Genomic DNA, 72,089 nt, shown 5'->3' on the forward strand with positions numbered 1-72,089 from the left:
TTATGTATTAGAATGAAACAAACCACTTCTTTACAAACTTAAAATAAAGGGCACGAAGGATATGACACTCTTTGACTAAATTTGACATGCTTCATTCTGACCTTTCAAATATACATTATACAGTCTAAATGACCACTCAAGTGTTTTTTTAATTAACATTTATTTAACCAGGAAGTCATATTGAGATTAAAAATCTCTTTTTCAAGAGAGACCTGGCCAAAAAGGCAGCAATACAGAAACAATCACACACACACCGAACTACACAGATTTACATAAACATTTCAAAAATAACAACACCATTAAAAAGTAATTAATCAGTACATTTCATTGGATTATTTGCTTGTGAAAAGCTATTAGCACACTTCAGTGAGCACTACCTTTCAAATGTTGCTTTGAATATGGCTGAAAAATACTTTTTTTTGTTGCCACTGTGAATTAATCAAACCAAAATAAAAGTGTACATATATATGAACAGTAACTTCAGAGGTTACTTACCTTGTCAGATTCTAATACTTAATTTGTGTGTAATTTGGGATTCTGGGATCCATCCATCTTGCTCTGTGTGCACGTTTTTTTTTTTTTTTTTTTTTTTTTTTCCAGAAAGGGAGTACTTGTTACCCGATGTGCTTGTGTCATTCAACCTGTTAGCAGCTTGCTGGCTAAGACTCTCTTAATGAGAGAAAGGACTGGTCAAGATCAAAGTCAGGGGTCATGTCAATGAACTAGTTTCACGCAGCGGTCATGCCCTGCAGTAACTCACTGGAAATGTGTACACAGGCGAGCGTGGGGACATGCTTGCTGCCAGAGTTCGCAGGACACACACAATGCTGTAGCAACGTTTCATTGTGTCTCCCCAAAGACTTTTGGAGTGATGAATACATTTTCTAATGCTCCATCACAATCTTAATGTTTTGGTCGTGAATGAATGGGAGATCTTGAACATGAGTTCTTTTCATTGTTTCATTAATTAAACAGGCAGATTGTTCTCAATGCGCATTTTACTCTTAAAAATATATATTTTATTTAACTACTGAAATCACTTGATTCTTGTTGAAGGCTTGTTTAAGTATAAATCTCTGTATTGTCTCTGCACACACACACACACACACACACACACACACACACACACACACACACACACACACACACACACATAATATTATATATATGTAGATATATATATATATTATATATATATATAATATACCCATGGGTTATCTCCTGCAGAGGGTTGTGTGTGTGTGTTGATATAATTCCTAAATATTAAGTTTTTAATCATAAAATGAGTTAGTACATATTTAAAATTGAAGTATAAAATCCAGAAGTTCTGCCACAGAAGAAACAAAGGATCAGTGATAATGATGCTCATAGTACTAATAAGAACAAATAAAAGAGCTTTTAAAAGCTTGGTTAGCACTACTTTAACTATTCTGCACTTGAACAGGTACTGTACACTGTATAATGCTTATTATGGCCATGTTTAGAGACTTGCTACCATTACAGTACAGCAAGACCAAACTTGGATTGATCATAATATTTTAAAGTTTAACCACCCCTATTCATACATTACAAACAATACAAGGATATTTATTACATTTTTTTGTTACACTTATTTTTCTCTCAACTGTTTATTTTAGCTATAATGTAAGTTATGAATGTTTGCTCAAGATAGGGGAAAAGAGGGATTACAGTGACAGCACAGTTTACCCTCCCAATTGACCAGGACTTTAGAAACACCCTGTATAATGGCATCCTGAATTCTGCTTTCAGTAAGAACATTATGTCATGTTTGTAGATTGCAGGGAGGCTGTTAAACAACTCTGTGTTTGCCATTCCAAAATGAACAGCATGATGTGGTTCCCTAGTACAAATAAATTTTTATAAAAAAATAAATATCAATCATCACAATGTACTTTTTAATTACAGAATGATTGTTGGTTTGCAGCGAGTACTGGATGCTACAGGTCTGAAGCCTATCTGCTTTCTGCATTCATTCATTTGTCCAATTTTCCTTGCTGTTGATATGGAATGGAGAGTTTTGAAAGGTTGCAAAACAAATGTTTAGATTTGCATTTGCTCAGCATCACGTGTTAATGGTTGACAGCTTTGTTTTTAATGGACAAGTACTGTGTTTGCAGCCTTAAAAAAAAGCTGTTTTAATGATGTTAACCCTTTTAAAAGTGCAGCTGAAATGTAAATATTTTTCTTGACGAAAAGTATTTTCTGCAGACTGTGCATACAGTATTCAGCAGAGCGCAGACTCTAATGAAGTGATTCACAGCTCTACCCCTCAGGGTTCATTCCCGGACTTTGTTACAATCAAATCCTAACTCAGTTCATTGAACCATAGCCAGTTCAATTAACCAATGTAATACTCGGTTGGATTAAATATCTGGACCGGATTAGATCTTGAAGGTCAGTTGGGGACCACTGCTCAAATGATTAGAGGTTTCCACTGCCCACTTTGTCTTGTTAAGCCTCATTTCCATGATTATACTCACTTCACCTATAGTAAAGCATACACATATATATTTAGAGACCTGAAAAAGCAGACATTTGGGGATATTTTCAAAGGGTTTACTCCACTAACTTTTTTTTTTTTTTAAATCTTAAAACGTCCTGTAAATATTAAAGCAATTGTTAAACTAATATGTATTATTTGTCTTTTTTTTTAATTAAATACTGGATTAAATGTTTTGAAAATAGACCCCATTATTTTTGACTATGGTGGGCTACAAATTAAGAATCTTCCAATGTCAGTCCCTACTGTAATCCCTTTTCATGTTTGAGCCCTGTGTGTTCAGTCAAACATAAACATAGCGTTGTTAACTGTTCTCAGGGAGACTCAAGTGGGATATGCCTTATTATTACAATTTGTTAACAATAGAATGGGAATTTGTTTGCCCTTATTTCTGATAGAGTTGAAGTCCCTTTTGAACACTTTTTTGAAAGGTTTTTAATGAGAAAGTTTAAAGTTGCTATATAAGTATAATTTTATTTTAATATGAGATAATGAAATGTTTGTTAAATGCCAATATGCTATCCCCAGGATGCTGTTGATTCTGCAATTGGAGAAGGGTTACAGATACTGTTCACTAAACAGTGATTCTGAAAATAATGTTTGTGTAGCGATTACATAGAAGCCAACCATTGATCTTTCAATGTGTAACACAATAGTAAATATTTATAAAGGCAATTGGACCCTTTATACAACAGTAGTTTTGTTATCTTGTGGAGATTTAGTTTTAGTTCAACCAGAACTGTATAGTTTTCATATATGTTAATCTTAATAAAGGGGGGGGTGGGGGGGTGGTATATATATTTTATTATTTCAAATAAAATGACCTCTTTTCAAATAGCTAATTAAAGAATCTAATAAAATTGTTTAAATAATACTGTTTTATATTTAAACACACATATACAACACATTGTAAACACATCTTATGGTTTATTTAAATATTTTGGCACAACCCCCCTTCCCTAAAAACACATTACCAAATAAATATTATAAAAATACAAACATGTGTCTATATGTATATATTTTACATAAGATGTATGTTTAATTCTTTGCACTGGAGTTACAATTTATATGTATTAAAGTGTGATTGTAATATAGAATAATAATATTAATATAGTTATAGTCTAGATTTTAGCCATTTATAAAATATCCTGTTTGTAATTTTATTTACTGCATACTAACACATTGCAAAAAACTAGTTAATATTGTACTTTTATTAAGGACTGAAAAAATTAAGTTAAAAAACCCTCTGGCACAGATGGTTTCAACCCCCTCTGTGCTTAAATGGTTAAAGGCATTAAACTTTGACATGTGAACAATATGCAGTTGTTATGAATTCTATGTGACATACATTAGCCAGTGACCCACTATGCATTTCAATACAAAACATTCCAGAATAGAATGCCTTATTGATCAGATAGATTCAGCTGTAAAAAGCAGTTCAAGCTTGCCCACAACAGTAAAATGAAGTTAAAATGTATTGAGCAACTGCATGTTTTATTTCTGTTTTTAAATATGTTCTTTTCCATCTGAATATGTATCAATAAATATGTTTTATTTTTCTCTTCATATTGAAAGTACAGATGTCCTTTTACTACAACGTGTTCATGATATACAATTATACCGTGCAAAAATAAAAGGGTCATGTTTGATTATTTTGTATTCGTTGCTGTAACAATGGATTAAATAGATCCGAGACAAAACTACAAAAGGCCCTATTTGCAAAGCTAAAGTGTTAAACATTTTTTGTCTTGACTGTTGAAAGCAGAACAGGCAAGCAGCAGTCTAGAATAAATGTCAAGCTTTCTGTAATTTACTTAGTGACCCTGGAATAGCAACTAGACAATTATTTGTTTATATCTGTTTATTTAAGAGAGGAGAAGCATGATGGTTGGATTTGAAGAACATATAAATAAACAGTCACAATGTAGATTTGTTTTTTACATATCATTTTACTTAGATTAATGAAGGCTGTCACTGAATAAGACCGTGATACTACTGGTACCAGCCTCATGTCTGATACGCAAGTGGATTCAGATGTGGTTAGCTACCAAAACTAATTGTTGTGACTTACTTCCCCTTATGCAAATGCATTACACCTAGCCAACTGCTTTGTTGGAAAGTACAGCATTTCTAAGAATCATATGATGCCATTATAACTGCTGACAATTAAATGACAAGAATTCAAAGATTTAACACTTTAAAGATATGATTGTGGGAAACTCTTTACATTAGCGGTAGGATTTTACAATGTACCATTTACCATTATGATATCATCTAAGAAATACCATCAAAACATTACTAAGCCATGCAATGTATATAAAACCATGGTCTTGATACAATATCAAAACAGGATCATACCATTGCTCTGTCAGAAGATGAAAATTATGGAAGATATAGCTGCTCTCGAGCAGAAAACGCCAAGGATGGATTGTACTTGACCAGTGACTATGAAGACTTGGTATTTAGCCTCTCTCAGAGGCTCAGATCTTAAAGTCCAGTTGGGTTTGTTCACTAGGACTTGCATATTTACAAAATATTTATATTATTTATGTTTTACTATAAGCTCTGCTTTGTATATAGTTATTGTTTGAAAGATTTTTTTTTTTTTTTAAATATCCTTTATTTCAATCAATATTAACAGTACAAAATAAATAGCACAGATATCCATAGAAAACTATTACAATAATTACAAAACACATTCTTAATTTATTGTCTTCCAAACACCCCACCTCCCCAATTGACCAAATTGTCTGCAACATTTCTCGCTGGTACACCAGTTTATAAAAAGTAAAATCAACTCTAATCCTTGAGGTTACTAACACTTTAGAAATAGATACTACCGCATCAGTTAAAACTCCACTCATTTTGTTTTTCCTACTTATCAAAATTGCCATTTTGGCCTGGCCCAGTAGAAAATTTGCCAATTGACAAAGATTTATTTCCTTTACTGTTCTTCACCCCCAAAATAAAAGAAATGAGTAAAACAGACCCAATTTACTAAACAAATCATTCAATAATTCAAACAAAGGCTTTAACCGACGACAAAACCAATAACAATGAAAAACCGTTTCCCTAATCAAGCAAAACTGACAAGTATATTCTCCCCCCTAGCTGAATAATGGAGAGAAATGAGTTGGTGGCCACAATGGTGTGCAATATTCAACTGCATATCCCCCACTCTTTTAGGAACTGGTGATCCATACAGATTCCTCCATGCATGTGTGATGGAGTCCTCTACCTGTGGCCCCTCTCGTCAATGTGTATCAGGCAAGTTTTTCAACTTTTGAAAATGCAACCCTTTCACACACGTCACACACACTGCCCCGGGGTATCAGTGGTCTGCTCTATTGCAGGTCCAACCCTGGTGGTTCTATATCCAGCTGGCTTTTTCCTAGGAAAAATTGATTCAACTGCTTAACAGCTTAACAGGATAACAGCTTTAAGCTGCACTAAAAAACCCTCCATCACACGCATTGACTTCACACCCAGCTCACTTGCTAGTGATTCTGTAGTTTTCCAGGCTCTTAGCAAAATTACCAACCTTCACTACTTCACTGGAAATCAAAAGCAAAACAAAACTTTGATTCTAAAAGATTGCATTTTAACGCCAAGTTATAAATTAGAGGCTCTTCAAGCAACCAATACAACCCTACAGACGATAGATAGGTACACCGTAGATCAGATTCGTGCCCCTTTAAGAATGTGACCCAAAAATAAAACTTGGATTTTTAAAGCGCTTTTGGGCACTTTTATTAAAAAATAAAATCAAACAAAAACACCTAGCTTTCATTGAGCACTAACTAAACGTATGCAGTCCCTGATTAACATGCAGGACAGCTAAACTGTTTACCTGACATATATAAATTTATAGTAGTGTCTTGTTGTTATTATAAAACCAAACGTAGATTTTACATAGACCTGACGACTTCCAGTGGGGCTCTTTACTCCACAGCAGGAACAGCAACTGAGCAAACTGTCTGCTTTCCTTAAATACCCTGCACCTGGCTCCAATTTACAATGAGCCAGGTGCAGGGGATAATTAAAACAATTAACACAATTAAACAAAAGCAATTAAAATCAAACAAAACGTGCATTTTCACATGTTTTTAGGCAGGGAGGAATCTGACCCTTCCCCTTGTGTCTTTACAAGACACCAGTCATTTAACAGCCTCCTCCTTCCACCCTTAAGACCACCCATCCTCAAGTCCCATCTCCTTAATCTTCGCCCTACTCCACAGAGGAACGAGGGTGGGTCAGTCCCTCTGGCGCTTCCAGGGAGTGACCAAGAACCAGCGAAGAGGGACCCCACCTGGCTGACTGGAGCGACTGCTGTGGAACAGGTGGCTGCAGCAGCGGGCAGAGGTCCACCACTGGGGACCGGCACAGCGAAGTCCAATCACCCAGAGGGAACGAAGCAGTGACCAGGGGGAGCACCAGCGACATCTGGGAGCAGCTCAGCGACGTCTTGTTGCTTGGGGAGAGCGGACTAGGGGACCAGTGGAGGAACTGTGGCCGATGGTGCAGACTCCTGGGCTCCAGATCTAGTCCAGGGAGGTCCAGGCAGACCGGCACGGTGTCCAGGAGCAAGGGGTCAGCGACCGTACCTGGCAGCGTTGGACTGAATTGCTGGGGTAGTGGAGGTGGGTTCCTCACCTTCTTCCCCTCGTCTGATGCCTGCACCTCTCGCTCCCTTGCCCATGCCTCCTCCCCTCTGGGCTCTGGCAGCAGCAGCTCCTCCCATCTGGGCTTTGGTAGCGGCAGCTCCAGTGTTGAGCTCACCCACCTCTCAAACATTAACTCCAGTGCTGTTGGTTCTGTCTCTGGAAGTCCCCGTTCCTCGCTCCACTATCTGTTGCTCTCCTCCTGAGCAGCAGCAGCAGCATTTCTTTTAATTTCTTCAAGCCACTGCTTTAACTCTGGATCAAATTTTATTTATTTTTCTTTTCTTTTCTGGGTTCTGACACCATATGTAAACACATTGGCCGTAGATCGGGTTCGTGCCCCTTTCAAAATGTGACCCAAAAATAAAACTTTGATTTTTAAAGCGCTTTCGCTCACTTTTATTCAAAAGTGAATCAAACAAACAAACACCTAGCTCTCATTGAGCACTAACTAAACATATGCAGGTCCCTGACCAACACGCAGGACAGCCAGCTAAGCTGCTTACCTGATATATAATATAACAACATAACACTACTACAAATTTATATAAAACCAAATGTAGATTTTCCATAGACCTTATGACTTCCAGTGGGGCTCTTTACTCCACAGCAGCAACAGCACTAAGCAACCTGGCTGCTTTCCTTAAATACCCTGCACCTGGCTCTAATTTACAATGATAGCCAGGTGCAGGGGATAATTAACAATAAAACAATTTACACAACTAATACAATTAAACAAACAAATTAAACAAAAACAATTAAATCAAACAAAACGTGCATTTTCACATGTTTTTAGGTAGGGAGGAGTCTGACCCTCCCCCTGCCACCTTACAATATATATGTGAAAATATTACCAACATGGTACCTTTGTGCACATGCATTTGTGTTAACGTTGTCCTATAATATTGCGGTCCCACTGCATTGTCATTGAAGATCCTTTGGTAAGAGTAAAAGTAACATATTTCATTGTTAAAGTTGAACTCCCTTACAAATGACTTTCTGTCAAATAAAAGGTATTTACTATGTTATTTCTGTTGACATTTTATGCAGTGGTCAAAGCTAATAAGCAAAAAGCAAAAATGATGGTGGATCTTCCACAGTTTATCTTTTTACTCTTCTGGTGTATATTTTACAGTGTTAGTTTTTACTGCCCTTTGCTCCTGGATTATAGTATTGTTTTACTAGATTCACCAAACAACCTTTATTCACAGAATAGGATTTGTAACCTTCTTTTCTTTTCATTTTGAATGGGATAAAGTCTAAGTAAGTCCCTCTTTTCTATTGAGGTGCCAAAAGATAGAACTGCTTGGCTGCCACCGAGACACAGATTGCTAGGAAAACACATATGTGTCCTAAAAGATAGGATCACATTAAATCATATGAGGAACTCTCTCTTTCATGGTTCTCTTTGTGCACACATGGTATAATCACTAATAGGCATGTCAAGGACGCCCAACACTGTTATTCTTTGAGGTTGGTTGGCAAACAAGGCCCCTCATTGTCTTGATCAGATCAGGCGTGATCAAATCTTGTAGGGCAGATAATCTGCTATCCAGCTGATAATAAAGTTAATATTTTCTTTAGTTGTCTCTCATTTTTCAAAAGCCAAAATTAAGTCACCAAGTGGAGATCAAACAATGACTATCTATTTGTGGCTCCTTTAGTTGGAGGGCAGTTTAAAAGTGTTTTCTTCAGAAAGCCTCGCCAAAAATATAACAATGCAAGTAAGTTTATATAAGTAAAATATTAACGACACGGTTCAGGCCATAGTGTGCTACTATACATTTTCTTGTCCATATTCGACTAATAACAATACAGTGCTGTTATAACGCTGTAGTCGGGAGTCATAGTTAAGAAACCGTGCTATTTGTGTTCCGTCTTATAACGAAAATACTAGTGTTAGTGTAATGGCATTATGGGGCAAATGGGAGCCATGACTGTACCGCCTTATTACTTGTACCACAGTATAAAGGCCTGCTTTATAAAAGGGGAGCACTGTATTTTAATCATTTCTATATGGATGTCACTTTTGAGACATCAGTAATTTACTTACCAACTGACCAAGCATTAGTTTTATAGAACGTTATTATTTTCGACTTCCTATTCCCATACCTTTTTAATATTTTATTAGAAAGGAAGTTGCATCCCCCAGCCTGCTGACATACCAACTTCCATCCAATTTTAGTTTTGCCAAACAGACGACTTGGATACTGTTACCTCATACTACTATTTTTAAATGACTAAAGTAGGTGTGATACAGTAATGATTCTCTTATCTGGAGTCTTGTTTGCTAAGAACTGGGCTGAAGTCCCTACAACTCATTACTCCATAGACCTTGAGGGACTTGTCAGATAGAAATGACTTCGTCTTTGCTCTTTTTTTTAAGTAACACCCGTGCTGGAAGGATTTCAGTGACCTTCTTTTGAAGCCTACTCTGAAAAGTCAATAAATATCTTCTCAGATTGAGGATAAAAAAATCCATCACCATAAGGTAAATTTCACCAGTGTTCCTGGCTGCCGTGCTCTGCATGTAAAAATGAAAGTATAAGTAACTTAGGTGCTGTTGAGTTTAAGCTGATGTTTTTTTCTCAATTTTGAAGAAATGGTTCAAGTTACAATTCAATAAAAAGCTTGTTACATGTAAAACTCTAATGTACAGCAATGGTACAGTGCACCCTGCAATGGGCCAGGACTGTTCAAACACCCTGAACCATACATCTGCAAAACTAAGAGGTCTGCCTCCCTGTTATGTGTGTAATCAAGGTTCATTCTTAATAATAAATAATACAAGGGCAGCTACAATAGTTTAGGCCATTGGTAGGGTTGTACTGCATTCGTATCACTTTCATCTTTTAACAAACCAATAGTTTCACTACAATATGCACAAAGACATTGCAGTACCATAATATCATATCAGTACTAGTAAGCTTCTGTATCAGAGCTACTATGCTTTATTTGTTCCAAATCCATAATATTAGAGCTACTATGCTTTATTACTTCCAAATTCATGTGTTGCAGTTGGTAATTCTGTGGTTGGCTAATGGTTCTGGGGCTTGTTTCTATATGTCAATACTATGTCGTATCAGGCTAGTATGACATCAAAAGCAGAATATACAATAGAAGTAGCATTTTTATATATAACGTTGCTCACACTACTTGGTCGTATTATCTGTCGTATTCCAACGACACCAATTTAATTGGCATATAAATATGACACAGCCATCTCCCTCATTGAACTTTGAGAAGCATGGCTGCTCTAAATTATGTTGTGTACTGAGACAAGTACAGCATCAGAAGATGTGTGAGCAGTATCTGTGACATGTTTTTTTTTTTAATTGTGTATTGACATTGTTATTATTATAAATATGTAGCCTGTTGTTATTTTGTAATGGTTACCATTTCTTTTTGTCCTGAGCTTCCTTATCTGTCCCCTGACTACCATAGACACTCTACCACATGGCTGTTAATTTAAAAAATAAAATGTCCTTATTAATTTGCACTTCTTCTAGTAGTAGGCCTATCTGTAAGCTAGCTTTGTAGTATAATGTCATCTTTTTGTTGCTGTTTTGGCTGTTGCATTTACTGATTTTCCTGTCTGGTTTGTCTCCTAACACAACCCACAATTCCCCTTGTATTTAGTTTTTTAAATGTGTCACATGTGTTCCACCATATTTAATAATTACAGTGCTCACCCGTTACAACACGTCTCGTTATAGTGCGGAATCGCTTATAACACGAGAGGGTCGTGGCTCCCATTTGCTCCAAAATGCCATTACAGTAGCCTTTTTATACTCGTTATAAGGTGGCACACAAGTAATATGGTCTTGTAGCTCCCCACTATAGCATTATAAAAGCTGAGCACTGTATTTAGTTAAATATTAAATTAGACTGGTTAAATGACTCTTTATTAGTAACACAATGCTGTGTTAATGGTGCAGTTCCAAACATGTAGGTTACATGGTCATATATACTATTACATATACAGCATAAATTAAAAAATGGGGGGTTAGGTCACTTAAACCTATGGTCATATAACTAATGATTACCAAGACCATTCAAAATACATTCCTTGTGTTGCATGGTTCATGTATTTTCCAACATGGCTAGTCTACCTGTCATATTGAAACACGACACCATGATTCGAGGGGAATATTGAAACAGATGATAAATGATGGAGATTGCAGGTGATAACTGGTAGAAAGACCTTTTGTATTTGAACTTAACATCTTACAATACAAAACCGAGCCCCAGACCTACTGGTAACTTCTCTGAAAGGACATTTTATTTAAATACTGAGATCACTCAATTCTTGTTGAGGGCTTGTTTAGTTATAAAGTTCTGAATTGTCCTCTGTATATATATATATATATATATATATATATATATATATATATATATATATATATATATATATATATATATATATATCCTCTGTGTGTGTGACTCAAATGCTTTTAAGATTACTGGTATATACTGTGATGCAGTATTCAGGTTTCAGATACTATATCAATCAATTTTTGGGCTGGATATACAAGTTAATTAAATACCTAATATTTTACCATTAGTCCAAAATAAAAAAATGAACACAAATATGCTTAGTAAAGAAAATTATTGAGCATAATTACTGGGACACATTCAGTTTATGTTTATTAAAAGAACACAGGTCGCTATCAGTGAGAACCATGGCCATAATTTAGCAATTTTTACATACGAAATTACATAGCATATTTACTACGAAAGTCTATGAAAGTCTATTGTCACATTCTTGTTTTTTCTTTATGTATCAAATCCTATGTAGGCCCACATGTGCAATTTTGCTTATTTTCAGGTCTTTTTTGTTGTTGCTGCTTTGCATCCATTGTTTTAATGTTAGCAGCATCTTTAAACAACCCCCATGTTCAGTGTGTTGTTTAACATTATGTGATGTCATTACATTTAAACAGATTATCTTCTTTAAAGAAGATTAGCGACCCTGATGTCCTTTTGTATTTACAAAAACAAACTTATTGTTAATAACTAATTAAACCCATTCGAGAGTCAGTATCAACAATCTTTTTCTTTCATACTGGTTAGGTGTGTAGGTTTCCTGTGTTTATTTTTGTTTTTAATATGTTCATGATCACATATGTATTATTATTTGTGTATTTAATTTGTAAGACATTTATTTTCATTAATAATAGTACTACTATTACTACTACTACTACTACTACTACTACTACTACTACTACTACTAATAATAATAATAATAATAATAATAATAATAATAATAATACTAACATTTTGAAAAATATATCTAATCAAGATTATTGTTTGCTACAATGCACTACAATATATAACATGTGTCAATACTTATGGCAGCATTAAAGATACTCCTAGCAACCACCCCCTCTTCTCAGTTCATCTCAATTACTACAAGAGATGATGACATCTGCTCCTGGCCTCTCCTCAACTACCTTCTGGAGTGGCGATCCAGTTCAAAAGAAAAGCCGGTTTCTAGAAGGACACTAGCAACTGGTAACAAGACGGAAACAAACTGTTTCCAGCAACAACCAGTGCAATACAGATTTCCAGCGATTAAGATTTCCACCATCCAAAGAGCATTCTGTCTTGATTGATATGTGATGTATTGTTTGCTGCTATCTTCTCAGATCTTGTTTTTTTTAGCTGATATCTAATACGGCTGTTGGAAGAACATCTAGGCAGTTTTTCCATTACCAAGATCGCTTCAAAACAGCTGAATAGGTTTCCCTTGACATTTTAGTGATTACCCTGAAATAAACGTTGATACAGATTGAAAGATTCATTTTTTTTTTGGCTATTTTTCTAATTGTTTGGTGTGATACCAGTAAACCATTAGACTAGGGTACCACTTTATTTGCTATTGTGGTCCCAGAGTAAGAAAATGTACAGTGAGCAAAATAAAGCACATCATTCTATATAATACATTAGTTAAGTGATAGAGCCCATCTATGCAGGCTGTACCGTGTGGTAGATGACCGCGATTGGAGTTATGCGTCCCGAGCCGTAGGCGAGGGCACTAACAAAAGTCAAGGTCATTTACCACACAGTGGAGCACACATTGACAGGGCTCTATCGCTATTAGAAAAATATTTATTTCTTTATTTTTGCTTTAAAAAAAACCTTAAAACCTATATTTACTTTGAACTTCTGCTGAGGAAAATAGTCCTTAACATAATTAGAATAGAAAAACGACATACACGTAGAGAAAACTTTATTATTACTATTAGGACATTGCCAGATAAATTAACTGTAGGCTTGTTGAATAGTCTGTGTAGTATAGAGTCAGACTCTAAACTTGTTGTTGGAGGCGGGGTGTCATTTAAGATGGAAGGGATTGGCTGGTGCGAAAAGAACTGAAACAGGGTTGGCAGTTTGATTGGCTGGTTTTGAGGCAGGCCGTTGTTTGGATCCAGCTTATGACAGAATTGTTGACCAATCGTGTCTTTCTTGTTGGTTTGCTGTCCAGTAGATGTGAATTGAGTCTTCATTACGGTGTCCTGTCACAGACATGATTTTCCTTGTCACCAAGAGTCACTAAGTAAACAAAAATATTATCAAGGTCCTACGGTTCTATACATTGTAAAACAAAGCCAGCAATATGATTGTATTCTGTGTGTCACATCCCAACATTATCAAGCTCATACATTGAAGATTATGAGCCATATTTATACAACATTTTTTGTCACCGGACTGTTTTAAAAGAAATAAACAAAAAAAAGTAAATAACAATACAAGGTAAATGGTGACCTGGCATAATAACAAAAGATGTAAACAATAATAATAATAATAATAATAATAATAATAATAATAATAATAATAATAATAATAATGTTGCACTTTAAAATACTTAAAAAGTTAATAAATAAAAAGGATGAAAGAAGGAATTTGTAAAGAAACACGACTGAGACTGCACTAATTTGTATATATAAATGTATACCAATAAAATATTTTGTTGAAAATATCAGTTCAACTATACTACTATTGTCCAGCTGTTTTCTGACAGCTGGAGATGTACCAGGCTTCAAATCAGACTGCTATTACTATTGGCAAAACGAAGAAGAAAAAAAAAATGCTATGAGTACAACTGTGCAATTACTACTAATATATGATAACAATAAAACTGACGGATATATAGGGATGTACAATAACTCTGATATATAGATTTTACAAGTCCAAACTTTCAGTCGGGACTTGCCGCCATGTATTGAAGTTTGATTATATCAGTCTGCATTCCTCAAGTAAGTGGTCTGTTGACATTTCTATTGTTTCAATGAGCCTCCTGATAGCCCATCAATCAGCCTTGACAGCTCATGACACCAGGCTGTCTGCTGCATTCTGATTAATATAAGTAACTCATTTTTCTAAGAAATTTATTGTTACCCCAATACATATTGAAAATAGATCGCTGAAAATGCAGGACATCAAAGAAGTGTTTGGAATTACTGCAAATTTTACCAAACACTGATTCTGATGCAGCAAAAACAGACAATGACGAATCTGGCTCTGAAACAGACCAGGTTTGCGAAGATAAATCTTCCAACAGTAGAGACACCAAGATGATCCTTGGAGAAATTAGAAGCTTTCATTGTACTAGTATATGCCTGTGGGACTAAACACGTGTGAGGCACGGAGTTGTAATTGAAAATGCAGCTCAGACGCACCAGATTTATTTTGTTCTTTACCTCGATCAAGAGAATTAAATGATAAATGTGCTTTTCTCGTCGCTGCCCTTTTGGCAGATCTCATAGTCCATCATCCCAAACAGGTGTGTAACCTCAAACGGTCCTTGCCACTTCACCAGTAATTTAGACTCAGAACTGGATAATAATAGAAACACTTAATCCTCTGGCTGAAACATGTACAACTGGCCCCGCCTGTTATATTGGGTCTTCTGTCTCACTGAGCCTGCTGCAAATTGTCATGCACCCACTTTCCCACAAACTCAAGATGTTTGTGTAAGTCCAACACATACCGGACAGTATTGGTCGAATTATCTTGCTGCTCCTCCCACATCTCTTTGACCAGATCAAGTACGCCCTGGGATCTCTGCCCATACAGCAGCTTGAATGGAGAAAACCCCATGGAAGCCTGGGGAACCTCTTTGATAGCAAAGAGAAGGGGAGGAACCAGCTGGTCCCAGTAGCATACGTCACTCTTAATAAATCTACGCGACATGCTTTTCAGAGTTTTATTAAAATGTTCTATGAGCCCATCGGTCTGGGAGTTGTAAACCCTGTTCCTGATGATCTTAATGTTTCGCAGACCAGCCGGGAAATAAAGTTGGTTCCTTGGTCGATCATTATTTCCATTGCGGAGCACCACCTGAGAGAAAATCTTCACTAGCTCGATGGCAACAGATTTAGCAGACACAGAGCAGAGTGGGATGGCTTCTAGATAATGCGTAGCATAATCCAAAATAACCAATAGGTGTGTGTATCCCACCACACTCCTTTCTAATGGTCCGGCTACATCTACCCCATTACACTCAAACGGAGCTTCAACTAGTGGCAACATCACCAGTGGGACCCATGGAACGGCTCTAGGTCTAACCATCTAGCATTCCTTGCAGCGTTCGCAAAAAAAACACCATCTAGCCTCAGCCAATAGAACAGCCTCAATTTGGTTTTATCCCTCCCCAAATGACTAGACAGGGAATAGCATGAGCCAACTGCTCCCTAAGTCCTCCCTAAAAGGATGAGGAATGAGCAACTGGTGATGCACTTCCCCTGTGCTGGCTCTGCAGCCTCCCTGAACCTTCACCAATCACCCCCAACTGAAACTTCTTGGACTACCTCCATTTCCATGATCTCTTCAATTCCTCTTTCTTAGCCAATAGGGAAGATGGGGCCGTCACAGCGGCCAACCAGTTTTTGCAGTCCCGCCCCAGAATGACAGGCACTGGCAAACGAAGACACAAATCCACTTGTATTCGTGCTACTTGGTGGACAATTTTTTAAGTGTGCATATCCCTGTTAATGCATTTAAGATGAACCTGTTCTGTTATTTGCTTATGCCCCAATGAAATTAACCCTTCTTTTATTAGGGACTGACCACACCCTGAATCCAAGAGAGCTTGGGTTTGTGTACCATCCACTGTCTCAGGAATGACAAACCCTTTTGTGAGTAACGTAATTGAACAGTCTTACTGTCCAAGTGATGTGGCTCACCTCCCCACATGTCCAACACCTTGGTGGACTGTTTTCTCACCATGAAGTTTCATCAAGAGGTTAGAAAACAGGACCCATTAAAGGGGCTGACACCACAGCAGCCCATAGGTAACCCCACCCCACCTCGGTTCTCAGGCTGGGAGCTCCCGCTGCCACACCCCATCCAAATACCTGGCTACCCCTCCCCCAAGTTTTTTAAAGTTGATACTTATTTACATTGTTTCAGTTGTACAGTGTTGTATGTACATGATATACCTGTATATACACACATTTTTTTCTAATATGTGTTTTATTTTTTACAGTTTTTTGAGGTTGCGCTTTATGTAATATGTTTGTATATAAATGCATTAATTTTCAAATGTCCATTTATTTACAATGTTTCGTGTTGTGTAGATGGTTTATATGGCATTCAATTGTTTGTCCTTTCATTATACTATTTGTACTGTTTTTAATACGCAGGTCAAATTGACCGGTCATGGTCGTTCTAGTGTTAAAAAGTGGGGATATTAGAACTGTAGCTGTTCAATGTTAGAGAAACACTAACATGTTGGCTACCATTGACTAAAGTCTGTGTTAAAGTATAACAATATTGAGTAACTAAAATTGTTGTTCTTTTCCAGTTCTTAAATAAGAGACAAAAGAAAAGCCTGAAATACATTCACAAGAAAACAGTTTTATTGGAAACAATGCCTTAACAGAGCGATTGTAGGTACATACAGAATAATGTAGGCACGTTACATTCAAACGTGTTTTATAACTAAAAAAAATAAATAAAAATTGCTATTATCCATTCACATTCAGTACATTAACATTAAACTTTTACAGATATCAAATTTATTTGCAAGTTGCCAAAGTTAAAATAATGCCGTATCAATATAATAAATAAGTTCACAATAATAATAATAATAATAATAATAATAATAATAATAATAATAATAATAAACAGTGAAAAAAGAATATGTTGAAAGAAGACATTCAAGTGAGAGAACAGTACATCCTTCATATAAAAATGTCCTTTGCAGTTTAATGGAACAGGAATCCAAGAAATTGAAAATGGCAGTAATGGTAAATAGGGAGTCCTTTTCTGGTACAGCAAAAAAAGGACGTTAGAGTCACACATAAAAAAGAATACAAATATATTCCTAGATTAAATATGCCAATGGCCTCATAAGCTACTGAAACACATAACATTAACTATGCCAATGTATTTTCCAACAAACTTAAGAAATAAAGTGTTGTGCCTGCCCAAATGAAATGCGTGAACGGTGAGCATCGTTCAACATTAATTACCTACCTCTACACGACATAATTTGATTATGTATTTTGAATAAAGTAGCAATAAGCTTCACACTTTTTTAAGAGCTGTCCTTGCAAACCAATGCACATCACACTGACTGAACCAAAAAGTAGTTTTACAGTGTGGTTTATTATGTAATAATGTAATTCTGTGTAATGAAGTCATACAACACAAAAGTAAACAGGGTGTCCAATGCCATCCTCTACACACCAAGCACCAAGTACAATGTGAATATAACTGATCCATGCACGTAGATGCAAGACTATCTAAAGATCAAAGGCTGGTTTCACAGACCTTGGTTAGCACTGACCTTGGACTACCTTACGCTAAGTAGGCCAGGATATGTGCTAATCAGTCTCTGAAACCATGTAAGATTAATTGAGTAATCACACAGGTTAGCTTTTACCAATTAATTGTGAGTTAAATTAAATATAGTACATCTTAAATCTACAAAAACAGCTGCATCTGTTTTGGCATTTAAGGGCTTCACTCTAACAAAAAGTTGACAATATGAGAATCTTCATTTGTCAAGCATTCTAAATGCAGGACATACCTGTAAAAAATGGCTGCTACATTGTTCCTTGTAATATCTATGTGATATTACAACGGCTCTATTTAATCCACATGACAGAAGGCTCTCTAAGTTCCTGCCAAGCCTCCCTATCAGACTCAATCTATCTCTGTATCTAGCCTCTCCATCTTGTTTTCTGCCTTTCTATCTCTATTTCTCATTTGATTTGATGGTCACCATTTTGAGAGCTCTGTATCTCAGTGCTTAATTAGACCTTTTTACTTGTTTTCAGCTCTTGAACAGTTGAAGATTTCAAGTTAGCTGTAACATTTGATAAGTAACTTGAACTGCAACAGTTTAAGAGTTGGAAACAAGTAAAACTGTCTAATTAAGCAGATTATTAGTTCAATTAAGGGTCTAGTTAAGTAATTGAGAACTTGGTTGGAATGAAAACCAGCAGACACAGGGGGTCCCCAGGACCGAGTCTGAGAATCCCTACTATATTTTATCAGCTCCTACGTAGCTCCAATGTGACTGTATAAAACTGTTTGTTTTTCGTACTTGAGTGACCATAGCATTATCTAACCTAATTACTCCCTTAGGATATACTAACCTGCATGAAAAGGATGTACCAAACATTCAGAATATTTACATTTTTGTTGTATTTGTATTAGTGGGGCACAGTCAGATCTGAATTATTCTGCTGCCTTATTCACATGCTCTATGCTCTTCCTCCACAACAAGAGACAGTACATAGTGCACCCACAAAGTTGCTGTTCAACCACTCACTTTCCACATGCAACCAACTTTTGTTTTTGAATGTAACAAAATTGTCAAGAAACAGCAAGGCCCATGCAATACTTTAATTGGTTTATAATTACATTTATAATTTGTTACTGAAATGGTTTTGCACATTCATAAAACAGTGCAATACTCTTGTTTATAGGTTCAATTACATTTAAAAAATATACCGGTTTTTAAATAAATTCATAAATACATAAATAAATAAATGTGAATAAGTATAAATGATCATATGTAATAAAGTACTATTTACTGTAATTTAAGTATAATGTTGGGGTATGTATTGATCACAGTACAAAAAGCTGTGTCCCTAATTTCATATATTAGTTGTCACATAACATTTTACAAACCAATACATGGTCCACAATTTAGAAAAGGTCATACAAATAGTAACTATAATCTTGAAGTTCAATTTTATGTAATGAATGGCCATAAAATAAATGTATTATGCCACAGAAATGACTGGAAATGCTTTGCAGAGTGCAATGCAAGTATATGACCCTTAAAGGAAAAGTAATGTGAAATGGCAGATGGCAAACTCAGTAACTGATGTGCAGTTTGTGCCACTTAAATAAAGCTCTCTCTCTCTCTCTCTCTCTCTCTCTCTCTCTCTCTCTCTCTCTCTCTCTCTCTCTATATATATATATATATATATATGATATTATATATATATATAATTCGTATCAATTTGGTAATACTGTATGGGTGGGGAGGGATCCCCTACGGAAAATAAATAGAATATATAATATATATATATATATATATATATATATATATTAGAATGATATATCTAGAATAATCTATGATATAGATATATATTTAAATGTGTACACTACACCATGTGATGTTCCAGCAATGCCACAGACAACATTCCAGTACACATGGACATAAACTGGGAGATTTCTTGTTGCTAAGACTACCTGTACAAATTAAAAGGATTATGGCTGTCTGTTACACAGCTGACATGTTTCAATGGAGCTCCCCTTAAAAAGAACTTACCCATAGGGTACAAAGAGTGCAATATAGGACAGTGAGAGTGGGATGCAATGAGGTGGTGCTCTACCAAGGCAACATGAGGACAGTCTGGCAGTTTAGTCATGTCCATTTCATTTCAAAGTTTTTATGTGGTACAGTAGTCTCCATGTATAGGAACACCTCCTAAGAGAACACTTCGCCTAAGGGAACACCCTTGTGGTGAAACTGATTTTTCCCCATTGTAAATGCTCCGCCTAAAAAGAACAGGAACTGAAAAGAAAACATTTTGGCACCGCTAGCGATTTGTTCACTGATACAGTACTGTTTTGTAACCTGATAACTCACCACCATCAAACTTAAATTCAAATGGTTTATTTAATCTTTTCAAATGTGACTTGTCATTACAAGAGTGTCTTGAGGCACATTGATTGTTTTTTTTAAGTCTTTTCAGAACCGCCATCATATCGCAGCCTCGCTTTGTGTTCTGATTTCCACGAGTGCACTTAATCGCTACAAAATGGCATGTAAGCAAACAGCAAAATGCGCTGCTGTTTCTCTTGCTACAAAAAATTGGAAATTGTACGAGCTCCTGAAAAAAAAAACCTAAAATCAGACACAAGCCGCCAAGAAATTTGGTGTTTCCCGTTCAGGTGAGTTGCTTCACCATTCTGTTAAATAATTTTGTGCATGTCTTGAATATTGCTCCTGTATATTCATAATTACTCTAGAGCTGCTGCTGCATTCTTTTACGAGTATAGGTGTGCTGTGTTAATTTAGTTTGACACTTAGTTTATTAACATTAGTTTGTCTGTTACTATATTAAAATAGTTTATTAACATACACCTGCCTATTGCTTTTCTCTTACGTATTCTGTTCATTTTAAATGAACACGTGTCATGACAAGCGATAAGTATTTATTGATTGATTTATATTGTGTCTGGTGGTCAACTCTGTCTTAAAGTACAGGAGAACACTAATCCTGCTTCCCGAGAGGTGTCCTCTTAGCCGAAGACTACTGTATATTAAAAGAAATCATAACATATCAGGTGATATAGAGCTGGACTTTAGGTTGCTATCTAGCTATCTATCTATCTATCTATCTACCTATCTATCTATCTATCTATCTACTATGTTGCCAACAATCTTCTAATCTACCAAAAGTTAAATCTGATAACAAGATAGATTTTCAAAATGAAATACAAGAAAAGCAGTAACTGCTGTGAATCTTCTCCCTTAACTTAGAAAAGACAATTGGTCCCGGAGTTATGAAAAAAATAACACTTGATAAAACTTTATTTTACAATATCTCATGATGGTTAACCTCAGTCAACCATGGTAGGGCACCACTGAACGATCATTTGGCACTTCATTAATCTTGGGTTTCTAGGCACAGTGTGAAAGAGTCAGTTTGGTCAAACCTTCCCCATGCATTTTGTATAACAGTTTAAACTCTGTTGGAAGCTGGTGGGACTCCTGCCATTTGGTAGTGAACTTGGTTCCCTTCTTGTCGTAGTAGTGGTAAGGCAGGTCTTTCCCTGTGTTGGGGTCCCACCCAAATGGCCAGAATCCGTACAGATGGATCTCCTCACACATTGAAGAGGCCAACGTGTACATAAGAATGCCAGTACTTAGACGTTTAGGAGCTAAGTGTTTGGTCTTCCAGTACCTGTGAAACATCAAACACTCTCGTTAGGTCAGAAGAACGGAATTGTGCACAGTATTTGTAATGGTTTGAAATGTATTTTCAATACCTCAGTTTTTTTAATAGTATACCGTAGCTCTTACAAGGTAATATGCAAATAGCATATTCTAATATGCAAGTATTCTACTTTTTACTGCTCTATAACACAATTTTAACTGCAAGTAAAGGTGGCTAAAATAAAGCCAACTACAGTTATAGTGAACTTAAAATGTATTTTATTGTTTTTTTATTATTATTTTATTCACTTTACTGAAGTTTAACTGCCCTTTGGTCATATTGTTATTACAATGCAATAATATTTACATCTGCTTTTCACACAACCAATTCTGGTACGATGCACAAGCATAGTTATTCTCTTAATAATAGACATTAATGTAAGAGAATAGGTTTAATACGGTGGTCTCTTATCCCCAGTAAGGAAATCAATTATAGCTATAGTCTACATCATGCCTTAACTTTTTTTTTTTTTTTGTATTTAAAACCTGCCAAGTGATTCATTTTAATAGGATTGCAAGTGGTGTATCTGTGGTTCTTATATTGTGTAACTGGGTTGACACTGAAAACCTTAATTTTTGTAAAAAATTACTCATAGCTTAAGGCAATGTATGTCATTGCTGTCAATGTATCACAAGTGCTGTATTTTCATCTGGTGTCATGTCAGATTAGAACACTCTTATTAAAATCAAAGGGCACACACATACTTTAAAAAAATTAGAAATATAAGGTAATAGTGCTACATCATGTTAGAGGGTTATAATGTCACAGACACAATAAACTATCAGTTCTGATTAACTTGCAAACCATTTCAGTAAAATTGATGCGCTTACAATTTCAGATGCATCATTGCAAACAAAAACTAATTTGTAAGTTAGTAATGTAATTATACTGTTAATACCCGTCATTGTGTAGTTGCGCTAAGATTACAAATGCATCATCAGGTAATAAATAGTTAAGCAAAACTTTCTCCCTGATTTCAAACATTTACAACACAATATTCTTTATAGGGTAATAACCTAGTTGTTATCATTCATTTGTTTAGTATTGACCTTTTGACTTGATGTCACTCCCTCAGTAATAAATGTAATTCGTGGTCCCTAGTTTCAGTTATACGGTACAACAGTAACTCTGAAATAGATTCAAACACTTAAGAGCATTATAGATAGCTTGTAGTTAAGGTTTTCTGCACAGGTCCATGAGCAAACATGGTATACAAGCAAAGGGAGGAAAGGGAGTGGCTCTTACCTATTAACATGCTGCATTATATTTCCTGGCCAAGCCAACTTCACTTTTAACTGTCCCTTGTGCTCCACAAAGAAATCTACCAGGGTTCTGGTAACTGTTGCTGATGTATGAAAGAAAAAAGCAGGGATCCAAAGAATGGCCCCATCCAGCTTTTTCAGACTAAGGAAAAAGTTATTGCGGTCTTGGATGGTAAGAAGGTTGTTATAGTACTTTTCAAGGATACTAGGGTTAAAGGTTGTGAGGTTTGTCTTCCTTCCAACATCTTTTTGGAAAACCTCAGTCGGGGCAAAGTTGCAACGGAAAACAAAATCGGCTTTATCTATTTCAGATCCGCACTTGCTTCCTGTGAGGATCCCACTGTTTCCTACCACAGCACAGACATTGTAATGCTTGTTCATTACCGGAGATGCATCAGGAAGCAGAGATTTAAAGTTATTGCTAATGGAAAACACATATTTATGGCTGGAATAGTCATAGTGCATCAGCTGTCCAACTCGAATTCCACCCTTGGTCAAAGTGAAGTTTTTTGCCACATCAATGTAGTGAAGAATTTCTTTCCTAAAACAAAATGTATATAAAGATATGTATAAATGTTAAGTTTTACTCATGTTATACTTAAATGGCATATACAGTGCCTTGCAAAAGTATTCAGACACTCTCACAGTTTTCACATTTTATTGCTTTAAGCTTGCAGTCATGACACTGTGAACTAGGAATTAATATGTGTTATAAACACAACCTACTCCACACTCAAAGCAAAAACAAAAAGACAGAAGTACACAGATAATCAATATGAACTAAAAATGGAAAAGTCATGATTGCATAAGTATTCAAACCCTTTTAATTAATTCAGGTGCAAAAAATGGCCTTAACGAGCCACAAAATAAGTTGAATGGCCTTTGTCTGTATGCAATATTAGTTGTTCTCATGATTTCAGAATAAAAACACCTGTCTCTGTGAGGTTTCTTGGTCAGGTAGTGAATTTCAAGCAAAGACTATGAAGACCAAGGAGCTTTCAAAGCAAGTCAGGGATAAAGTCATTGAAAAGCACAGATCAGGAGAAGTATCGAAAAATATCGAAGTCTCTGAACATCCCTGTGAGCACAGTCTACTCAATCATCAAGAAATGGAAGGTGCATTGTACCACACAGTCAATGTCTAGATCAGGCTGTGCCTCCAAACTGAGCAGCCGGGCAAGGAGGAAACTGGTGAGGGATGCCACTGTGAGGCCAACGACAACTTTGAAAGAGCTACAGAGCTCAATGGCTGAGATGAAAAAATGTGCATCAGTCAACAATATCCAGAACACTTCACAAAAGTAGCCTGTATGGCAGGGTGACAAGAAGGAAGCCATTACTAAAAATAAGCCCTCTCAAAGCCCACATGGAGTTTGCAACAAAGCACCTCAGTGATCCTGCATAAATGTGGCAAAAGGTGTTGTGGTCAGACAAGACCAAATTGGATCTTTTTGATCTAAATGCCAAGTGTTACGTTTGGCACAGACCCAACACAGCATATCTCCCAGTCAGCACCATCCCTACACTCAACCATGATGGTGGCATCATCATGCTATGGGGATGCTTCTCCTCAGCAAGGACTGGAAAGCTTGTTAGGATTGAAGGAAAAATGGAAGGAGCAAAGTATAGGCAAATACTATAGGAAAACCTGTTTCAGTCTGCTAAAGACTTACAACTGGGGCAAAAATTCACCTTTCAGTAGGACAATGATCCAAAGCACAAGGCCAGAGCTACACTGGAGTGGCTTAAGAATAAGAAAGTGAATGTCCTTGAGTCGCCCAGTCAAAGTCCTGACATGAATCATACTGGGAATCTGTGGAAAGAATTGAATACTGCTGTCCATAAGCGATCCCCAAGCAACTTGAGAGAGCTTCAGCAAATCTGCCAAGAAAAATGGGCACAAATTGCACCAAGCTGTTTTTCACTTTAGTTTTTGCTGACATTTAATGTAACTTATCTTATCTTAGAAGTCTTCAGTTTGAGCATTCAAGTTTTGAATAAAATATTAAGTTTAAAAAAATGTGTATGCATCATTTTGTAATTTCACAAAATTGGACACCATAGGAAGGGTCTGAATAATTTTGCAAGGCACCGTATATAAGCAAAAAATGACTATTAACACAATGGGCTAGATTCATCAGCACATTTGTTTCAGAAAAAAATGCACTCTATAAAGATAACAAGCCAGAAGTAAACAATTTGGACATTTAATGTTGGGGCTTGTAGGTAGTCTTAATATGTTTAATTTGTTTTAGAATTGTAATGAATTAAATTTTCTTACAGAAAAAAAATCCTACAGAAAGAAAGTCTTATATTGCCTCATTCATTAGCCAAATAAAATTGCTGGTGCTGACCAGAAACCTTAAATTTCCAGATGTAATTTGTCTGAAACTGATAATTTTGGAAAAGTGGAAATATAAAATCTGACTGTGGCTGATGTAATGGAATATTTCATTGAGCTTTACAATGAGTGCTGTCATGCTAAGATCACTCTCAACACACTTAGAAATGACTATGGTGCATACTTTGCATAAGGTTTATCTGTTGTGTTTTGTTATGACTTGTTCTAGACAATTTTTATGCAAATGATTTGTATCTTTTTCATCTAGAATGGAAGGTGATGCCTTACCTCCCTTCTCACTGCTACTCCTGAATGGCCTACTGTACAATGAGGCAGGGTTCTGGGTTTACAGAAGAGGTGTAACAGCACCTCCCAGTCTGAGAAGCAACTACTTATAAACCTGAAGCAGTAAATACAAATGTAAATCTGCTAAGGGTTCTAACATAAAACACTCAAACTGAAAATTTTGTGTCTTTCTCTTTAAAAGTTGGGAGTCTCTGGACTTGTTTTGATAACACTATGTAACACAATTTTTGTTCCTGGGTAGCAAGTGTTATTTCCTAATTGCCTAATTGCTTAAGATTTAGAAGTGAGTAGTTTTTCGAGATTTACAATTATACTGTAAATTTACAGTATAATCATAAATCTCGAAAAACTACTCACTTCTAAATCTTTTGTAGTCATTTTTGTATTACTTTAGTATAAATACATGTTAATTTGGATTCATATGTTGTTTTTTTCTGACTTTATGTGAACGAAAAGACACATATTTGCCCGTTTTCTCATTGGAAATAGTGATATTTTGAAATATCATTGTCCTGGTCACAAAAGTAAAGTTTGTGGGGAATAATAGCCATTTTCTATACTTTTGAGGCATAAGCAATTAGGAAATAACAATTACTACCCAGGAAAAAAAAAAAAAAAAAAAAAAAAAATTGTTACATGGTGTAATCATTGTAGTTATGTGTGTGTTGCTCTTCTTCACCATTCCATTCAAAACATTAAAGTGCAATGTTGGACTAACAGGACCAATTAGAATAATTGCAAACATAATACAAATGTAAAAAATCAATAAAGATGGCATTTGAAGCTATCAATTGTTAAAAGTTTTGACATTATTACTGGGTGCAGCCATGTAGTGGTTTCACCACAGCCAGTAATTGACAGTGGGTGCTCCTGGGTAACAGAAATCATGCAATGAAATCTTTATTGATATTTGAGAATTTTCAATCCCATGAGATTAATACTAATACCAATCAATGCCACCCAACACCCATGACTGTGAGAATTCAACATATGGGACACTTACATACATATTGACAAGGATTTAAACTTTTGATGTGGGTAGTCAATACTGCAAAGCACAGGGTAATCAATATGTTCACTGAAGTTCTGATATTTCTAGTCACTTTTTCACTAGGGTAGATTTCAGAAAATGTATTGTATGTCTTTCTTAAATTCAAGTGAAGTGACTATATAAACCCATTTATTATGAAAATGTTTGCACCATCATTGGTGTAATATATGCGTTTTAGTGTTCTTTGAGTATTTGTGAATTTCAGTTGACCATCAAAAGATGTTATATTATTATCTAAACCATGATTTCTATCTTCTACAAATTAGCAATAATAGTCTATATTATATTAATCAATTTAACTATAATGACTGGATTCATACAAAATGGCCTCACCTTTGCTGTACAAAAGCAGTTTTATTAAATTTCCATTTAGATGTCTTGTCTTGCAGTTCGTCATTTAGAGCATTTGTGAGTGGTATGAAAGAAGGGTCCAGAAACTTCATTGCAAACTGTGACCTGAAAAAAGAGCACATTTATTTTCAATTAGAAAGGACGCATCCAATGATAACACTGAAAGACTGCTGTTAAGTGCACTTCTAATCAATGGCACCCAGCTTAATGCAATCACTTTAAAAGCCAATTAATTCACTTGTTTAAAATGTTGGCCTCATTTGCCATTTGTTATTATTCCCTCTGTTCTTTCCAACACACTGTTCCTCTGACAGATATTATCCTAATATAACTACACATAAAGACATGATTCCCAGTACAATTTCAGTTTAGCATGTAAACTGCATATCAATTAATACATGTTGCAGCTTTTATTAAGTATATTCTGAAACAACATTTGTTTGCCGAAGGTAAGCATTGCAATGTCTCCAACAGTAGGCAAGCACCGTCAAGGCTTTTTTTTTTTTTTTACATACTGAATAGTTATGCATTGCACCCTGTGATGCTGCATACATATTTTCTGATCTGTTCTGTTGTTATTAATGTATTTTTAGGAGATCGTTTTTCCCATCCTTCTGTCCATTCTATATTCTCTGATCCTACAAAATGTCTTCCTTTGGTAAAGGTGTAAAGAACATGAGATGTTGAACATTTACGTGCGGGTACTGTAAATCAGCACCCTGGACAGCTATCTATACTAACAATGGCGTCAATGCAGATGTGCTCGAAAGTGCAGGCCACTGAGAAAGTGTGTTAGCTCAACTTATGCACAAAATCAACACGCAGTAAAAGCCATCTGGTACTATTTGTATTTTTTTTAAAAAAAGACAGAAATATAATAACACATACAATAATTGTATTCTATATTTTAAGTATAGTTTAACAGCAAAATACCATTATTATTATTATTATTATTATTATTATTATTATTATTATTATTATTATTGTTGTTGTTGTTGTTGTTATTAAATAAGTTAATACATAAATAAATAACGTTAATTGAATAGAAAGCACGTAAACATACAAATAAAATGACAGGGTCTGGCAGAGGTATATAAAAAAATGTATATTTCATAAACTGTTTTAAATACGCAATCATCATGATTACAATTCCTATTTCAAGCTATATTTTGAACAACGCAGCAGAAAGCAAGGCGCGTGCGCCACTAGATATACCTGTGTTTTTTTTCTGAAGGCCTCTTGTATTCTATGATGTACGACTTGTTTCAAGCAATACCATCGTCGCCTTATGAAAAATTATGTTTTTTTTTTTTTTCAAGGCTAATGATTGCAAGTAAAAAAGATATGCTATCAACGGCAGCTGTGTGTTGAAAACCAAAGCAATCACTGCATTACATAAGCATGCTGAAAACATCCAGTTAAATACACATTCTAGATAAACATGCATACTTACCTAAATCCAGCATGAAACATATACATTCGAGGACCCCCCGAACCTGCATATTTTGGGGTGGTGAAGATATTATCTCTTTTGATTGACACGTAGCTGATTAAGGATAAAATAAGCAAAGCGACGCTTAACATTACCAAACCTAGCGCGTTAGCTATGCGGACCATCTTGGCTTATTCTCATTACCGAGACAATACAGGTCAAAAAGAAACCAATCGCGCATCCATTAATCGCAAAAATATATATTTTAAAAAACCCTAAAAAAACATGAAGGCGGTCCTTAAAATATAAACGTGTAGCTGGATTTCAGAAGAATTCAAAATGGAGGGCTTGTATGAGCTGCAGTTATTGAAATGGCAGCTGGTTGCGTTGGTGATACGTCTTTGCTCAGATGCCCCCTCATTCTCGAGCACGGCTCCAGACAGAGCTGCCATCCCTTCTCCCACCCTGCAAGATAAATGTGATTAGAATAATGCCTCTATTCGATTCAAGCCACTGGATTTAATTAATTAACTAACTCTGCCGGATATTTAAAGGGGACATAATCTTTCACTGAAAAGAAAAAGTATAAAAGCTGCAGCTTTCGTCTACAACAATGAATTACATGGTGCATAAATGTGCATGTATATTATTGCGTGCAGAATACATTACCATTGTTATGAGGTCGCTTTCCTGTGTACATAAACATCAATCAGTATGCGTGCATGCCACAGTGCCTTAGCTGGTGAACCTCCTGCCATTGTCTGCCCCCCTCTCCGCTCCCCGCCTGCAAGAGGTCTCCTTAATTTGCTATCGCCCCTGTAAAAACTAGCATTACATTATTTGTATGTAATATTTGCAAGCAGACTCACTGGTAAAATTAAATCAGTCTGCTGCCTTCAAACACTGTGTCACAGTAATAATAATATGTGGCTCCTTTGGTTCTTTATTTTAAAGGGAATCCCCTCACCCAGCCCCCAGCCAGTACCGGCATGGGTCGCGAATAATATATAAGCCAACTGCTTAATTAAATAACAAGAACGTTAGCACGTCTTCGTTGACTTTTAGAATGAAGGTGTTATAGTAAATAAGCATTTCATATTAAAAAAAAACAAAACAAAACAAAAACAAAAACAAAAAAACTTTGTACCATAGGCTACTAGTTTGCATGCTTTGTGTTTAAGACGTTTGCAGTGTCTTTGCAGTCAAAGCATGTTACTGGCTGCAAAGCATGTGAGTCGTGAAGAAAATCAGCTGGTTGGTTATGATATGACCTGTGCCAGACCACAGGGAATGCTTTCTAGGAGATGTTTATCTGTCAATTTTGCACACTTGAGACCTATATTTTCATCCCCCGCTACAGTGGCAGTCGCACGTCACACATCTTACATATATCTGGATAATCACTATCCAATTGCAAATAAACTTGGTATTAACATTATTTAGTTTAAGTCATTGACAATATCAGATTCTGAAGATATATGGGGACGTCTGTCTGTCCATATTTCCATCCAACTGTATGTGACTGTAGCAGGGGTGTTCTGTTAGGTGTGGGTATCCGCTGAGAAACGAAAGAGACACAGAAGGTTTGTAGTTGAAACACCTCTCAGCTGTTGGGGTTTTATTAAAGCACAGGTAGTGGTAGGTGGCGCCACTAAGGTACCAACAATGGCAGTCCTAGTGCGGACGGACATGTACACAAGTGTACATAGTTACAAAAAAGGAAAAACAAACACAATGTATAAAACAGCTAAGAAAACAACTAAAGGGGAGTTCCCACTCTAGGAACCTTCTCCCTACACAAACTAAATACATTTGTGAAATTAATCCCTACCCTATAATTGTAGCAATTGTCCCGGTTAAATACGCGCTGATAATCTCAGTCTTGGTTCACTTTCCCTAGATATCCACACAACCACGAATCTCCACACTGGTAAACAAACCACAAAACAGCAGAGAAGAAAGAAATAGGCTTTTCAGCTATGTTTAAAGGCATGTGGTCAAAGTTAGTTGGTAATGTTTCAAATTAGGCAGGGAGGGAATTCTAACCTCCCAGCCATGCCAAATCTAGCAGACACTTTGTTTTTACAAAATTATGCAAATGCTATTTTCAAACAAAACAAAAACATTTTTTTCTTTGTAAACCTCACCACAAGTATATTATTCACTCAGACCTGCCACAGTCACTCTTACATTTTTCACACCTGTCAGGATAACTGCTTATCCAATTGTCACAAAACTTGGTATTAATATTATTTAGCTCATGCTATTGAGAGCTTCAGTTTCTGGGGATATAATGAGTTGTCACTTTGTACATTCATCCATTTGTCTGTATTTCCATTTTTACATATACCTTGAGAATCACTTTTTATATTATGATTAAACATTGTATTACTAATTCTTATTCTTTACAATTCTGTACATACAGTTGATATATGGCATGATCATCAACTTTTTCATCATACTGATCGCTCTAATATTGGGGGATGTATGCTACTGACATAGCATTTGTGGCATAATCACTAATCGTCATTTTCTCCTGTTAAATATTTTTTTTGCTGCTTTGCTTGTATTTTATACTTCAGTTTGGACTATACTAATACTTCAAAGAGAACACTACAGAGGTAAACATCACTGTTTCTTTGCAACGCTTTCTGGTACAAAGTCACTTTCTGTGCTGTAGTTTCACTCTGTGGCTGTGGTATATCACACATGAAGTGATTAGATGTGACCTACTACACAGGAAGTAATAAGATACCAGGAAAAAAACAGCTTTCTGACATCATGCAGCTTGCCCTTTAGCAAATGTCATGGCTAGTTCCCTTAAGACGAAAGAAACTTAATGCAGCATGTGAATAATAAACAATTACTTTATTTTGTACATATATGTCCAATTTCATTGATATAATTGAGCTTCTTAAAGTAGGAGGAGTCTGGGGGCAATTTCCTGAAATTGATAGGCTCTTTCCACTTACGGGAACTAGACTCAACTGGACTCTTTCATGTAAGAGGTTGTTCAAATGGAAAACAAAACATGTTTAACAATATAAAAGCATAAATTATGATGCTTGTTCTTTAGAGATTCCAAAGTACTATATTGAACAAGTGTAGGGGTGTTTAAAATGTCTGCTGAGACTCAATAGTAGCTAATAAGAATGGTGTCAATATAACTGTAACTCCCCATACACAAGTTAATTCAGTTCAGTTCCCAGACCACTGTAAAGTGGACTGGGCATGCCTGTCAATGAGATGTTCTATCCCAATAGATATGTCCTGCATACACATCAACATGAACTGTATGGAAGCTGGCATATTTGTCCTTTTGTGATTATACTTTCATCTTTAGAACAAGATATGGGTTATAGGACACCAAACATCTGTAAACATACTGCTTTATTGTTAGTATTTAAATTTACGGCATGCAAACAATGAGTGCCTACTACAACAGAAAATGAGCTTGAGCTGCGATTCACAAGTATCATCAATATGAGCAACCAGGCTCTCTTAACTGACTTCTTATATGAGTAATCAGTCTCACTAGCACTTTCCTTTCTGCTGCCACACATTCCCTTTGATGTGTCATGGCTTCCATTACATGAGAGTAGATGTTGAACTTCATGCTGACTGGAACTCGGCTCTCGCCAAGATAACCACCAATTAAGATGTAGCTTTGCAGTAAACTAGTGTGATCCATCTGCATCTCCATCCATTTGCATTGTTTTCCATCTGATGATGTAGATATCCTTCTGTCTGGTGTTGATTGCTGAAGTGTAATGCTGGCTCCAGGGATCAGCTCATTTTGCCTCCCTAGCGCATCAGTACACAACGGCTGCGATGCTGGCCCCAGGGATCAACCCAGTGCAGTCTCCCCAGCACATCAGCATGATTGAGCTAAGTAGGGTACATTTCTGTGGCTTTCAAGTGGGCACCTTTCATCCTCTGTGTTTCGTCGACTAGCCCACGACACCTCATTCTGGCGTCCATCACCCCCCTCCATCTCCCACTCAACTCAACCCGGCTTACTTACCTGTACATCAGCATTGCTTTCTTTCTATTGTGCTTGAGATCTCCATCCAGAATCTTTCCGTCTCAACCACAGCCAGTTGCTGCTCTTTTCTGCTGCTTCAGATAAGTTCTTCACTGTGCGATGCACCTCTTGGCCCCTGAACCCAACGTCTCTGAGAAACCGGGTTGTAGAGTGTGCCACAAATCCTCAACAACCCACCTCCACTGGGTAAACTCGGACTCTCCATCCTCACTGTTCAGCTTCAGCAGCTAGTTGAGCATACTGAAGTTTCTTCCTCTCATACGCCTCATCCACAGCATCTTCCCATGGCACTGTTAACTCTACCAGATGAACAAGGCGTGCTGATCCAGATCACAAGACAATGTCTGGTCGAAGGTTAGTGGTGACAATCTCAGGTGGAAAAATAAGCCGTTGACCAACATCTGCCAGCATCTTCTAGTCTCTAGCAGCTTCCAGTTGTCCCGAGCGAGGCTTTATTTTAACACCTTTTCTTGGTGGTTCCTCTCCTGGATGGAGGAATATTGTCTTTTGTGTGTAATGCTTTGATGGAACTAGTGGCAACTTATTGGTCAGGTTACACTTGCCTTCCAATGAAACTGCATAAACTTTTATTTCTGACACAGATCATCATTTTATTCCCACAGTAAATCTCAATCCACTCACCCTATAGCTTTCAATCCCAGGGTTTGTGTAGGCTTTCAAAGGATGACTAACCGAAAAGTGCTTAAGGTGGACACTGTAACATTACATGCACTTCTGTTTCTTCTTCTTTGTAAATATGGTCAATTTTCCAATGTACCCCGGGGCATTTTCAGCACAGTAACTCCTTTGCTCCTGATTGCCCCAGCCACAGCTTGCACAAGAAGTCTTCTTTTCTGAGGTCCTGCACATAAACATCTCAGTTTTGGATTTTCCTCTCTTTCTCAGTACCAGAGGTGTCTTCTCTCCAGCTATACCTATTCCCATAACAGAATAGCACCTTCATCGATTCATTCTTCTGATCTACTTTGTTCCTGTGTAGCTTAGTTCCTCTCCTGAATTCATAAAGACACTTTGTGCATTCTTCTTTCACATCACCAGCAGGACTCTAGTGCAGTGCTCTGTGTCTGCAGGCTATTTCTCTGTTTCTGTCTTTTGAAGATTCACAGGGTTTCAGGATCCAATAATTATCCTATGTTTGTTCACAAGACCAGACCTATATATATATATATATATATATATATATATATATATATATATATATATATATATATAATAAACAGAAACACAGAAATGTTTGTCAAGAAACATTTATTCAATTGAATTTAATTGGATTTCATTGGAGTAATTTGTATTTTTTTAAATTATTTGTATTTTCTGGTTTAATTTTCAAATGGAACACCACAAGAGCAACAAATAATCTGTTGAAATTCATTTTGATTTTCAGACTCTATTTAATATTGATCCAAGCGGCCTTTCAATTTATAGCCTTATCTTATATAAATGCCACCAGCTAGCTCTCAGAGACTGTACTCTATTTTATGCACTCTAGAAAGAAATGCAAGTGTTTAGATCCTATTAATGGATCCCACGTTTTTTGGAGTGATAGTAGGATCATAAAATAGCATTTAAGATTGTTGCAGGAAAGAGAGGTTAATTGTAGTTTCATTAAAGTGATTTTATTTGACTGTGAAAATGTGCAGTTGTCTCAGACCCAATGTGGTGGATTTATCAAGGTCTTCACACTAACAAGTGCAATTAAAACATTTTTTTTTACAAATTAAAAATTCTAATTGTTATGGACACAATTTTATTAAACTTGGTTATTTTTTGCACGTTTTGTAATATTCACAGTTATTCATTAAGCCTGATTTGCAAACAACACAATGATGCATTTGATCTTAATTGTCTAATTGTCTGTGGTTCCTCTTATGACTGCAGCTGCAAACAGCAGCTAGAGCAAAGCTAAACAACATGATGACTCCTGGTCAGAAGTTGACAGACTAGTGATAGGTTGCCATGTTTTTATCATGAGTACGCAACATTTGTATAATGTTGTGAAGAAATGGTATGGTATCATCACTGCAGGTAGTCAAAGCTTTGTCTGTGCAGATCAATACCCAGAACTCCTGTGGCAGAACAACAACTACAGTATATTCAATGGAATGGACAAAGCAGCAGCTTCACAGAAACTCGTGCATCTTCTCTGAGAGAATAGCCTTTCACCTATTAGTGAAGTGGTGGAGAAGCCCCCTCCAGCTGTACATCTTGGATTTCTCTCCAAAGGTCCTCTGAGTCTTTTGAGAGATCAGCTTGTTTTAATACTAGCTTTTTGAAATGGGTGTACATGATAAACATGATCAAGTATTGCCCAGAAACCTGCCTGCAATTAAGCTCACTTTGTTCTGTGGGACCTGCTGTCTGTGGCATGTTGATTGCAATTGTGTTTCTCCAGATGGTTGGGCTGATCTTATTCTTTGCTCAATGTAATGTACATGGGACTAGTCTGCATTGTCTAGTGGCGTCTTATTAATGCATTACTAGCTGTAGTAAGATTTCTATTGGAAGCAGTGCAAGTAGTAGTGGCTATTGGGGGGTGAGATAAGCTTTTCCTAACTTGTTGTATACTATGTTGTTTTAATGAATTACATTAATTACACTAAAACATTTCTAAAACACATGACAACTGACATTTACCGGTATCCTTTGGTGAAATAGTATCTAGAAACTGTTGAAACCAACTATGTTGCGTTAAAGGCTTTTAAAGGCTTTTATCACATCACAATTGTAAGATGCCTGCCTGGAGCTTTTCTTGTGTAAAAGTCTTTGTAATGCCATTTCTCATCCATTCTTTAAGACCTGGAACTCTATGCAAATGTTTTGCCCCTGTGGTCTTGTTATAACAGTGGGATGATGAGATCACAAGATAATTGAACTTGTGATCTTGGCATCACATTTTTTTCCTAATCTTCAATATTCAGAGACACCTCCACTAAAGTATGCTTTTTGTTTCAGTGACAAAGATCCTCAACATATATGTTCCAAACTTGAGGTGGAATGACTAATAATTTCACATAGCTGAGATAAAAATAGTAAAATCATGTATTTGTTAACATACTGTTTTGTAACACTTTGCTGTTTTTGCACATATGTTAAGACTGCTTAAATGTTTTAAAACTATTTATTAATGTTCTTAAGAGTAAGTTACTTGCTTATGGATTGCCATTACACCTTCACTTATGTCCATCTGAAACTACACACTTTTCAATTATTTCCCAGTCACATGACTTGCAATTACTTGGTATTTCTGAAGTCGACTATCTTTTCTATTGAACTAGTCAACTATGTGTCTGTACTCCTATTCATACACATAACAATTCTTTGAATATGTATTCTCTAAGATCCTATATATATGTAACTTCTGTAAAAAACAGATTTGGTACAATCATCTTCACAGTCAAAGCTGCTTCCTCTTGAAACAGCTTACCTCCTGAACATAAAACAATCTTACAGCCTGAATCTGGAGTCTCCACCATAGATGGAGTCATACCACCTTAGAATCCGATCTTATCTCTTCTCAGAAACTGAGAAAGGTTAAGCCAGCTCAGTAAATGGATGAGGAATCCCAGGTCATTTAGAGTTCCTGATTTGAGCAGTTCATTTATCATTGACAGAAGCATTAATTGGACACCTCTGTTGACACATATTTTTTTCCCATTAAAGCTTAAACCATGTGGTACACTGGACGTGTTGCCACAGTTCTGCAGATTTTTCAAATCTGTTTCACTGGCAGTAATCAGTACTATTTCAACAGACTACCTGGGGTTATTAATTGTTCTTCAATTTGATTGTATCTTCAAAATCAAATTAAAGGGATGGACTTGAATCATATAGTAAGTGAAGGGCACCAGGGACGATATATTACCTTCATGAAATCCATTACACATTTTGACCATGCAGCCCAAAAGGTCTTTGTTATGTCATAGTAGATTCCTGTTTAACATCTATTGCAGCACGTTCACTAAATGTCTCACAGACACCATTCCTTGCATTATTACTAGCCATTCTCTATTGTACAGTGTCAAAAGCTTTTCTGTGGTCAGTGATGTGCATAAAGTGGTGACAATCAAATTGCCATGACTCTTCCATTAGCTGCCTTAGGTTAAAGATCTGGTCAAGCATGCCCTTGCCTCTTCTTAGGTGTGGTTTCATGCGCTTACTGAGATTTACAAAATCATTTGTTTTCATATGGTTGGGTATTGTAATGTTCTGAGCACCTTAGCATTAATACACACAAATAAGCATAATAACCACTTAAAATATAAAATAGCAATTATTTAAGAAATGGACGCAATGGACACATTTTGTCACAAGTTGTGGATTTGTGGTCATATTTTTTTCACTGGAGATCAACTTTTTTATTCAATTGGACTCAAGTGCATTTTGGGTACATAGAAGACTCATTACAGTCTGATAATGGACACCATTCTTTTCTGTCAATCAGTCTAAGATGGCAGTCAAACATTAAGGTGTCCAGATTAATCTTTGTTGGCTCATTTTCCTCAAGTAGAGTACCTCTGCTAATTTTATTGGTTGATATTCTCACTGGTGCTAATATATTTAAATTCAAACCAATCAAGATGTTCCAGTAACTGGGGTTGGATAGCACAATTTGAGGTATTTGAATATTTGAATATTTGGTATTATATATATTGAAATTGGAATTACTATATTTGGAGGAACTTAACCATCAAACTTAATAATACCTCACTGTTAGTCATTTTCTTCTCTAAAATTAAAGACACAAGACTGACCTAGGAATCAGATATAAAGTGTTCCTTGCACTGCAGCAAAACCAGGGCAAATGTTCTGAGGACTGAATAACATTTAATGCAGTGCAACAAAACAGTAGCAACCAAATACATTTTTTAAAATTAAATAAATATTATTAAAAATATTTTAATTTATTGTAATCACATTTCTCATAAATCTATTAAATTATTCCAATATTTGTTTAAAACATATTTTTACAACATTATTTAAAAAAAAAACAGTGTATTTACTAAAATCTCCATGTATTTAAACACTCAATCCTAAAACCTGAAACATTTTAGCTACTGACATTACAAGTTACTTTAGATTTCTTTTGTTTAATGAAAATCTTATAATTGACTTCCATGTGGCACTGTCATATTCTATACCGCTAATAAAGCATTAGCTACACTACTAAACTAAACTAAACAAAACTAAAATCTGTATAATTGCCCCAGTTACGGTTTGTCTCTAGAACCTTTTAAATCCATTCAACATAGAATATGATTTAATTGCTTTTGGAGCTTAAAGCCTAAAAGGTAAGCAAGCATTTTTAGCTTGGGGTTCAGCAATTATGTTGGGAACACCCGTAAAAGAATAATATGGACATTAAGCTGCTGAGAGGATTTTTGATGTGCAGTTTAGAGGTCAGTGGCTTCAAGACCAGTGTAGGACAAGCACCACTGGACACACTGCAGGCCAAGGGCTGCGGTTGCTTAGCAACCGAGTGACCAGGGAGCTCTGGCTTGATTGCACTCGCTTCAGATCAATTTCAGCACATGTTGAGCTGACAAGTATCAATCACTCTGACTCCCAATTGCACAGAGAAAGCTAATTCATTAAATGAGTACAGAAATAGACCAACAACAAATGGAAGTGAGTTCACACTATTAGAAACAGGTTAAACAGAGGCAAAAGCAGCATAAATCCCAGGCATGACAGGTTGATATTTTTGTGCGTGTGTCAATAGTTTTGTGATAAGTTTTTATTGTCATATAACCTCATAGTTTGAACCGATAATTAAATTGCTGGATGGATATTAAGGCTGAATTGTACAGTACATCTTGTGATGTTCATAGGAAAAACAATAAAACATACTGCTTCTAAGACAATTGAGATAAATTATACAAACAGTGGGGACCCTAAATGTTATTTTTATAACATATTCAAGTTGTCAGGTCCGACAATAACGTTCAGATATTATTTGGTAACTGTTTACACTAGTCCACAGTTTAATTGTCTATTCTTTCTGAACTTGAGTTTACCATAAGGTTGTACATTTCTGAACGTTTTAAAATGAAGAATACAGTCTTCTTTAAGAGTCCTTTAATCTTGCAGCCATTGGTCTTGTGTGGCAGCTTTTTGTTTAATGTTAAGCAAAAGACAATGCAATCTTTGGCATTATATCCAATCTGTGGTACAACTGAGAGGGATCGAAATGGCATTCTGTTCAAAAGAGAGGGTGCAGAGCTCATCAATTAATATTAATATTAGAACTGGGTACAGAGAAGTTAGAAAATGAAATGAGAAATTATACTGCATTGACTAGTTTTTCATTTATTTTTATTTGTATTAAATCTTACAAAAATTGCTCTAATGCACTATATTGTTTAAAAAAGCATGTCTTTTGAAATACTTGTCTATGTACCCATGAGCCCAATACAATTACTAGCTTAGCTGGAAAAAGTGAATATTAAGTAATATATATTCTAAATCAGTACATTCATGTTCTCCCTTTTCCCCAGTTAAATTCAGTAGGACATTTCATTGTCCCTCTGGGTATCTCTATACAGTACCCTCCTAAAGTAATCTGAATAGACAGGGTTGTCAAAAATGATTAATTTACTCATTACCTTGTGCATACCTAATTTACAATATCCAGAATCAATATTTTCAGATTTTCCTTTACAAGTTTTAAAGAAATTCTGTATAACACTACAATCCATCAGTACATGTTGCAGCTGCTGTACCAAACAATATGGAATCTTAAGAGTTCTCTCTGGAACATTTATTCTGTTAAGGTTCCATTTAGAACAACTCATATTTAAAGAAAAGATGAGACCACATTCAGGTATATAAAGGATCACATTATGGAATAGCCTCTGTTGTTCTGTATAATAATGATTCTTTATTGAACCTTAACAAAATAGGCCCCAGATGAAGCATTAAAGAAACCTATGGTTATGCAGTCAAATGAAGCATCATTCAAAGTAGTCCTAGATGTAATCTGGATCCTGGGCAGTTCAAAGGAAGCTGCTAGATTCCTTTCTGTATCATCAAGTCATTATACACTTGTTTTTTATCAATTTGCCCTGTGCTAATATAGAGAGTGCTCCTTTGTGTAATGTTGATGCATTCTGAAGTGCAGGATTTGGTAACATCGTTTAGTTGAGTGAGCACCACCACATATTTGTGATGCATTTTTGAAAATGACAAAGCTTTGAAAACCAGGCTATGTATTCCAAGTGGAACAAGCACTGTGCTCAGCAGCCAAAATGTCTTCACATCTGGAGCACAGGGAAGGGGATCCGGTGGTTGCCATGGCGAGCCCACATTCCTGGTTTACACATGATGAAGGAGGCTTGTAACTGGGAACTAAAGGGTCTACATGCAAAAAAATAAAAATAAAAATAAAAACAGCTGCAAAATGTGTTGGTAGATGGATGAGAAAGCATGAGTATTATCCACAATTTCAGGGAATCTGTGTCGAGTACGATCAAACCGGTGTTAAAAAGTCAAGGTGAATATTGATTTGGGATATTATAAATTATCTGTGCGTAATTATAAAGGAAATAAAAAAAATCTGATTAATTACCAGTATGCCAATAAATGTTGTGTTCAACTTACAATGAGGAGGGCACTGAATGTGTATGGGTGATTTATATACGTATATATCTATGTCTGTCTAGCACTATAGCCCATATACATAAAGCATACACATTTTATTTAAAAAGCATTAATTTACCAATAAAGGTTTTGCAGTCCTATTCATTTATCATGCATTTTTACATACCATATTTAGCTATATAACCAATAAAACCCATCAGTCATTAAACCCCAGTTAAAATATTGCCTATTCTTGTGTGTAAAAAAAAAATAGCATTTTAAATGTGCTTTCAAAGGCTTCGTTAATGTATAGCTATTGAGGAAAGTGATCATTATTATTAATGGCAGCAAAGATAAGCATGTGATAATAGGGTTTCTTTTTATATCCTGTGTAAGTCAAGGGATCAAGGATGTAAATGTTTCTTCAGAGAATATACATGAGTCATAGATGCTGCATTTACTTAAGCTGACTCAGGTCCAACTGATTGCGGAGATTCTTATCATTTTTCAGGTAGAATTTACACTGCGGTTGTGCCCTGAGCCGGCTTAGGTCCGAATGCACACACATACCATCTACAGTAAATTACAATATGTGCTCCGTGAAGTCATAACGACCACTGAAGGAATGATGAGTTTTCCCCTCCCCAAACCACAAAGGCGGAAGAGGCAGAATGGCTTTTCAACAATTTGTCTTTAGCTGGCTGTTTTTAGGACAGCTGAGAGTTGGCCATGAGTGTTTGCACTGCAGAAAAAAGACCTGAGATGGCCCAAAGCCATCTTAAAAACGGCCAGTGTAAACGCACCAAGAAAAACTCAAGACTTCTTGTTGGCTTGTCAGTCATTATATTTAATAAATATTGTTAATGACATTCATAAGTAAGCCATTTGATGAGTGCAGATTACATGAACATTTAGCAAGTGTCAACTTCATAAATATTTAACACCAGATCCAACATTTCAAACCTGTTGATGGTATTCAGGTCAAATGTCCTATAATAAATAGATGGGTTATGAAAAGTTCAATTTAAGCAGCAAGGGATTGAGAATAGAATCTTCTATTTCTATGTTACAACTATGTAGGAAAAACCCTTATGCTTGCATTCCCTTCTCAGCCAATTTATAGGAAATTCGTCTTCAACCACATATTCATGCATATAAATAAAGTGCTGTAATATTGGTTCCTTGGTTTTCCGATGTTCAGGATGACTACTGCATGTTTTAGGTGATCCCAAGCTACACGTGGCTTCCATCTTACCACCCCATTTAAAAAAAAAACGTCCAAAACCATTTGACAAAACTAATTAATTAATTAATTAATTAATTAATCTTTATGATTTTATAAATCATAATACCAGGAAACACAAGACAATTTTTTTTTTCTGACAACTTTTCAAACTACTAGTTGTTTGGGACATTTCAGTATTTTTCTGTACTGTAAAGAGGTAAGGCACCAATGTCAATGCTTAAAAATGTCAAGACCAACTAGTTGCTTCAGCAGTTACCTGATGCAGGACTTAAACTCAAAATGCTCTTGAGCCACTGCTGAAAGGAAAGAGGACATATACTGTCCAGAAATTCAGTTAATACAGATGGGTCTTCATAGATTCCAAAACCTTCAACCTGCCACCATTATAAAAACATATAGCACTTTAACCAACCTTAACCTATAATGCAAGGATGCGATGGGGAATGTTCTAATCATAAATTATTAGTATTTAAAATGTTTCATGGAGACGGTAACACGTTGCAAAACAGCTAATAATCGGTGCCTGCCCCATCTACTAAGAAATAATACAAATTAAACCTCATGGATCACCTTAGCCAATAATCTTACAGGAGATCTGAGGCAAAGTGGCTGAGTGGAAACAGGTGCAGGAGTGATGCAGTGCAGTAATGAAACAGACAGAGCCTTGTAATCCAGTTTGGAAAGTGATTTTTATTTATATCCAGGTCTGGTAACCAAAACAATAATCCCTTGTTAATACACAACAATGTACAAACAATAAACAATAAGTATCCGACTCACAATAAAACCAACATGGTTGCCAGACCTGGGTGAGTCCAATAGTGCTTGTGGTGGGTGATACAGTTTATTTTGTGATAGTAGTGCAATGCTGTTCTGGCAGCTCCACAATTGTGTTAGCCGTCTAGTGATTTACAAACAAGAAGAATTACACACAGACAAACAAACAAAACACTCACGATACTGTTTCAGTAGTTACAGGGTCTCTCACAGTCCTTCTCAGTTCATTAATACAAAACCAATGCGAAGGAACAGATTGCGATTCTCCGTCCCCTTGGTAAACGAGTGCAACAGCCTCTCCAATCTGCGACTGCCACGTCGTTTCTTTTCTGTGTCAATGTGTTATTGCAAGGGAGCCATGTCCCCTTTCTAGCCCTTCCCTTGAACCCTGGGAAAGAACTTTCAGGCCAGCCCATCCAGGGAACTCTGTTGATGCTGCTTAGCGCCCTCACAAGTCGAGAGGGAGATTTACACCCAAGAATCACTGTATTTCTGTCACAAGATCTTACAGGGATATTAAAAAAAAAGAATGCAAAATAAATTTAAAAATAAACTATTTTGAATAAATGACTGAATGCTTTGCAATCTATGATAATTGATGAAGTCACAAAGACTGCAATAGGATTCCATAAAACAGACTAAAATTTGTCGGGTAAAATCGCTGTCATTTTTTTTTTTTTTTTTTTTTTAACCAAAGAATGGTTTTCATACCTAATGCAGGTGGATTTTAAAGAGACAATTACCACACACAATCTTATAGCTTACAACTATCTTCCAAATCACTAAATCATATTTAAAAATATATTTCATATTAAACTCTTGCTAGCCAGGTCAATAGAAATATGGGGTCTAGAAAGGCTGATCTGTCTAGACATACATATATATAAATCGAGTGAGCATAAAGAGGATTTTTACACAGATGTTCCTTTGCTCTTCTAATGAAGTGGGGCTTCTCTGAACAACACATAATATCACATAATCCATTCTTAGATCCTGCTACTTGAAATGTAGATAAGTATTACTCTAGCACATGTGGTGTTCACTTGAAATTCTATCAGTTCCACATAATCTCCTTTGGAATTCAAATTTATTTCATACAAAGGAGATACCTCTCAATGACATTCAAAGTAAACCTTACCAATTGTTTGTTGCGTGATTTTGCAATCCCCACATATTGTGGTAATCCTTTAACCCTAAATTCATTAAGTCACAATCACTTCAGTAAACACTTAAAACAGATATTACGTGTTTCTTTTTACCCATAGAAACATTGCATTCGGAACTACACTGGTAAAAGCAAAGGAAAGTGTAGTAAAGCACTGTGAAAAGTAGTCAACCATGCATTTTCCACAAATTTTACTTTCACTCAAAATGGTTTAACATGAACCATTAAATCCACAATTCAGAGATCTTGATTTTCATAACCTTGGTACTTGCATACTAAAGATAACTAGACCCGCCACTGATTTGATAATTAAAATCTAAGCTATTACCAGGTTTTAAAACAGAGTGTTTGAATGCTCAGAGCTGAAGCTTATGTCTGGTCACTTCTGCTTCAGATCTCAAAACCAATTGGTTCAAGAGAAGTGAAAAGAAGGGGTGACTGAATCCCTTGTAGGCTTTGGTCTGCTATGTGTGACAGGGGGTATTGCATGACTCATAAGGAGTCTTTTAACCTTCACTGAGATGCTGGTCCGAAAAAAAAAAAAAAAAAAAAAACAGTCTCCTGTATTTCGCATCTGCAAATTTAGCTTGACCTAATTCAAGTAATATGAAAAGATGATAAAATATTGATTTCTTTTAACAAATATTTGACAAGTAGACAGTGTCTGTCAACTGCAAAAACTGTAATCTTGACTCACGTAATTAGCAATTGAATTATATGTGAACCCTTGTGGCCCAATTTCTCATGCTGCCCACTGAACAGTGCAGGTGATCCTATTAACCTCATGAGAATGAAAGTGAATGTAGCTTTATTCATAACTGATCAAATATTCTATTATTTTCACTAGGCTGAAAGTCAGGCTTCCAATTTTTTTCAGGCCACAGCTTCTTTTAAAATATTAAGGACTGTGGTATATTTGTGGTAATCACATAACTGATAACAGAATTAGTAGAAGTTCAAATAAAGGGTCAGCCAATTATGCTGTTATATATAAAATATGGGTATATCTAAGCAAATTGACCTTGACAGGTGTCAGTGAAGCTCCAGGTGAACCAATGGAAAGGTTCCTTCATATAAATAAAGGTTTGTGTCCACAATGTCAAAAAAAGAAAACAGCCTCAAAAGCCTTTTTTTCAGAATTTATCTGTAGAATCCTAGTAACAGGCTCTTTTTAACAAATCAGATAATAGAATGACCATTCAACTCTGCTGCAGCAAAGCTTTTACAGACAGATAATGCCAGACAGATTATGATGTATCATAATAAGAAAATGAGTAACAATGAATACTGGAGAAACAGAACTTTATTTGATAAAAGGCAATGGAAAAGTGAACAAATAAATAAAATGTAGTTTATCATTATATATGGCTAACACTTGTTTTCTATCTTGGTTCTTTGCTTTTTTTTATGATGACATAATAGCATTACAAAATAAACATTTATTTAGTAGGGAGAAGACCCCATTGAGGTTCTTATCATATTTTCAGAGGTGGTATATCCTGGAACCAGTATTCTTCAAAGCATAGATACATTAGCAGATAAGGGGTATAATATATAAACAATTAATATATAGGTAACATAAGTAAATGTTTGACAATAATTTAGATAAGATATAGCTTGTTTTCAATGGCATTTGAAATCTAGCCAGGAACCCTGGACTTTTTGAGATATCCTTGCTAATTAATTTTATTTTGATCCTCCAGGAAGAGTAGGCTGTCTTTATTTTTATTTTTTTCATGGGCATTCAAAACTACAGTGGTAATCAAAAACTGATATGTTGAGTGAGGCACCGAAGAAAGTCATAAACAGGGTTTGAGACCTCCTGAGGCCTCCTGGTCCCAGATTAACCCTGATGAACAAGGCCACACAGAATTCTAACCACATTTGTGTTTTGAACCAAGCAATGTGGAGAAGCCACTTCACAGCCAAAATACTGGTCCACAAGTTGTTTGAAGTATGCTTTTTATTGCTTTTTTAAATGATTGGGCTGGGAAGCAACATGTGCTTTGCTTTAACTTGGAATCTAAGCAAACAGCATTGGCGGAGATCTGGCAATGTGGTTGAAATGTCATGCTGAAATTCAGCATTCTTCAGAAGGAACCATGATTGATCGTTGCGCTTATTTTGGAACACACACTTTTGAAAAGGGCCTTAGGTAGCAGATAAATAGTTAGCCCTGTGGCTGAAGCCTGCCGAAGCAGTGTGATGTTCATTAACCTTCTCGCAGGTGAACACTAAGTCTCTGGAGCAGTATTTACTGCCTGTAATAATATTACCACTCTGTGCACTACACCAGTCTCTGAGTCATTTTTTCAATTAAAAAAGGGCCAATGCTCTATTAACCTTTTGCCTGCTACCAGCATTTTTCATAGGAACATTGTTTGGGAGATTGCTGCCCCTGTGTTAAAGTGGCTATATATTATTGTAAACTATCTCTATGTTTTCAATCATCACAAGAAGCCAGCTCTTCAAACATGAAATATCATATTTCAACTGAGATACAAATCATTTTTCCTGCCTAAACACTGTCTACTTTCTGGATGGAAGTCATAGCGGTTAAAATGTTTCCAGTTGGATTCATTTTTCAATAGTTTAAAAAATGTTTATCCTTAATGAATGAACTGTGATGTAAAAATCAGAACTTAACTGATAGGCACTTATATGTACAATAATCATTTTTTCATAAACTGAATACAATTTTATTTTTAATTAAGTCTATTCAGTGTATATGTCATCTTTTCAGGGTTTTACACAATTTCAGAATCTATGTTTTATTTGAACACCTGGACAAAAAGGCCATTTTATTCAGAAATAGACATGCAACCAAATAAAAAGGTTGTATTCAGAAAACATCAGAAGTATTGCATCTCTTCTTATACGATTTCTTGAATACCCACATGATGATAAACCTAGTAATATTTAGTATAATAGTATATTAAAGACTTGCCCCTGTTTTAGCGGTGAGGCAACATCTCTGCTTCTTCCCCTGGAGATTTACTTATGTTCTTCTGTCTTGAAGTTTCACTCCTCTTCCACTTACTTTCCATTGCAGCTGCATCTTCCTTTTAGGGCTCGATGAGTCCCATCACCTGGCCTTGGTTAACCTCTGACAGCTGGTAGAAGTTTCACTTTATATAGATGGTGGCTCCTTTCTATCCAAAAGGTGAGATTATTTAGAATTATGAGAAAGTTTGGTCTAGGTTGGGAGATGCTGGAGAAAGTTTTTTTTTTTTTCCCCCAGAAAAAAATGACATTTTTGGAAAGGTGGACTTAGTGCTCAGGAGAAAACAATAAAGTAAGTGAAAGGCAGTTAACCAATCAATACAATTGCTTGTACAGAATTTTCTTTAATCATGTTTTCTGACCATTGAAAACATCATACCCAAGGAGACTACTGCCCAAACTACATTGGTTTTGCCATATTAAGATAATGATAGTTTTCTGATCAATCCCATTCCGCTAAAAGTGTACTTAATTAACTAAAACCTTACAAAATATCCTTCAGGATAGATGTGGCAGAGCAGAGCTCTGCCCTTTATAAATTGGCAGGGATGGGGTTAAATTCCCCTAACTGCCTGGGTTTATTGTGTTCAGGTGGCTGGGGTTGATTAGAGTAATTAACGATCAATCAGCACCCAGCCACCTGACATAAAAGGAGGCCTCAGCTTCCCATTAGGGAGGGGAGGGAGCAAGCAAGCAAGCAAGCAAGCAAGCAAGCAAGCAAGCAAGCAAGCAAGCAAGCAGTTGTGCTTGTTGTCTTTGGTTTTGTGGGTTTTTTTTTTTTTTTTGAATTTCCAATCCAGTGAAGGCATCGCCCAGCCTGGAAACTTTTATTTTTGTAAGTTTTGCTTTGTGTTTTGTTATTTGTGTTTAAACATCTTTGTTTTTGCCCTTTTATTTTGTGTTTATTTATTTATTTATTAACTGCAGTCTGTCTCTGGGCCTTTATCCACTTACTAGCCTGCCACAATAGATAACTATTATTTTATATAGGAGTGTGCATGTTAGTGTCTGAGTAGTACCTATGAATCTCAAAATAATCATAATAGACAATGCATTTCATTTATGACACACTTCTTTAAAAGAGAGTACTGCAGCAATCTTTAGCTGCAATGATTACAACAGAGTTGCAATAAAGAATATATTTTGTCAGTTTAAGAAAAACTTTATAGTTACCCCAGTGAATTATTTTTGCCTAAATTTTAAATGGCACCGTGAGCAACATAGTCCCTTGAAAGCTTTCACTTTTCAGCTTGCCATCTTATTCAAAAAATCTTCTGAATTTGATCAGAGTGCTGATTTTTGACATTATTGCACTTGGAACCCGAGGGACAGGGCAAGCTGGTCGACACGTCCTCTCAAATAACAGGAACACTGGAACTCTGGAACCTAATTTAACTGCCTACGGCCTTTAGAGTGGAAAAAAAACCTGTAGTACTTGACTTCAGGCTGGCAAATACTATATTATTGTTTCAATTCTTATTTATTTTACAATAAACATAATGTCCTCTCCCCTTAGCAATGGATTTAATTGAAACTAGTCTCTAGAGCACTGCAGTCACATCTATGCACAGTATGTACTAATAGAGCAGGGATTGTTATTGAAACTACCTGCTGTTAGTTCAGAGAAAGATCCATGGGTTATGGCCCAATAGTGTAACTGCATGTAATAAATGTACCTGTGTTTTGTAGTGTATTCAGTGCTTACTTTTGTTTTCAAATCTTCCCAAAATTACAGGAGAATTTGGGAATAGAAGTATTCCCCTACACATCTAAGCAATACACAGGCAGATATTTAAACTCTGGCCACAAAAGCATGTTCACAGATTCTAATTCTGGCCTTTGACCTTTGCTACCACTATTACTGTGGAGATTTTACAAACTATTTTGTCCTACTGTCACGCCTTCCTGTATTTGTTACTTAAATGTGAGACAAGCCTCTTCTGACCAGTCCATAGCATACTGTAAAATCAACTTAAGGGCTAGAGTTCTTAAGCAGCTCAAAAAATGGATATGTGCCTGTTACCACTCTACACTAGAGGAAATGCAGACTGAGTCATACCAAATTGCTTTCATATGTCTCAGTGGACTGCAAAACAGTACTATCCAATTTTACACCAGGGTTAGACTCAAGCATAAGAAGGTAAAGTGTCTCATCAAAAGACACAAATTGGACTATATTTGCATGTGCGTATAGATATTGTGCTTGGTGTTTCTTCATACACACACTGGGCACTGGGCTGGTTTCTATAAATATTACATTTGCACTTGTATTCTGATCCCATTGTTATACATGTAGCTTGGCTCAGAGCTGTCTTGCTTGTATGCAAGGTCTGATAGTCTTGATATAGCAAGCACAGGCCTGACCTGAACACTCCCTGACATTTATCAAAGACATGTCAATGGTGCCTAATCCTACCAATACACTATCATTTAGCATAATAAATTAATTATAGTTCTTTTGTTTGAGCTCCAATATCACAACAGTTTGTGTTTGCCTGGTGAGGTTCTTTGTCTGCTTTTCAATATGGCAGTACTCTGACACACCAGGAACGTGGAGGCCACTTGTCACCCAATTTGCTCTGTAATAAATATTAGCCCATCCACTTGACTCTCAGTGCATGTTGGGTAATGACCTGATCCCCGCAAGGTGAGAAGGGTTCAGTAACTGTTGTTCTACATTTCCTTTTATCTTTTCTCTTTGAATGAATGGTCTTTTCTGTATAATTGGAGGGCAGGGCCCAAGGCTGTCTGGGTGCACAAGCTTTTCCTTGGGTTAAAATAAAAATGCTTATTAAGGCTCTAATTCAGGTCACACACCACAATGATGTTCATTCATGTGTCCCCATTTATTTGACAGCAAGAGTAAAATGCACATGGTGAATGTCACACAAGGCCTGTGCTAAGTATAACGGTCTGGGCAGACATTAATTGGCCAGTGTATGGTCAGGCTATTAAAGACGAAGCAATTAGTAGGATTGGAAAAGTCTCTGAAATGAATGCATATTTATTGATTGTGTTATGTGCTTTAAAATGTAGGAATATCTTTGTTTCAGAACATGGTATGCAGTTGGAGCATGATACTAGAAATAGGTAAAAAGCAGAAGTCTGGAAGGTCCTGATTTAAATAAGAACCAATATTTGTCAAATATTGAGTTGTCTTTGGTTTCTGAAGCTAATTTGCTGTGTTCTTTCTGTCATTGGATTAAAATTAATGCAAAATGAGATCCAGTAGCTCCATTAAAGAAAAGCCTTGTGCCATTGAATATAAAGAAGTTATTCAATACTATAACCCTGAACACTTGTTGTATAATATCATGTTATTCTCTTTTGAAAGACCCCTTTCTTGTCATAGCCTCTTTCTTATTTTGGAAATTATATAATTAAGAATAATATATAATTATAAATAATTACAATAATATATATATATATTTTTTTTTAATGTGCCCTTTAGCCATTTAAAACAAATTTTTTTTAGAAAAAATGAAATACAAAATGTGAGGCCCACTTTAAGCTAGCCCTGTTTATCATGGCAAACCTTTGATATGAGTTAAGGGGTATTTATTTGTTGTTATCATTGAATTTGTAATGCCTTCAATGTACAAGTCATCAATAGCGAAACAGAGATGAAATAATTAACCCCTTTGGTCACATGTATTAGCGTTTCAGTTTATGATCTGAAATCAGACTGCTGCATCTTTGAAAAAGAATAGTTATTTGTCAGACCAAGTAATGACTTTTCCTGTATACAATGAAACAACAAGCTCAGGAACCAGAATAATGGAAAGCAGAACCGCTGTTGTTTGGGGAAAAAAGAACCTCTGTTCTGGTGTGTCTGTGTTTCCAGATTATACAATAATGGCTTAGCTCGCTGTCTATGTGTGGTGGGAATTGCCTGAAATGCAGCAGCTCGGAGCTCATTCTGCCATATAGAAATGGACCATGCTACAGATCAATAGGTTTACTATGGCCTCTGGCCAGTGGCTGTTTTACTGACTTGATGTTGCCTCCAAGCTCTGACTCCCTTCATCAATACTTTCATTCCAGCTGCCGCTAGGCAGCGGTAATCTTTTTTTTTTTAGAGGTCTAATATTCTCCCTGGCAAGGTTACAGAGCTCTACACTACATAATGGATTCTTTACGGAGTTCTTTAAAAAAAAAAAAAAAAAAAAAAAAGCTTTTCTGCATATAACATGAGGGTTTTCATGTTGGGCTTCATTTTATAATTTCTAAACACATACGTTTCACAATGACAGGACAATGGCTGACAATTCCAGTCTGAGACCTCCATCTTGAATTTGTCATCCAGAGCAGCCAGCCTGAAACACTGTTTTGCAGAAAGAAGAGCTCAGCTGGCTGTGTTTTTTTACATGGAAATGAAGAGCCTTGTAGGATGAAAACACTGCCCACATTTTTATCGATCTTTTCTTTGCCTTGGATGTTTTTTTTCTTTATTGGACAAAGCAAATCACTTTAATAGTTCCAGATAGCTACCGCTTCCTAAACTCCCCAAAATAAGGAATTAAATAAAATGATCAACAAAACAAAAAAGACAAAACACGTTTGGCTCTGACTTTTATTACCATAAAAACTACATATTTTACTACATAGTAGTGACTACCTTTTCAGGTAATATACAGTAACCTATTGCAAAGTTACCTTGACTGTGGGGATTGTCATCATAATCTTTGTATGTACTGCCAATGCCCTCAAAACCATGGATGTTCAATGTAATATCAGTCAGGGTACAGCAAAAGTTGCTCATTAAATGACCCTCACCAAAATATATATATTTTAACTTATTTGAAATTAGGGCCCCTATGTCCCAATCCTGTCCACATACTTGAAGTGTAATATTAAGCAATATTGAAGCACAACTTGTGGGTCACACAAAACCAATTCTATAAGTAAGATTGTTTAGGTTGCTAACTTTCCAGGCCATCTTATTTGTATTTATTTATTTGTTTATTTATTATAAGTAGTGGTTGTCAATAACTATTTACAGCATCTATTTCGTTGTGCACCTATCACAGTAAAACATTTTGGATCCCCTTTGAATGAAATGTTATTGAAAAGTCTAATTGAATACTGTCTTCCTATTATTTTTAGGATAAATTATAAGCAACATGTATGTTAATTTCAAAAGTAGGTATGGTTTTACCACTGCTCATATACAAGTTTTTACCTGGCATATATGTTTTTCCAATAATAATAATAATAATAATAATAATAATAATAATAATAATAATAATAATAATAATAATAATAATAACTGCTTACCATGTTATCTTATCACACTACTGCATTGACGAATGCTTTTACTATGCTTTTAAAATGGTACACCCCAGTACACTTTTGTACTACCTGCTGTTTTATTTTATTTCTCTCAAATTATTTTATTTTCTTTCCCCCCTAAACCTGAGTTACAGTAAGCAGGAGTGAGGCATTCATAACCCAGTACAACAGTGCATTCAAATCAATTACAGTAATGCGTCACATATCTGCCGTAATCGTTTATCCACCATGATCAAGCTCTGCAGCAACGTCACCCACTGGTTTATTTTGATTTTTTTGTATTAAGCCTATGGATTTTGCTGCTGTGCAAATTACCCAACACTAAAGTATAAGTGTAGACAGCACTGTGGCAGGGCAGGAGCCCTACGCATGAAGAGGGGTTTTCGTGTAAATGTATATTGTAAATAGTGTGTATTTATTGTAATTAATTCATGAGGTACATGGCACTACAGGAAGAGCTGTTGTATTTGATTACCAGGTGTGGAATCTAATCAGCAGGTAGGTGTGTTCCAGCGGGGTATAAAAAGGTTCCAAAACCAAAACCAACTGGGCTAAAGAAGCTGAAATTCACTGGGCGGTGGGTGCGGGTGTGTGTGCGTGTGTGTGAGAGAGAGAGAGAGAGAGAGAGAGAGAGAGAGAGAGAGAGAGAGTGTGTGTGAGAGTGAGTGAGAGTGAATCAGAACCAGGGTTGGATACCGAAGAGTGATTAAGCAAGTTGAAACCACAGACAGTTGGTAGTTTGTTTATTATTGAACAGAGATTAGTACAGAGATTGTAGACCCCACCAAAGTTTTTGTATACTGTGTTGTATATATGCTATGTGCTCCCATTGCTGGTAGTGTCACGTGAGCTGTTCAGTGTGTTGATATGTAAATAAATCCTGTGCTCCTGCAGAGTGTATCAACTTCAACCTCCTGCACTCAACCTCAATACTCTGTATCTTTCTAAACAAGGGATTTAGGGGATCTTCCTAATACAAGCTAAATCTCAAAACAATAATGGTGTAAATATTGTAATTGTTGCAGATGTGTATAGTGGTATTTAAAACAGGATTCATTTATCTGCTTTGACTCTGGTCTCACCGAAGTCAGACAAGCCACGGACTGCTGTATATCTAAACCTTGTCAATACAATGCCAGGTAACTATGGTAAATGATGCAATTCAGAATATATGGAGTTCCACTGCAGGAAAACTGAGTTACAATCAGTCACTTTGTAAGTGGGATTATAAAGAGGGGCTATTTTGCCGCAGGCTCCTATCAATTTTGAAAATAGCTATACAGGAAATTAAATCAGAAACATATCTATTAACCATAGCATGATTAATTTAGCAACAATAGCATGACAAGGTGTGGTTATCATGTGATAACCACAGCTTTGGGAGCTCAATGACAAAAAAGCCTCAGTGCTATAATGCAATGTGTTTGTTGTATAGATTTGTCAGAATTTTACTACCGTGTTCTATTTTTTAGCATTTCTGCTTACAACAGTGTGACTCTCCGCCTCTATATTTATTTGTATTTTTGTATTATTATTGTTATTATTTTAACGTATTGTGTATTAGTATTAGGGTAGGTGTGTGGCAGCAGGGCAGGGTGAAAGCTCTGCCATTGGTGTGAGTTGTGTGTAGAGTCTTTGGTGGCAGGGAGGGAGTTAAAACCATGCAAATACACATGGGGATGTGGCTGGAGCCATCAATTGAATACATGTTTAAATGATTAGTTGACGCTCCAGTCACGGGTGTATAAAATTGATGTTCAAGGGTGGTAATGGAGAATTAGTTTTGAGAATTAATGTTGGCGATAGAGGTGGAGGTTCGTGTTTTATGAGCTGTACTGTGGGGTTTAAATATATTATGTATTATTATGGATGTTCATGGAGTTTGTATATGTTTAGCCTTGTTTATGTTATGGAAGTGGCGTCTAGGCCTGAAACCACGGTAGTTAAAAGTGTTTTGTATTGTTTTGTTTAAACTGTTTATTTTGGCCACCATGCCAAAGCACATTTAAACCTGGAGCTTTCTCCTTCCTGGTAGAAACAGCTTCCCAGTGATATCATCCTGTCACAAAAGGCTATTACTAAAAAGAAACTACTACATTAATGTACTTTGACGAATGTTTAATCAAGATACATAACTGCTATAGCCTGTGCAGGACTGGGAAACAAATGATAGTTCGCATGTTCAATGTTGGGGTTGATCCTTTGATGCCTGATGACACCTGGACATGGAATCATTGAGAGTGTGCACCTTGGTTCAGGGTTTTCCAGACGTCCAGAAAACATCCTTAAACTCCTGCAGACTGCCAGTTTCCTGTGACTGTGCTGTCTGTCAAGATAATATCATTCAGGTTCTTCGAGGTTCGTGTCTGGGCCCTGTAGAGTCGTCGTACAATAGTTCATACTGACTTTTTTCCAGGCTGATAAATTTAATAAGAGAGAAAAAGAATAGAGCAGGTGATGGAGACATGGAAGAGGAGGGCAGAGGCCACCTCTCAAAAAAATAAACAAGGAGCAAGTAGTCTGGCTTGAAACTGAACAACAAGATACAGGTTTCAAAACTCTCAGCTCTTATAACATTCATAGTTACAGTTTTGTTGAGTCAGACATGCTTCGTGATTGGTCCTACAAACAAAGTATCAACTAACTGGATGATGCATGCAGTACAAACTGTGTGAGGGATACAAAGCTTTCGTTTGTTCTAATATATTTAAACCCTTTTATTTCAGACCTGTTAAGAAAAATCTGGGATTTGTTGCCTCTGGGCAAAATTATACTGCTTTGTATGTGGTAACAGCAAATAATATGTCACACCATCAATACATTTGCAGTATACAAATAAGTAAGCTTCATAACCTCAATTAAAGTATCTCAACATACACAAAAAAGGACATATTTACCAGCAGTGGTCACAGTGTTTTAAACACAGAGAAGGTTATTAACTATAGAGGCCTGAACTGACGAAATCGGCTATATTGCTCTGGGGGATAGCTTCTGGTTTATTGCTACCAAGATAAGAACACAGACCGATACCTACATGTCCCCCAGCTTGTTTGATATAATTTTTTAATCTTTAGATGTCACTGTCCAAGTATTCCTGATATTTCATAGAGGCTTGAAAATATTGCATCTTGAAAGATAAACAATAATTTTCCGGTTACCATGGAAACAGTTGCTTGAGGGGAGACTATGTCTGTCATAAGAAACTAAAAACTTCCTCAGTAAAGTATCTCATTGTTTGAGCTAAAAGTTTTCAGCGCAAAATATTCCAGAACTGTTTTTTTGTAATTTCTGTAACCCAAAAGCAAAAATTTAACCCTTTATAGCCAAACAATGGCATAAATTGTTTGTTTTATTATTGAGTACATAATTTTAGTAGTACAAATAATATTAAATCATCTTCTTAGAGTAGCTTAAATTATTAATGTATGAGTAGTCATGTTGAATTTAAGGTGCATACCATGCTGTGTGTTGTAATACTGCTAAGGCCTGGCAGTTAATAGGAATGGCCAAACAATGAATAAAATAAAATAAATCTAATCTAAACACATTATGTTGCAGGCTATCTGACAATAATACTATTATCTAATAATATTTAATGCAGGTGCACCAACAGCTAGCAATGTAATACTAAAAACTACACAGGCCTGCAACTACAATGGCAGCTAGTTAGATAAAGCAATAGAGAACTATTATATAAATCTAAATATTGGAGCATTTATAAATAGAGCATGCTGAACGTCCTGCAGCCTTGCATAGGAGTTGTTTTATTTAAATACCATTTTCCTGACTCTCCATCATTGAGACATAAAAAGAAAATCAGTGGGTGTGACCTTGAGAATATTCTATTTAAATATCTTAACTGACACCTAATATTATGAAGAAGTTAAGTTCATTCAATGGTTAAACTCTTACTTTATGGAACACTGGTATTATGCTGAGAAGTAAATATGTGTCTATCCCTTGGCATGTATACCATTCATTTGAAGACAGAAAAGATCTAAAACATAAATGGGTCACAGTAAATCGTTTGTGACTTTTTAAATTTGTCAGTTTTTGCAGATAAACGGTGTATTCCACAGAGTATAAAATAAAACAGGTGAATGCCATGAATCAGCTGGTTACAGCATTTCCACAGCTTTAAAACAACAACACGTGGAATTCAGCAGTCTATGAGAGGGACATACCGTTTCAGGACCCTGGACAGAATACCAGGGTATGGGCTTACACAAGCAATTGTCTGGCATCCTGTTCTTGTGTCTGCTAATAAATGTATTTTCTTCAACAATCAAGCAACGGGTACTGGCTTTGACTTTTTGTCTGCATGTCTATTCAGCAGAATTGTGCACCTATCAAGTCAACTTTACTTATTTTGTGTCATTTCATGAGATAAACCATGTGTTTTTTAATAGCTCTACCCTGAAAAGAATGCAATTTTTAAAAATAATTTCCCTAGTAACTTAATTTTTCAGATTCACCCAGTTTTGTCCAGTGTAGTATACTTCTCAGAATAGTTATAGGGATTCCACACAATTGGCTCAATTAGGACAGCAGGCCAAGAAGTGTTTTATAAAACACCAGAGTTCTTTGTCTAAGAGAAATATTGTCAGGCTGAGTACAAAACAACTGTAAGTGGTAGTAAGAATCACAGCAATACCAGGGAACAAAAGGCCTGTGAAGTGCTGCCTAGCAGAAAGAATGAAACAGAAACTGCCCACTCTGTGGCCACTTGTCTCCTACAGGGCTATTGAAGCCTAAATCTGAACTTAAGAGATGTAAAAACGGAATTGATTTCAAGTATTCCACTGCTACAGCAGGAGGGTACAACTAGCCAGAATACTGTCTGGTGACAATCTAAAACACTTTATTGAACAGGGGTGAGAGAGAGAGAGAGAGAGAGAGAGAGAGAAAGAGAGAGAGAGAGAGAGAGAGCTCCACAAATGCATCCATTTACCACTTTTGTGTCATCTAGAGGACACACAAAACATAGAAGTGGTGGATACAAATACAACCACTGACTTACACGAGATCGAATGGGTCTCAAGCACTACAGGGGATGAGTGATTCGTCAGTTCGCTGACACCAGTGTATTATTTATAGTTGATGGACCATGCAGTCTGTTTCCTGTTTACTGCTAGTATAAATTAGTCATTGTGTAGAATGGAATCACTTTGCTACCCATGATGCTGTATTAAATGATTACCAGCATGTTCAATAACATTGTAACTTTATATAGAAAGATTTGATAACTATTGATTATTTAATTTCAGTATCCTTGAAAATCAGTAAGGAAATTATCAGGCATGGCAAATCTTGAGTTGTTTGTAATTCTATAGGCAGTAGATTTTGGCCCACGTTCCACCTTTCTCTCTTACACTTCTCTCTCACTGGAGACTATGTACAGTTAGAAACTCACAAGATTCTAATATTATTTACTTAGCTCAACCCATGGAGGTTTAAAATAAAATTGAATTAAAAATATCTGCATTTTTAACAGATTCATCACAAGTCCAGTCTTTGGCTATATCCTATATCACTGAATTCTGGAATGAAGCTGGAAGGAAGTTTCAATAATCCCTTTCACCCTAATACACAAGCACAACCACACAGACGTCCCATTCTTGTGGCTTGTGTAGCAACTCACCACTGATTCTCAGTATAAACACTTTTATAGCTCGTCTCATCCATTTAGTTGTTCATATTGACAACACCATTTGGAACACTGATAGAATGTGATGTTAAAGTGCTTTGAGATAATCAAAATGATGCTAAACTCAACTGTCCCCATATAACATGAAACCTCAAACTGATAAAAATAATAATAAAAAAAGATTTGTCAAAAGAAGGGCCTTGGAGAGCAGCTGTGTATTGGCATGACGTTTCAGAGTTATCTTAGCTAATGCATTCTCTTTGGGGTTTAGATTCACTCTGAATCAATAAACAACCCCAATTGACAATCTGCATTGTAATCAAGATACAGCAATGTTGTATATATAGTTATTCAGATTCACTTAGTATTATATTCTGTTTTCGGTCCTCATATCCTATTGACTTTAAAATTCAGAAGTTTAAAGAACCCCTATGGCCTTAATAGATATATTAAATATGCCTATGCTCCAAGTATATCTGGTAAACCACAGAATGCCGCAGAAATCCCACCAACATGACTAACTTGCTACTCAATTGAAAAAAAATGCTGCCAGAGAACAGTTGTATATAGAATGTCCAATTATCAGAAGGTTTAGCAATATGTGTGTCTTAGGTTGCTATAGGTGTAATGATATAAAAAGTGATGGCATCAAAACAGGGCCATCCTTCATCCTGACATTCTCTTGCCTTATTATTTTGTTTTTTTGGAATCTAGTTCGAACAGCAAGAGAGACAATCAAAGCCATTCTACTTACAATAAAGTAAAAAGCTATACTACTGCTTTGTAGATATCTATTTAAAATATAAAAAGAAAACATTTCTGTATGACCTATATTATCTAGTCCTTATGATTATGTATGATTTAGATTTTATTTATTGTTGAAAGAGATTTTGTCTTGTTTTTGTTGTAGTTAAAGTCATAATGTTAATAGATCTGAAGAATTGATGCTGTTTATTACATATATAACTGTAATGGACAAGTACTGTATACGGTACACACTAGTATGACTCCACCATAAGAAGTGATTTTAGAGGTCTTGAAATTCAGTTTGTATACCACAGTTAATATTATGAAGAGTATTAACTTTTCAAATTTCTTATTTAATTTATTGTATTTTTAAAAGCATACATTTATGAGCGGCTTTTAATGGTATGAAATATATGTCTATTAAAGAGATTTTTATGTACATGACAAAACTACCTTCATCAGCCATTAGGCACACCACATGCAGCCATCAACAGGTGCTATTTTTTATCCCTTTTACATTTCTATGTTGGTCTTCATGATGTTTTTGTGTTGTGGCCCAGAGCTAGGCAGAGAACTTATTTAACTTGACTTCTGTTAGCAAGATTCAGACCAGATTCAAGTGGTGAAGGCTTTCTAGAAATAACAGTACTTACGTTTGAAAAAAATAATATTACACTATATCATTTAAAAACTCATACTACATATAAAGATTAAACATCTTGTTGCAGGAGTAATTAAAATCAGCGCGATTACTTATGCAGGACAGTGGATAATCAAGTAAGAACTTGCTGCCTTAACAGTATTCAACTCTTTCTATCTTATTCATGTGCTGTGTTATTGGTGATTAGGTTATGGATTACTTCCCTATCATTGAATTAATATTAATCTATTCCCGATCCTAGATCCTATTGCTCAGCCGAAGCTTCAACTAGTCACATTAAACACGCTGAAAAAAAAAAATACAGGTTAGCCAAATCCGGGAAATCCCAGGAACATCTTCTTCATAATTAATAAATGAAAAATGTTACTGCAGCTAATCAATAAAGTTGTTAGAGAGAATTGATCGGACTGGGAATCTCTATTTTGCGGGTACAATTTTTCGCCCATTCAGAACAAAAGACTCCCCAGGGTGCCATCAGACTGATAGACACTTAGGAGTCCAACCCAAAAAAGAGAGAGGAAAAAAGAGAGAGGTAATTAATAATCATCAGTGGGGAAGTGACATCCACTGCCGTTTTCGTTGGAGGAAAGTCAGCAACATGTCTCTTTCTTTCCCACTGTTAATATTTATCTGCTCTTTGATGCGGAGCTACATAGAAGCTGGAGGGCTCAGAGGACTAACCTCCCATTCACCAGACGCATCACTAATGTTAATGACCTGTCTTGATCAGCTACCTGCTCCACTTTGTTATACATTGATCTGTCATATTCATAGCCCATGATTTATAAATCACAGACTAGCTTAGCGGTTAGAGCACAGAACTGTGAAATGGAAGTACTGCTCATGGTCTGAGTTGTGGAGTACACACACCATGCTTTGCCACTACCCCTACCATTCTATTCAAGCCAGGTAGCTGTGAGTGACTGTTAGTGGTCTAACAGCAGGGGAGTCAAAAGCACTGGAGCATAATGGAGGCCAGGTCACCCCTCCTACTGTGCACCAAAGACACAGACATACCCTTTCCCAACCATCTCTAGCCACCCAATGTATTTGAATAATTTATTTAAATCCGCACCTGAAGTACTGTAACTGATCGCTATTTGGTTATGTGGCTTTTTTCATAAGGCACTCTTGAGCCTCTGTCATTGTGGTTGACTACAAATGAAACCCCTATTCAGAAATGTGCCACTGAAGCAGCTGTGATAGAGGATCCCCTGGTGTAAAGTGAGATGTTCCAATGCATGATAAAGGCCACGTCACAGTGGCCGCTAAAATCAGACACTCCTTACAATTTTAGTGAGCTGGCCTGTGTTTAAAAGTAATGCTTTAAAATTCCATATAATTGCTCATGATGATAGTTCCATTATACCAGCATTGTAGATAAGCCTATAGCCTAGACCAAGCATTAAAGGGGATACAAAACTAAGAAACTTTCCACTTTAACATGAGGATATTCAAGTGTTAGATTGTCCTGCAACTGCATCCTTTACACAGCTCTGATTTTGTGTTCTCTTTTTCTCATCTCCTTTTGCCTCCTTCCATTCTAATTCCCGTATGGGTTTGTTCGGTACGTTTCCAAAACTTTCTGAACTTTCTTTTTCTCAAGTGCCCCCAACGACTGAAAGAAAACCACCTTTACTGTCAGCAGGCTTTCCATTAGCATTAATGCTGGAGACGTCAGGTCTACTTCTCCATTAGTACTAATGGAGGTTTCCACTGGCAGGATCACAATCTGGCTGCAAATTAATTTGCACTCATACCGACGTGCAAATTATTGATGCAACATAAAATCCCAGTTGCAAAACTGCATTCTAATCAGGATGTGCTTGAGACAGGCAAAGTGTACTTAATGCAATGCATAAACCTCTGTGACCCAACTAGGAAGGGGGATCAAGTGAAATAAAGATGAAAATAGAGCTCTTATACAGCCAAAGGTGATAATAGCTGAATTCCCACACCAGGCTCTGTCTATAATCCTGCTTCCTACACCCTCAGAAAGGTTTGCTGTTGTTATTGTAGGGACAGCACTTTTAACTGTATTTAACTACTGTATTAACCTTTGATGGTTTATGTTTCAATGTGAAAACTATTCTGCTTGTGACAGCCGCATAACCCATTTCCTACTTGGGTGCTTGTAGGACAATTCATCACTATTTCCCATCAGCTATATTTTACACCCTTGGTAGCTACGTTACCTGGTCCCCATAAAAGCTTGATTTTCCTGCACTTTAAATTCTGAATACATCAAATTTCATAAGCTAAGCAGGACTGGGCCTGTGTCAAGGTTTAGGTAGAAGACCAAGACGGAGAGCATTACCAGGTATAATTAACAATCAGTTTATTAATTATAATAACGCGGTCCCTGTTTGGGCCAAGACCATGCCATAGAAACAATAAAAATACCCTATTCCTTCCTTCACCTACTGACCCTCACTTGCATTTTCGCAAGCTCTCACACTCCCTTAGACTCTTGCTCCACGTCACTCCCGGCTTCAGTTTCGCACACAGGCCCAATTTCTCTGTCTGTCTCTCCCTAGAATTCTGACGGCTTGGTTAATTCAAACGCTCAGCATTCAAACCTCTCACTCTCCAAACATATTGTGCCTCGTAGGTGGTACTTATACCCCCCACCCCCCCTTGCTGCTCCTGCCCACTCCACCCGGACCGACTAACCGGATCCATTCCTCGCTTCTCTTCCCATTCTAGGTGGCATGGTGGCAGCCTTAATACATACAACACATACACAGGACAAGACAGACGAGACAAACAAACAGGAAACATACAAGTTCAACAGACATAGAACAGTGCCTGGGTCGCTACAGTATGGTAAATGCAAAGGTAAAACAAACAAGGTAAAAGCATTGGAAACTGCTAAATTTCCATGCACATTTACTGTGGTCACTAAGGCCACTGTGGCAAAAGCTCTGCATGTAAATGAATGTATTGTGCTGTTAAATATGTTTATTGTGGGTTTATGTAATAGGTTGTTGGTGATTTATATTATGAATTAAAATGTATTATTTTGTGCTGTATTGTTTATGTTTATTTTAACGGGTGTTGTATGTCATGTTTATTTAAAACACAAGTGTTTTGTTCATTAATGTTGGGTTTAAGTATGGTTTGGCAGAGGCGGTGTTAGCAGTTCGTCTCTGCCAGACAGCTCGTGAGACTGCGTGGTCGGCAGTGAATGAATTAAAAGAGTTGCTGTCAACCACACAGATATTAAAACACTGTGCAGAATGTGACCATCCCCAGATTCATTAATTAAATTATTGCTAATCAGGAGATGGCCACCGGTATAAAGACTATCAGTTTTTTTTAGTTGGGGTGGGTGTTTGAGAGGAGGAACGAGAGTGAGACGGGAGAAAATCTAAAACTAAAGTAAAAAGAAAAGAAAGTAATTGCTACTCATGCTGGGAAGCACCGGCACAGTACTTGTTTTGGGTGGAGCGAGATATTTGGGTTTGTGAGTTGTTTATGTTTCAACCTTTTATTCTGGCTTGGTAAGCTGTGTGTTTTTTTGTAAAACTGTTATATATTATTAACTTTTTTTTTTCAAACTTTTTGCTTAATAAATATGTGCATACCAGTGCTTTCAACCCCGTAAGTACCGTCCTCTGTCAGCTTTCTGGTCTGGGAACATCACCACTCAGCCTTCCTGTCACAGGCATAACTAATAGTCATTTTTTAATAGAAAAGTGTACGAGGTGTACCCACATTCTCATTTGAAAGCTCTAACAGTTTATTTATCCCTAATCCTAACCCTGACCCTAACCCTCTTTAAATACGACACTAGAAAATATGTGAAGCAAGAAACTATTTATGATCGTTATCCTTTAACATCATATTATGTATGTTCTGTTTGATTCTCTGATGTTGTTTCTCCTTAGACCAAAACTATGTCAGAAAAATATTGCTTCTGAATCATGGCTGATTATAAAGAAGTGAGTCTGGGTTAACCCCCTTCCTTTTTAGAACATGTGACTGTTCACTGGACGGAACCCTTTTCAGCAGGCCTCAGGGCTTCTGACTTTTCTGCTCAGTTAAAATGGCATTCTCATGTGCCTGTGTGAGGGGGAGCATTTCCACCACCTGCTCAGTGAAGCTAGCAATGCTCATCCTGAGGCCTGGAACTCAGCAAAGTAGCAGCCCTGCTGCCAATCAAAGGAATCAATGCACAATTAATTACCATAATCAAGTGGTGCTTCACTCACAGTACCATACACTTGCTAGTTTTCCAGTGATTAATTGGGGTCTCTGGCATTGCCTGTCAACTGCCTGTCAGCCAGAAAGGGAGCCTCTATGCTGTGACCTTATGGTCATTTTGATCCATTCTGAGAGGCTCCTCCTGTGTTTTCAGAAAGCAAGGATATCATCATTTTAGGCTCAACGAGAGGGTGCCTATCTTCAGAAACAAGTAATACATTATGGTAACCGCCATACTCTCAAAATATCAGCACACTAACAGGTACACTGAAGTCCAATGTATTTACTAGCATGCAAAGGCTTTGTGTATGACCTACATTCTGAGGTTTCTACAAGCTAGAATCTTGGAGCTGTTTCTTACACCAATCTTTCCTGTTCATGGATCTGAATGCCTTTTTTATGTTCTTTTCTGATTTGGAAAGTAACCTGCTTGATTTGAATCAATTAGCTCACAATGATCGCAAACACTGTGGCCTCCTTCTCAAAAGTGATCATTCAGAAGTGTAAAGGATAAATTGTCAATACAATACAAAGCTTTTTCAGGTGTTAGTTTTTTATATTTTAAGCCAAATCCGATCCTCATTTTACCATAAATGCTTCCCTTACATGGTAATATCTGGTACTCAGGTACCATATGGCAAAGGTAGGGTTACTATCATATCAGATTTGAAGTATTCAAATTTACACAAATATGAACAAAGCTGTCTTTCTAATAATGAAGAGGTCAAGATTTGGTGTGTGAAAAAATAATGGGTATGTTTTTGGACCGTGGCATTCAAGTCTATATGCAGATTATATGCTTATTACTATTTGATAATCCTAGCTGAGCTACTTGCATTCATGTTATATCTAAAGTCTGATTATGAGACTATTGAGCCTTCATAATTCTCATTTCTAATTGTTTACTCCAGTCTTTAATTAACTTCAAATTTTTATAAGAGAAACATCAATGTTACTGTAATGTTACAAAAGTATTTCTGCGTAACGGACTGATATAAAGCCTTTTAAAAAAATCTGTCAATATAGCTCTTGTGACAAGACAGGCAATTGGACAGCAACTCATCATAACACTAACATTACATACCATCATTAACCCTTTAAATTTCCATTTCAATGAATGAAGGTGATGAGAGTAACTGCTGCTCACTCTGCTCCTTTGTTTTCTCATGCCCTCATCTGAAGCTAACGTTATACTGCTGACGAGTTCCCTGACAGTTTGTTCATAAGGTTATTGATGTCCTCAAAGGCTATAAATCCAGCGCTGACAGTCGGATCTACTGCAGAAGTAAACAGGAGAGTCCTCTTATCAGCCTGGAGAACAATGGATTAACACAGTGCTGTGATTGCCACACACACACCCCCCCTCCCCCCCCAAGCTTACCACATTAACTTAAGATAAGGACCTTCTTGCCGGTTATGTACTTAATCATTTAAAATAAACCTATAAATCTATCACCTGGATCAATAAATCAATCACCAATCATCTGGGTTCTCAAATGAGCAAACAAACCAAGCGTGGGTTGCTAGGATTTCAAAAGTCATGTCTGCAGTGCTGTAATGCTGTGATAAACATGAGAAGGCAGACATTTTCTTGGCAAGCAAAGTGGTTGTGTGCTAAACTAAACCCTTGTATAAGGTCATTAGTTTTTTGTTTGTTATTTTTAATGAAAAATCACAGTGATATACAGGATGGGCCTAATTACATAACCATTTGCTATTGCACTGTTCAGTAACACAGTGTTCCACTTTAGTTTGACAAAACTGAAAAGAAAGGAAAAGGGCTGTTGTTTCCTATTAGGGTAACTTGCAAATAGGTACAGAATTATGACCCAGTCTGCAGTGTAGTGTATTGTAATTCTCTGGTAACAATGTTTGTGCTATTTATTTTCATGTCTTCTTTGTGTCTTCGCAGTATAGTCCACACTCATGAGGAACATGATAAGGTAAATAAAACCAAACCAATCAAACAGCACCAACTGATAAAAGGTATGGTAGGTAGCGATACATTTTGGTCCCCCAAAACAATATGGGTTGCTACATGCATGCATACAGGTTCTAGTACCTGTTCAGACATGGGAGGAAGAACACACAAACCCTTCCTCTTCTCTCTATAGGTGACTGCTTTAGACAAATATTTTTCACTATGTCTTTGATTAAGGGCCACATTTTGCACAATAGAGTTATCTAAACCACCACCCAATTTCTATAATTACATTATAGAAAATTACAATAGAGCAGTACTATTGTAAACATGAGGCACCCACCACTATTATTTTTATCAGGTAATATGTTACACATGTAAACTAAATCTTTCTAAATTGTGAGAACAGGAATAAAAAGCTACTGTGTGTAAATGAGTCAGCACCAACTACTCTCTCTGTCAATTTGTTTTTTCCTTTTTTTTTTTTTTTTAGCTAAGTTCTTGAAAAGGTAGTGTTAAAGCAACTTAATGAATTCTTGAATACTAATAATATCTTTGAAAAATTGCAATCAGGGTTTCACTCTAATTGCAGCACAGAATATGCTCTGATAAGAGTAACCAATGATTTATTGATGAGTGCAGATTCAAATGCTATATCCTTTCTGGTTCTGTTGGACTACAGTGCAGCTTTTGATACAGTGGATCACTCCATTTTAATTGACCATCTTAAGGGATGGGTGGGCTTGACAAGTAATGTACTAAACTGGTTTAGATATTACCTTTCAAACAGACCGTTTTTTGTTTTGCTATGGGAGTCAGTATCAGGTTTAGCAAACATCGCCTGTGGCGTTCCTCAGGGTTCTATTCTTCGTCCAATATTATTCTCTTTGTACATGCTACCTCTAGGCCAGATTATCACATCAGTCTTACTTGAGTTTATTATTGACATCAAAATTTAGATGTCCCAAAATTTCTTGCAATTAAACTCTAATAAGACAGAAGTTTTGATTGTAGGTTCTCAGCATCAACTTGACTTGTCAAAAATAGACTTGGGTGACTTAACTCTGAATTTAGAATCAGAGGTGAGAAATCTGGGTACTATCTTTGACTGCTTTAAGTTTTGAGTCACATATTAAAAGGATTACAGAAGTGTCATTTTATCATCTAAGAAATATTGTCAAAATTAGGTCATTTCTGTCATTCTCTGATGCTGGGAACGTAGTCCATGTATTTATTTAATCTAGACTGGACTACTGAATTCAGTTGCAAGGGTTCTCACAGGAACAAAAAAGAGAGCACATATAACTCCTGTGCTGGCATCTCTGCGCTGGCTTCCAGTGAAATATAGAATCGATTTTAAAATTCTATTACTTACGTTTAAAGCACTAAATGGAATGGCACCAGATTACTTGTCAGAGTTGTTGTCTCCCTATCAGCCTCCACGTGCTTTGAGGTCAGCTGATAGTGACCTGATCTGCACTCTGAGGGTAAGGCTTAGGAAGAAAAGAGAGGTTGCTTTTTGTGTTCGGGCTCCGCAACTGTGGAACTCTGCCCGAGCATATCAGAGGTTCGCCCACTGTGGCTACTTTTAAATCCAGGCTTAAAACTCATCTTTATTATTTAGCCTTCTGATTTTATTTTGACATGGTTATTTTAACTGTTCTATTTAATTCTTTTTTATGTATTTTTTTGTCTTAGTGTTTTTATAATATCTGGCTTTGAAATTGTGAACTTGTGTGAAGTGCCTTGAATCATGCGGTATGAAATGCACTCTATAAATAAAGTATTATTATTATTATTATTATTATTATTATTATTATTATTATAATAGATGTAGAGTAGGTGAGGCTGGCAGGGTCATATTGTCGCATGATTTGAATGGAACAAGGAAGGATTTTCAGTCCCAGCTATTAAGATTTTCCAGAAAGGCTAAAAGCAAGATCAAAGCCAAAATGGTTAAAAACACCATAAAATAGCAAGAGCAATATAAGAAAAACAATTACAGTGACATTTAAAGAGAACTACTCTTTAAGTTGGGGTGTATATACAATACTGTCCTCTGTATATTGCTAACCAAATGGGATAATGAAAGCCTCTTTGTAAATATTTTTCTTTCAGATATTTGAGGAGCTCATTATACTCTGTTGACACGCATGTTATCCATCCTGTACAATGCAAACCTGGCCAAGTACTGAAGTTAATAATTATTTTAATAAACAAAAAGATAATGGTTAAGCTACCCCTGTATGAAACAGAGGCAAGCCTGTTATCTAGTGAAGCACCAAGAACCCTTGATTTTTTCCTTGCTGAAAGCAGCACATTCACCCCATATATTGCCAAGACAGCTCAAACTAGTGTTTTGGGACATAGTTTTAAGCACTGTGCTGTTGAAAATTAATTCAGAGTGCTTATTTTGTAATTAAAAGTTATTTTCCTATAGAATATGCTTAGAGCTGGCTTAAAAAATGCTAACTACTAAAATAAATTTAGAGCTTTAAATAAATTGCAATCACTGGAGTTCTAACTTTTGGTTACCCACCCCCCCCCTCACCCCCCCTTTATAGAAACTGGTTCAAAAGAGGCCCCCACCAAATATGTATTGGTGGGTTCTTTTGATATGCAGGACATTTATTTTAAAACAATCTGTTAAAGTATAGAGGGTGGTTTCATATCTTCTCAAAATAAAGTAAGTGCATTTTTGACAGCCAGCAGGTAAATATGGGAGACAACTTTTGTGTGCATGGGTGGGTGTGTGACATGAGCTTGAGATGAAACCAACAGAACTCAATTAAAAGATTTGAAGCAGGTCCCAGAGGTGAAGGCCAGTGTCCTACAAAAGGACATTTGTACTGCGCCCCAGGCTCATAAATCACATTGACTCATACTGTCATATTACATCACTAAAGGTAGTTGCCTAGGAACCTAAAAGTTGTTGATATGGAAAAAGGGTTAATTGGGTTAAGGCACCATGGTAGGATGTCTCACAACCTTCCAAGATCCGGTCTATTCACTGTGAATCATGCCAGAGTTGGGTCGTGGGTCAATGAAAAGACACAGAGTAACATATGAGTCACAGGTCCATTTCAATGTGTTTTATTGACATTATTATTATTTATTGACATTTATTGATATTTTAACTACCAGTACCCACCTTTGACTTTGCACGCAGGCCCACACGTCACAAAGAGACAACTGTACATTACTCTGTCTTTCTGCGTCTAAACAATACAGAAGTGGACACCAGCAAGAAAAGGCAGCAACTTTATCCAAATTAAATCACTGTCACTACACAGTTAGCCTTATGTTTTTTTAACGATTTTTGAAGTTTGTAAACATAAAAAAAGAAAAATAAAAAAAAACTCTAACCCTTTTGAAACTGTTTCAAAAAAGGTTTCATGAACTGCAAACTTCATTTAATGAACCAACACGACTTTTAATAAAAGTCCTTAACAAAAGACTCCTTAAGTTTCTGAAAATAGATAGATAGAGGAGGAAAAAGTTAAGGTATAGAGGACTGGGTTCAATGAGGGTAGATCAAATCTAAAGGTAAGGTGGATGTGTCTTCTGAGAAACTACGAGAATGGTATAGTTTTCCAGTTTGCAGTTGCTTTTGTGCAGCATTCCATCAATCAATTCCTGAAATTTAAGGTGCCGTAAAGTGAAACCTCTCTAACCCAGCACTGCTTGGGACTATTTGAACAAACTGAGCATTCTGTTGACATAGTTCGAGTGCTGTCTTGGTATACCATATAAATAATGCAAGGATTGTATTCATTTTACTTTTGCTTTCTCCATTATGTAAACACAGATTTTATTGCAGATGTGCCATATTATATTTATGCAATATACTTGATTATAAACTTAGAAAAGAAAAATCATGTGATTGATTTTTACCCCATTTTTCTCCCAATTTCTCCCAATTATTTTAGGCTCAGCTCACCACTACTACTCCCACGCTGACTCGGGACCGTTGAAGACACGCTGTCCTCCGAAATGTGTGCTGTCAGCCGACCATTCTTTTCACTCTGCAGACCCACCATGCAGCCACCTCAGAGCTACAACGTTGGAGGACAACACACCTCTGAGCAGCTTACAGGCAAGCCCGCAGGTGCCCGGCCAGTCAACAGGGGTCGCTGGTGCACAGTGAGCCGAGGACACCCTGACCCACCTAAGCCCTCCCCACCCGGTCGACGCTTGGCCAGTTGTGCACAGCCCCTTGGGAACTCTCGTCCACGGTCGGCAGTGGAATAGCCTGAACTCGAACCTGCGACCTCCAGGCAATGGTGCTCAACCTGCGCTCCATGTGGAGCTCCTTTACTGGATGCACCCTTTGGGATCCCCCATTTACATAGATTTTTGATAGACAAGACTTATAAATCATGCCAAATTCCAGAATAGATAGGTTCTACTTGAAAGACTGTTTTTAAATGGCACACCCCGTGCAAGGCACTGTACAGGAGCCATGAAATACACTTTGTGCAGCACCTTGAATGTTTGTTTTGTTAACAAGAAATTGCGCGGCTTTGTGAATTTTTTTAATTTAATACTAAGATTTATCTACCTCAGCTAAGGCACCTTACAGAGTTTAATCAGCCCTTTGATGTGACATATTGGTGGCCTAAGTAGAAAGCAGTCTACGTAAAATGATTGCCAGTGTGAGTTTGTGGAAAACAATAAAATGAATAGATGTCCCTTATACATCTGCATGGTAATTGTGCAGTAAATTAAAAATATAGCCAATGTAAAAGTTTTTCCCCATTGCAAATGTGTCACATTATGCTCTGAAAGGACTAAAGGACTGCATTATTTAGAAACAATATATTTTCTGTTCAAACTACATCTCATACTATTTGAAGTCAGATGATTTGCTCAAATCCATCTAGACAGGAATTAGATACATAATAAAGCATGGATATTTTCCATGTGGTTTGATTAAAATTTTGAAGTTATGAACCAGCTTGTTATTAGTTACCAAATAGTGGATCTAATGGATCCCTGATGTTATAAACAGTCTGTTCCCTTTCCAACACTTATCTGAACCCACAAGATTCGCTACTTTTCTGTGCAGCACCCAGTTACTCTGGGTGACATGGACAAATGACCAGGCCCCAATTGTTCACTGTTTGCTTTGTCAGCAAAAGAAAAAAAACCTTGTTAAATTCAATTCTACACACTGAGCACTGTTTATTAGTATTTATTTATTTATATCCTGGGATAAGTTTTACTGATAGGTTACGAGTAAAACAGTTTTATTGCTTTCAGAAAATTGTGGCATACTTTAAACAAAGCCTACAGGACTGATAACATTTTTAAATATACTAATATAGTTTTGTGGGGCACTACACTTCAAAGCAGAGCTGTACTTACAGTATTAAAAAAAAATAAAAATAAACAGAACTTAGAAATATCCAAGGGTTGTCAATTTATTTAAGCAATTTGTACAGTGCAATATTATCTTGTCAGTTTTGAAAGAAATACATGCTTCCTATAAAAGTATTTTCTTTTTAAAAAATCATTTTGGTAGGTTAAAGAAATCTCTCATTGTGCATGCCTTTTGCTACTATTTCACTTTCTAGGTAATTTCACTTTAGCAGTGGCTATGGGGTCAGAGCAAGGCAGTTCTAATTGCAGCCCTACACCTTCCAGAGACTGTGTTCTTTAGCAACCTCCCAGAGCAAAAGTAAAAACTTGCCTGCATGCAAATTGAGAGCACTGGCTCCAGCACTCCATTAGCAGGCTTAAGACAAAAGAACAATTAAGCACAATGATTTACTTTATTGCCTAAAGTATACTCAGCACTGGTAGAGATTAATTTGGTCACTCAATGAATAATGCACTCCAAAAAGTAACTTATCAGACAGCAATCGGAAATACCTTAGCAGATTCTGAAAGGTCCGAGTGCATACTTGCAAAACTGCAGCCACCACCAAGGATAGCGTTTAAAGGGCCACTGTGCTATGAAAGGCTTGCAGACAGAACACCTGCAGGATTTAGGGGGGAAAAATTGTTAAAATAGCTACACGTTTTCAATACACAATTCAATACTTGTGTGATATACAGGCAGAGGGACAAACAGACACTCTTTATAACCCCCCATGACCGGGCGTATACTAGTGGAAATGTAAGTTTGGCAGGGATGGGGTTAACTCTATCCCTGCCAACAATGACAGATGTGGTCATTCCCCAAATTAGTTAATTGAATGCCAGTTGGAGAATGGCCACACAAGGGAAGTAAAATCCTTTGTTTGGTTTGGGGGAAGTGCAGGGTGTGTGTAAACTTGGCGGGGTGGAGGTTGGGGTTGGGGTTGTTATTGTTTTGTTTTTTTTGTGGACTATTCAGTTTTTGGTTAAACCTTTTATTTTGGCCCTTGCTTATTTGTTCCTGTTTTGTGTATAAATAAAAGTGCACACACCATTTGAACTGCAGCTTCTGTCTCTGGGATTCTGTTCATTCTTCATACACCCCCAGAAAAGATACACAATAATTTGTGCTAAAGACCTTAGCACATTTCGTCCGAACTGGAGAAGCAGTTCAATTCTGAAGTATTCTGTGTTTTTGTAAACATGTAAGGGTGACACAGTGACAGATAATTGGTTGCACAGAGACTCCATACCCTCCACAAATTATGATACATATTTAATACAGTTCTTTAGATATATGTACAATTCTGAAGTGCGTGTATAGGCTGTGTGGTCCAGTGCTTAAAGAAACGGGCTTGTAACCAGGAGGTTATTCATTATTTCCCCTGGCAAAGACATGCATTTTAAAGTATGGAGCTGTAGAAAAGGAACAATTGGGACTGCCCTCCCTCCAAAATAAAACAAGACAAAATTAGAGTTCTTACTTGAGCTGCAACGAGTAATCAAGGGATGGGGTGTCTTGATTTTTTTGTATCTGTTTTTAGGTAGCATAATAGCAACAACTGACTTGATTTAGCACTTACATTTAAAATATATCTTTTAAAGATGCCACTCGATTATCCCAACCAATGCTGGCAAAGAATACATGATCCAAAACACCGGATTATCACAATGCACGTTGCCTACTGTATTTCTCTAGCATTTCTAAGACAAGTTACATTATAGTATAGCCTAGAATGTCTTCTAAATCAAGTAGAGTTTTGGAACACTAACTAAACATTGCTCACAGTAGATAAGATAAAGGCAAAGCAATTGGTCTATTTGTTATTTCCCTCTGGCTTAAGTAGCTATTTTTCAGTTTTTACCTTGAGCGTCAAGATACAGAGGCTCTTGGACTATCTCTGTTCATCAGTCTCCCAGCTTCGTCTGAATTTTTCTCTCTCCCTCTGTCTACCACTTGCTTTCCTGCAGCTCCTAGGATATATATATATGACAAAATATCTGACTTAATCCAGATCCGTAGTCA

The 72,089-nt window shown here is 36.5% G+C and overlaps 1 protein-coding gene across 1 annotated transcript; it reads right to left on the reverse strand.

Annotated features, from left to right (window-relative positions):
• Positions 1–20,769: 20,769 nt before the first annotated feature.
• LOC121295828 (sia-alpha-2,3-Gal-beta-1,4-GlcNAc-R:alpha 2,8-sialyltransferase-like) lies at positions 20,770–28,862 on the reverse strand. Its single transcript, XM_041220954.1, has 4 exons — positions 28,418–28,862; positions 26,947–27,069; positions 22,899–23,456; positions 20,770–21,620 (listed from the first exon to the last, which is right to left on the reverse strand). The coding sequence occupies exons 1-4, from the start codon at positions 28,579–28,581 to the stop codon at positions 21,338–21,340; spliced, it is 1,128 nt and encodes a 375-aa protein (XP_041076888.1). The 5' UTR covers positions 28,582–28,862; the 3' UTR covers positions 20,770–21,337.
• Between the last annotated feature and the right edge of the window lie 43,227 nt (positions 28,863–72,089).

This window comes from Polyodon spathula, chromosome 1 (genome assembly GCF_017654505.1).
Source record: "Polyodon spathula isolate WHYD16114869_AA chromosome 1, ASM1765450v1, whole genome shotgun sequence".
NCBI lineage: Eukaryota > Metazoa > Chordata > Actinopteri > Acipenseriformes > Polyodontidae > Polyodon > Polyodon spathula.

Coding starts and splice junctions, on each gene's coding strand:
- LOC121295828 (XM_041220954.1), bottom strand. CDS start 28,581: ATGGTCCGCATAGCTAACGCGCTAGGTTTGGTAATGTTAAGCGTCGCT. Junction 27,070..28,417: donor ATGTTTCATGCTGGATTTAG/GTAAGTATGCAT, acceptor CTCTTTTTTCAG/GTCACAGTTTGCAATGAAGT. Junction 21,621..22,898: donor ATAATGCAGCATGTTAATAG/GTAAGAGCCACT, acceptor GATGTTTCACAG/GTACTGGAAGACCAAACACT.